Source organism: Scyliorhinus canicula, unplaced genomic scaffold (genome assembly GCF_902713615.1).
Source record: "Scyliorhinus canicula unplaced genomic scaffold, sScyCan1.1, whole genome shotgun sequence".
NCBI lineage: Eukaryota > Metazoa > Chordata > Chondrichthyes > Carcharhiniformes > Scyliorhinidae > Scyliorhinus > Scyliorhinus canicula.
Genome location: NW_024055500.1, coordinates 2,587,922 through 2,660,010, shown reverse-complemented (window position 1 = coordinate 2,660,010; position 72,089 = coordinate 2,587,922).

Here is a 72,089-nt window from a genome sequence, read left to right as displayed (position 1 = left end):
TGTTACCAAGCAACCTTTTCACCATTCTCTCCATGAGGCTACCCTCCCCCAAGGGTCTCTAGCCAGGCTAAGCTAAATTCCTTTGTTCTTTGTCTGTGAGCTCACTACCATCGGACCGGCCCTATTATCTAAACTATTTTAACCAATAATCCTATTTTTTTATCATATTCATTTGTTCATTTCCTCATCGGGGAGGGGGTGATATCGGGGAGGGGGTGATATCGGGGTGGGAGTGATATCGAGGAGGGGGTGATATCGGGAGGGGGTAATATCGGGGTGGGGGTGATATCAGGTTGGGTGTGATATCGGGGAGAGGGTGATATCGGGGTGATATCGGGGTGGGTGTGATATCGGTGAGGGGGTGATAGCGGGGAGGGGGTGATATCGGGCAGGAGGTGATATCGGGCCGAGCGTGATATCGGGGTGGGGGTGATTTCGGGGTGGGGGTGATATCGGGGAGGGGATGATATCGGGGTAGGGATGATATCGGGGTGGGGGTGACATCGGGGAAGGGGTGATATCGGGGTGGGGGTGATATCGGGGAGGGGGTGATATCAGTGTCGGGATGATATCGGAGTGGGGTGATATCGGGGAGGGGGTGATATCGGGGAAGGGGTGATATCGGGGTGGGGGTGATATCGGGGTGGGGGTGATATCGGGGTGGGGGTGATATCGGGGTGAGGGTGATATCGGGGAGTGGTGATATCGGGGATGGGGTGATATCGGGGAGGGGGTGATATCGGAGAAGGGGTGATATCGGAAAGGGGGTTGTATCGGGGACGGGGTGATATCGGGGAGGGGGATAACAGGGAGGAGGTGATATCGGTGAGGGGGTGATATGGGGGTGGGGGTGATATCGGGGTGGGTGTGATATCGGGGAGGGGGGTGATTTCCGGGGAGGGGGTCCCGGCTGCGCTGTAGTTTCTATTGAGACACAACCACCCCGATGTCCAACAATGGGGCCAATGGGCAGCAGGAGCCGTCACGGCGCCTGAGCCACATCCATCCCAGCATCCCCTGCGTGTCAGCGGCGGCCATCTTGTGTTGCCAGGGGAGACTCCGGGCGGCCATCTTATGTTGCCAGGGGAAGATCCCGGCGGCCATCTTGTGTTTCCAGGGGAGACTCCCGGCGGCCATCTTGTGTTGCCTGGGGAGACTCCCGACGGCCATCTTATGTTGCCAGGGGAAACTCCCGGCGGCCATCCTGTGTTGTCTGGGGAGACTCCCAGCGGCCATCTTATGTTGCCAGGGGGTACCCGGCGGCCATCTTGCGTCGCCATGGGAGACACGGCCGCAATCTTGTGTCGCCAGGGGAGACACGGCGGCCATCTTGTGTTGCCAGGGGACACCCGGTCGCCATCTTGTATTGCCAGGGGAGACCCGGCGGCCATATTGTGTTTCCAGGGGAGACCTGGACGCCATCTTGTGTCGTCAGGGGAGGACCCGGAGGCCATCTTGTGTTGCCAGCAGAGACCCGGCGGCCAACTTGTGTTGCCAGGGGAGACCCGGCGGCCATTGGACGAGTCACACACACAGCTGATCGGCCATGGTGGAGTCACACCCAGCTGAACGGCCATGGGGGGAGTCACACCCACCCACCGACGGTCCCTACTGGTAGTGCAGAATGGTAAATCAGGGTGTGGCTGGCTGGGGATGGTCAGAGTGACCGGCAGTGGGAGGAGAGAAATGCCGTGTGGGTGGGGGGCTTTCCTCTCAGCATGGAATTAATGGATCTAAATTTCAGCACCTTCTTCAACTGCTGCCTGAACTGAGTCTGTGTGACGCCGTAAATGGCAGTGTTTGAGCAGCAGCTCAGGAGCTGCAGCATAAAGCCCAATTCCTGAACATAATAATCTAACCATAAAGAGTCATACCCCAGATCGAACATCCGGAACCATAGAGAATAAACAATTAACGTTGACCATAAGAGGATGAAATTGGCGGATATAATAAACAGTAAAATGATGGATTTCCTCCGACTCGCCATCTCTGGGTCTGTGGGACTCTCCCCACTGCTGAGAGCCCGGAGCCTCCTGCGGGCCCTGCTGCTCACGGCAATGTGTCTGACGGTGAGAACATTGAGCAGCAGAATCAGGACAAATGGAACACACGGGGTTAGAATGTGGTGGAGTAACTCGATTGTGACCCAGGCCGGAGAGAACAGAACAACCAATGTGACAACACAAAACCAGGGCTCGTTCCTCAGCAAATACCAATCTGTCAGCATAAACCCCCAGAAAATGTTCTTCAGACAGCTCAGCACAGTCACTGTTCCCAGAACCACAGCCGCCCTTTTCTCGCTGCAATATTTACTTTTCAGCTTCGGGCAACAAATGGCCACAAATCGGTCAAAGGTGAAAGTGACGGTGAACCAGACAGAACAGTCAGTGGCTGCATAAAGCAGGGTGGCGTGGATATTACACACGGGGATGGACCGCAGGAAATAAAACTGTTCCTCAAAAACAATGGGAATGTGTCTCAAGATCAGGTCGAGAATAACGACCAATAGATCACCCACTGCCATGGCCACCAGGTAACAAGTCACACATTTGGACAGCCCACAGTTTCTTCTCATCAGGATCACAATTGTGATGAGGTTCACTGTGAGGAAGGAAAATAAACAATGACATTATACATCAGCCTGGGAAAGACTTCACAAGTATGGTCGACGTGGAGCTGACGAAGTCAAATAAATATAGACAAATACACACTCACACGCACAGACTCACACACACTCACACAGACACTAACACACTCGCACACATACAGAGACAGTAATACACTCACACCGACACTAACACACACACAGACACTGCCACACACACAGGCACTGACACGCACACTCACAGTCAGTAATGCACTCACACTCACACAGACACTAACACACAGAGACACTACCACACATACTCACACATACACTAACAAACACACAGACACTAACGCACACTCACACTCACAGAGAGAGTAATGCACTCACGCACACAGAGACTAACACACACATTCAAAGAGATAGTAATGCACTCACACAGACTATGACACACACACAGACACTAAAACACACACTCACACATACACTAACACACACACAGACTGTAACGCATACACTCACAGAGACAGTAATGCACTCACGCACACAGACACTAACACACACACAGACACTAACTCATACACTCACACTCACAGAGAGAGTAATGCACTCACGCACACAGAGACTAACACACACATTCACAGAGATAGTAATGCACTCACACAGACTATGACACACACACAGACACTAAAACACACACTCACACATACACTAACACACACACAGACTGTAACGCATACACTCACAGAGACAGTAATGCACTCACGCACACAGACACTAACACACACACAGACACTAACGCACACACTCACACTCACAGAGTCAGTAATGCACTCAGGCACACAGACGCTAACACAGACACTAACGCACACAGACACTAACACATACCGGCACGGACACACACACACACAGACACCTACACTCACACATACACTAACACACACACTCAGACACTAACGCACACAGACACTAACACACACACTCACACATACACTAACACACACACACAGACACTAACGCACACATACACGAAGACGCACACAGTCACACATACACTAACACACACACAGACACTAACGCACACATACACTAACACACACACGGGCACTAACGCACAAAGACACTAACACACACCGGCACGAACACACGCACACAGACACTAACAAACACACTCAGACATACAGAGACAGTAATGCACTCAGGCAAACAGACACTAAGACACACACAGACACTAACACTCACACATACACTAACACACACACAGACACTAACACACACACAGACACGAACACCCACAGGCACAAACACACAGACAGACACTAACACACACAGACATTAACGCACACAATCACACTCACATAGACAGTAATGCACTCACACACACAGACACTAACACACACAGAGACACTACCACAGATACTCACACATACACTAACACACACATACAATAACGCACACTCACACTTACAGAGAGAGTAAAGCACTCACGCACACATAGACTAACACACACAACCACAGAGATAGAAATGAACTCACACAGACTCTGGCACACACACAGACACTAAAACACACACTCACACATACACTAACACACACACAGACACTAACGCTGACACTCACACTCACAGAGACAGTAATGCACTCACGCACACAGACACTAACACACACAGACACTAATGCTTACACTCACAGAGATAGTAATGCACTCAGGCACACAGACACTAACACACACACAGACACTAACGCATACACTCACACTCACAGGGACAGTAGTGCAATCACGCAAACAGACACTAACACACACACAGACTCTAACGCACACAGACACTAACACACACCGGCACGAACACACGCACACAGACACTAACAAACACACTCACACATACAGAGACAGTAATGCACTCAGGCAAACAGACACTAAAACACACACAGACACTAACACTCACACATACACTAACACACACACAGACACTAACACACACACAGACACGAACACCCACAGGCACAAACACACAGACAGACACTAACACACACAGACATTAACGCACACAATCACACTCACATAGACAGTAATGCACTCACACACACAGACACTAACACACACAGAGACACTACCACAGATACTCACACATACACTAACACACACATACAATAACGCACACTCACACTTACAGAGAGAGTAAAGCACTCACGCACACAGAGACTAACACACACAATCACAGAGATAGAAATGAACTCACACAGACTCTGGCACACACACAGACACTAAAACACACACTCACACATACACTAACACACACACAGACACTAACGCTGACACTCACACTCACAGAGACAGTAATGTACTCACGCACACAGACACTAACACACACAGACACTAATGCATACACTCACACTCACAGAGACAGTAATGCACTCAGGCACACAGACACTAACACACACACAGACACTAACGCATACACTCACACTCACAGAGACAGTAGTGCAATCACGCAAACAGACACTAACACACACACAGACTCTAACGCACACAGACACTAACACACACCGGCACGGACACACACACAAACACCTACACTCACACATACACTAACACACACACAGACACTAACGCACACATACACTAACACACACACTCACACATACACTAACACACACAGACACTTACGCACACATACACTAACACACACAGTCACACATACACTAACACACACACACAGACCCTAACGCTCACAAACACTAACACACACACACAGACACTAACGCACACATACACTAACACACACAGTCACACATACACTAACACACACAAACAGACACTAACGCACACATACACTAACACACACACAGCCACTAACACCCACAGACACTAACACACAGACAGACACTAACACACACACAGACACTAACGCATACACTCACACTCACAGAGACAGTAATGCACTCACGCAAACAGACACTAACACACACACAGACACTAACGCACACACTCACACTCACAGAGACAGTAATGCATTCAGGCAGACAGACACGAACACACACACACACAGACACTAACACACACACAGACACTAATGCACACACTCACACTCACACTCACAGAGACAGTAATGCACTCACACACACAGACACTAACACAGACACTAACACACACACTCACACATACACTAACACACACACAGACACTAACACACACCGGCACGGACACACACACAAACACCTACACTCACACATACACTAACACACACACAGACACTAACGCACACATACACTAACACACACACTCACACATACACTAACACACACAGACACTAACGCACACATACACTAACACACACAGTCACACATACACTAACACACACACACAGACCCTAACGCACACAAACACTAACACACACACAGACACTAACGCACACATACACTAACACACACAGTCACACATACACTAACACACACAAACAGACACTAACGCACACATACACTAACACACACACAGCCACTAACACCCACAGACACTAACACACAGACAGACACTAACACACACACAGACACTAACGCATACACTCACACTCACAGAGACAGTAATGCACTCACGCAAACAGACACTAACACACACACAGACACTAACGCACACACTCACACTCACAGAGACAGTAATGCACTCACGCAAACAGACACTAACACACACACAGACACTAACGCACACACTCACACTCACAGAGACAGTAATGCACTCAGGCAGACAGACATGAACACACACACACACACAGAGACACTAACACACACACAGACACTAATGCACACACTCACACTCACAGAGACAGTAATGCACTCACACACACAGACACTAACACAGACACTAACACACACACTCACACATACACTAACACACACACAGACACTAACACACACCGGCACGGACACACACACACACACAGACACTAACACACACACACAGACACTAACACACACAAAGACACTAACACATAAACAGGCACAAACACACACCGGCACGGGCACACACACACACAGACAGACACTAACACATTCAGAGACACTAACACACACCGGCACGGACACACACAGACAGTAACACTCACACTCACACACACACTAACACACACAAACAGACACTAACACACACACTCACACATACACTAACACACACACACACACATACACTAACACACACACTCACACATACACTAACAAACATACATACGCTGACAATAACGCACACAAGCACTAACACACACCGGCACGGACACACTCAGAGACAGTAACACTCACACACAGACTAACACACACACAGACACTAACACACACAAAAAGACACTAACACGCACACTCACAAATACACTAACACACACACATACACTAACACACACCGGCACGGTCACACACACACTCACACAGACAGTAATTCACTCACACTCACACATACACTAACACACACATAGACACTAATACACAGACACTAACACTCACACATACACTAACACACAGACAGACACTAACACACATACACTAACACTCACACACAGACACTAACACACAGACACTAACACACGCAAACAGACACTAACGCACACACAGACACAAAAACACACAGACACTAACACACAGACACAGACACACACACAGACACTAACACACAGACACTAACACACACACAGACACTAACACACATTCAGACACTAACACTCACACTAACGCACACACTCACACATACACTAACAAACACACACGGACACTAACACACACACTCACACATACACTAACCCGCGCACACAGGCACTAACGCGCACACTCACACTAACACACACGCTCACACATACACTCACACTCAAACACAGACACTAACGCACACAGACACTAACATACACACGCGCAAGCACTGACACACATACTCACAGACACTGACAAACATACTCAAACAGAGACTAACTCACACACACATTCACTGACACACACACTCAAACAGACACTAACACACACACTCAGGCACTGACACACACAGCAACACTAACACATATTCGCACACACAGGCACTGACACACATACTCAGACAGACACTAACACACACACACAGAGACACAAACACACACGCACACATACTGAGACAGTAATACACTCACACAGACACTAACACACACACACAGGCACAAACACACTCATACATACAGAGACAGTAATGCACTCAGGCACACAGACACTAACACACACACACAGACACGAACACTCACACATACACTAACACACACCCACATACACTAACACACTGACACTAACACACATACATTAACACACACACACAGACACTAACACACACACATACAGAGACAGTACTACACTCACACATACTCTAACACACACACAGACACTAACACACACAGAAAGAGACACTAACACACACACATACACTAACACACACACAGGCACTGCAACACACTCGCACATACAGCGACATTAACACACTCACACAGACACTTACACACTCACACATACTCACACACAGGGACAGTAATAAGCTCATACACATACACTAACACACACACAGAAAAACACACATGCACTAACACACACTCACAGACACTAAGAGAAACGAATACAAGCACTCACACACATACACTAACACACAAACACACAGGCACTAACACACACACAAAGTAACTGGCACACACTCTCTCACACAGACACTTACACACACACACAGACACTAACGCACACAGACACTAACACGCACACGCGCAAGCACTGACACACATACTCACAGACACTGACACATATACTCACACAGATACGAACACGCTCGCACACATACAGAGACAGTAATACACTCACACAGATACTAACACACACACACACTGCCACACACACAGGCACTGACACACACACTCACATAGTCAGTAATGCACTCACACTCACACAGACACTAACACACACAGATACACTACCACACATACTCACACATACACTAACATACACACAGGCACTAACGCACACTCACACTCACAGAGAGAGTAATGCACTCACGCACACAGAGACTAACACACACATTCACAGAGATAGTAATGCACTCACACAGACTCTGACACACACAGACACTAAAACACACACTCACATATACACTAACACACACACACACACAGACACTAACGCATACACTCACACTCACAGAGACAGTAATGCACTCACGCACACAGACACTAACACACACACAGACACTAACGCACACATACACTAACACACACAGTCACACATACACTAACACACACACAGACACTAACAGACACACTCACACATACACTAACACACACGCACACAGACACTAACGCATACACTCACACATACAGAGACAGTAATGCACTCAGGCAAACAGACACTAACACACACACAGACACTAACACTCACACGGACACTAACACACACACAGACACTAACACCTATAGACACTAAGACACAGACAGATACTAACACACAAAGGCATTAACGCACACACTCACACTCACATAGACAGTAATGCACTCAGGCACACAGACATTAACACATACACAGACACTAAAGCATACACTGACACTCACAGAGTCAGCAATGCACTCAGGCACACAGACACTAACACACACATACAGACACTAACACACACACACAGACACTAACGAACACACTCACACTCACAGAGACAGTAATGCACTCACGCACACAGACACTAACACAGACACTAACACACACACTCACACATTCACAAACACACTCACACATACACTAACATACACACACAGACACTAACACACACGCTCACACATATGCGTACACGCGCACACAGGCACTAACGCACACACTCACACTAACACACACACTCACACATACACTCACAGATACACTCACTCACACAGACACTAACACACACACAGACACTAACGCACACAGCCACTAACACACACACAAGCACTGACACACATACTCACAGACACTGACAAACATACTCAAACAGACAGTAACTCACACACACATGCACTGACACACACACTCAAACAGACACTAACACACACACTCAGGCACTGACACACACAGCGACACTAACACATATTCACACACGCATGCACTGACACACATACTCACACAGACACTAACACACACACACATAGACACAAACACACACACATACAGAGACAGTAATACACTCACACAGACACTAACACACACACACACACAGACACTAACACACACACAGATACTAACACACTCACACATACAGAGACATATTTTCACTCAGGCACACAGACACTAACACACACACAGACATTAACACTCACACATACACTAACACACACACACTGACACTAACAGACAGACATTAACACACACACAGACACTAACACACACACACACACACAGACAGTAATACACTCACACAGACACTAACACACACACATACACTAACACACACACACAGGCAGTAACACACTTACAGGCACAAACACACTCACACATACAGAGACAGTAATATACTAACACATACACTAACATACTTACACACACACTCACACACAGGGTCAGTAATACGCTCATACTCACACATACACTAACACACACAGTCACGAATACACACAAACACTAACACACACAGAAACGCACACAGGCACTAACACACACACTCACATACACTAAGGAAAACTAATACCCGCACTCACATACATACACTAACACACAAACACACAGGCACTAACACACACACACAGTAACTGGCACACACTCTCACACACAGACACTAACACACACACACACAGGCACTAATACACACACTCACAGACATACAGAGTCACTAATGCCCTCACTCTCACACACACAGGCACTAATACAGACACTCACACATAGACACTAACACGCACACAAACACAGGCACTAATACACATAGACACTAACATAAACACACAAACAGGCACCAACACACACACTCACAGACGAAGAGACAGTAATACACACACTCACACACAGACATTCACTAATACACAAACACACAGGCACTAACACACACAGGCACTGACACACACACACACAGGCACTGACACACACACTCACAGACACTAAGAGACACTAATACACACGCCCACACACAGACACAAACACGCGCACACACACGCGGGCATTAATACACACTCACAGACACAGAGACACTAATACACACACTCACATACGTACAGATACACTAATACACACTCACAGGCACACACATGCATTAATACACACTCACAGACACACACATACACTAACACACACTCACAGACACACACAGGCACTAACACACACACTCAGAGACACACAGTGACAATAATACACACACTCACAGACACACTCAGATACTAATACACACTCACACACACAGAGACACTAAGACACACACAGATACTAATATACACACACACACACACACACATACACTAATACATACACTGACAGACACACACAGACACTAAAACACACACTCACACACAGACACTAACATACACACATATACACTTATGCACACACTCATATTCACGGAGACACTAGTACACAGCTCACAGACAGACACGAATACACACATTCACATACACACCAGTAGAGACACTGACAGACACAGACACTAGAACACACACACACAAACACAGATACTAATGCATACATTCTCACACACACAGACACTCACAGATACAGTAATACGCACTTACAGACTCTAATTCATACACTCACAGACACACATAGATACAAGAATACACACACTCTCACACACACATACATTAATTCGCACTCACAGACACACACATACACAAATATACACAACCTAAGACACATTGAGACTCTAATTCCACACACACACACAGACACGAATGCACACACTAACAGACACACTGAGACAAAGTCATGTGAGAGAACCTTTAAGAAAGACTAATACACACACTCACAGACACACAGAGACACTAAAACACAATCCCAGAAACACAGAGACACAAATACACACACTCACAGAGACACTAAAAACACTCACAGACACACAGAGATACTAATACACACTCACAGAAACACAGAGACACCAATATACACACACTGACAGACACACAGAGACACTAAAAGACACCCACAGACACACAGAGGGACTAATACACACACTCCCAGACACACAGAGACACTAACAAACACTCACCGGCACACAGATAGACTAATACACACACTCACAGACACACAGAGACATTAAAACACACACTGACAGACACACAGAGACACTAATACACACTCACAGACACACAGATTCACTGATACACACACTAACAGACACACAGAGACACTAATACACACAATCGAAGACTCAAAGAGACATTAATACACACACAGACACACAGAGACATTAATGCTCACACTGACAGACACCCAGAGACACTAATACACACACTCACCCACACGCAGAGACACTAATACACACACTGACAGACACATAGACACTAATACACACACTCACAGACACACAGAGACTAATACACACACTTACAGACACACAGAGACACTAATGCACACACTCACAGACACACAGAGACACTAATGCACACCCTGACAGACACATACAGACAATAACACAAACACACACACACACGGAAAATGAAATAAATATCGCTTATTGTCAGAGGTAGGCTTCAAATGAAGTTATTGTGAAAAGCCCCTAGTGGCCACATTCCGGCGCCTGTTCGGGGAGGCTGTTACGGGAAATAAACCGTGCTGCTGGCCTGCATTGGTCTGCTTTTAAAGCCAGAGTTTTAACCCTGTGCTAAACCAGCCCCTAATACACAGTTACACACAGAAGCTATAATATGCACACTCACAGACACACGTTGATTCTAAAGCTCTCACTCACTCACACACAGACTCCAATACACAGTCACAGAAATAGAGACACTAAGAATCGCACCTGCACACACAGGTAGACAGCAATACACACACACACAGACACTAATACGCACACTCACACACACATAGACAGTAACACACTCACTCACAGACACACAGAGACACTAATACACACTGACAGACACACTGAGACACTAACACACAACCTCACACACACAGAGGCACTAATACACACACTCACACACACAGTCACTATTACACACACTCACACACACATTGACAGTTACACACTCACACACGGACACACAGAAACACTAATACACACCCTCACACACACAGAGACACTAACACACCCACTCACACACACAGACAGATACACACATTCACAGAGGGACACTAATACACTCACTCACACACACAGAGACAGTAATACACACGATCACACACACAGTCACTAATACACACTCACAGAAACACACACAGACAGTAATACACACACTCACACACATATGTTCCCACACACACGCCAACAGACACACCGACACATCCACACACACAACGAGGTACACAAATACACATTCATTGACACCAACACACGCACACAAACTCTCGCCTACACACATACTCACACACCCACATATGCAAGCCCACACTCTCCCACATACACACTACACTCAAACACACACACAATAATGAATGCAGCCAGACACACCCAACCACATCCGTTCACAACTACACACAATCTCACTGGTCCACACACATTCACGGCCAGACACATCCTCAGGCACTCCCAACACAATCACACCCACACACACAAATGCTGCGCCCTGTTTGCCACGCAAACCAACAATTACCCATCCAATACACATTTTCACCCACAACCACACACGCACCCTGACACACAACCACACACACAAACACCCCCACCCCACTGACACATATATACTCATTTTTTAATTATTTTGAATATCCAATTCATTTTTTCCAATTAAGTGGCTATTTAACGTGGCCAATCCACCTAACCTGCTCATCTTTAGGTTGTGGGGGTGAAACCCACCCAGACACGGAGATAATGTGCAAACTCCTCACAGACAGTGACCGGGATTCGAACCCGGGTCTTCAGCGCCATAGGCAGCAATGCTGACCACTGTGCCACCGTGCCGCCCTAGATTCACACTCATTAAACACCCAGACACACACACAGACACACACCGCACATACCCAGACACACACCAACCCCACACACACAGCCAAAACATAACCACATTCAAATACAATCTCCTCCACACACACACAATCAAACACACACACACACACCCACGATCACGCAATGCCAGCAAACGAAAACATACATTCCCCCACACACAACAGACACACGATCCCTCACACACACCCTCACATACACCCACTCACACAAACCTTCACACACACTCCCTCACACAAACTCTCACACACACACCCTCACACAAACCCTCACACACACACCCTCGCACGCACACCCTCACACACGCTCACACACACCTTCACACACACCCTCACACAAACTCTCACGCAACACCTCACAACCCACTCACACACACCCTCAAACACACCCTCAAAGCCACACCCTCACACGCAAACCATCACACACACTCCCTCACACAAACTCTCACACACACACCCACACACACACACTCACACACACCCTCTGACACAAACCTTCGCACATACATCCTCACACAAACCCTCACACACACCCTCACCCACACACCCTCACACAGACCCTCACACACAACCTCACACGCAACCCTCATTCACCCCTCACACACCTCCTCACACACACACTCTCACACACACACACCCTCACACACACACCCTCACACGCACACACTCACACACACATACACCCCCCCCCCCACACACACACACAGCCACACCCTCACACACACACCCTCACACACACCCTCATAGACACACACCCTCACACACACGCACACACACACCCTATCACACCCACCCACACTCTCACAGGGACTTACACACTCACTCACACACACACCCTCACACACACAAATTCACACACATACATTCACACACACCGTCACACACCCTCATACACACCCTCATATAGACACACACCCTCACACACACCCTGACACACACTCATACACACACACCCTCACACACACCCTCACATACGCTCACACACCCGCACTCACATCCTCACAGACACCCTCGCACACACCCTCACACACACCCTCTCACACACCATGTCACACACACACACCCTCACACACACACACACACACACGCACACACACACTCTTTCACACACACACCCTCACACACACCCCCTCACACAAATCCTCACACACACACACCATCTGACCCACACACAAACACCCTCACGCACGCTCACACACCATCACACTCCCTTACACACCCATCCTCACACACACCCTCATACACACACACCCTCACACACCCCCTCACGCACACACATAACCTATCACACCCACCCACACTCTCACAGGGACTTACAGACTCACTCACAGACAAAACCTCACACACACAAATTCACACACATACATTCACACACACCGTCACACACCCTCATACACACCATACACACCCTCATATAGACACACACCCTCAAACACACACCCTCACACACACCCTGACACACACTCATACACACACACCCTCACACAAACCTTCACACACACACACTCACACAAATCCTCACACACACACACCATCTGACACACACACAAACACCCTCACGCACGCTCACGCACCATCACACTCCCTCACACACCCATCCTCACACACACCCTCATACACACACACCCTCACACACCCCCTCACGCACACACATAACCTATCACACCCACCCACACTCTCACAGGGACTTACAGACTCACTCACAGACAACACCTCACACACAAACTCACACACAGTCACACAAACCCTCGCACATACCCTGACACACACTCACACAGAGCCACACACACCCTCACACACACACCCTCTCACACACATACCGACCCACTCTCTCACAGGCCTACGCACATACTCTCACACAACCTGAAACACACACACATTCACAACAAAAAACATATTCACAAACGGACTCACTCACAACTTCATACACACATACAACCCCCGGATGAGGCTGTGTGTCTGATGGGGCTGTGGTACATTGTGTACTGTCAGTGGTCTGTGGTGAGCTGGGTGCCTGATGGTGATGTGTAACATTGTGTACTGTCAGTGGTGTGTGGTGTGCTGGTTGCCTGGTGGGGCTGTGGTGCATTGTGTACTGTATAAGTGGTTTGTGGTGTGCTGTGTGCCTGATGGGGGTGAGATACATTGTGTACTGTCAGTGGTGTGTCGTGTGCCGGTTGCCTGATGGGGCTGTGGTACATTGTGTACTGTCAGTGGTGTGTGGTGTGCTGGGTTCCTGATGGGGCTGTGGTACATTGCATACTTTCAGTGGTGTGTGGAGTGCTGAGTGCCTGATGGGGCTGTCGGACATTGTGTACTGTCAGTGGTGTGTGTGTGCTGGGTGCCTGATGGGGGTGTGGTACATTGTGTACTGTCAGTGGCGTGTGGTGTGATGGGTGCCTGATGGGGGTGTGGGACATTGTGTGCTGTCAGTGGTGTGTGGTGTGCTGGGTGCCTGATGGGTGTGTGGTACATTGTCTACTTTCAGTGATGTGTGGAGTGCTGGGTGCCTGATGGGGCTGTCGGACATTGTGTACTATCAGTGGTCTGTGGTGTGCTGGGTGCCTGATAGGGGTGTGGTACATTGTGTACTATCAGTTGTGTGTGGTGTGCTGGTTGCATGATGGGGCTTTGGTACATTGTGTGCTGTCAGTGGCGTGTTGTGTGCTGGCTACCTGATGGAGCTGTGGTACATTGTGTATTGTCAGTGGTGTGTGGTGTGCTGGGTGCCTGATGGTGATGTGTAAAATTGTGTTCTGTCAGTGGTGTGTGTTGTGCAGGGTGCCTGACGGGGGTGTGGTACATTGTGTACAGTCAGTGGTGTGTGATGTGCTGGGTGCTGATGGGCTGTGGTACATTGTGTACTGTCAGTGGTGTGTGTGTGCTGGGTGCCTGATGGGGGTGTGGTACATTGTGTACTGACAGTGGACAGTGGTGTGTGGTGTGCTGGGTGTCTGATGGGGTTGTGGTAATTGTGTACTGTCAGTGGTGTGTGGTGTGCTGGGTGCCTGATGGGGTTGTGGTAATTGTGTACTGTCAGTGGTGTGTGGTGTGCTGGGTGCCTCATGTGGGCCACGTACATTGTGTACTGTCAGCCGTTTGTGGTGTGCTGGGTGCCGGATGGGGCTGTGGTACATTGTGTAATGTCAGTGGGGTGTGATGTTCTGGGTGTCTGATGCGGGTGTGGGACAGTGTGTACTCTCAGTGTCTTGTGGTGTGCTGGGTGTCTGATGGTGTTGTAGTACATTTTGTACGTCAGTGGTGTGCTGGATGTCCGATGGTGCTGTGGTACATTTTGTACTGTCCGGTATGTGTGGTGTGCTGTGTGCCTAATGGGGCTGTGGGACAATTTGTACTGTCAGTGGTTTGTGGTATGGTGGGTGCCTGATTGGGGTGTTTTACATTGTGTACTGTCAGTGCTGTGCTGGGTGCCTGATTTAGATGTTTTACATTTTCTGCTGTCAGTAGTGTGTAGTGTGCTGGGTTACTGATGGGTCAGTGGTTATAGAACATAGACCATCGAACATAGAACATTACAGTGCAGTACAGGCCCTTCGGCACTCGATGTTGCGCCGTCCTCTGAAATCCCTCTAAAGTCCCTCTACACTATTCCCTTATCGTCCATATGCCTGTCCAATGACCATTTGAATGCGTTTAGTGTTGGTGAGTCAACTACTGTTGCAGGCAGCACATTCCACGCCCTTACTACTCTCTGAGTAAAGAACCTACGTCTGACATCTGTCCTATATCTATCTCCCCTCAATTTAAAGCTGCGTCTCCTCGTGCTGGACATCACCATCCGAGGAAAAAGGCTCTCAATGTCAACCTTATCTAATCCTCTTATCATCTTGTATGCCTCAATTAATTCACCTCAACCTTCTCTCAAACGGAAACAGCCTCAAGTCCCTCAGCCTTTCCTCGTAAGATCTTCCCTCCATACTACGCAACATCCTTTTAAATCTCCTATGTACCCTTTCCAATGCTTCCACATCCTTCCTATAATGTGGCGACCAGAACTGCACTCAATACTCCAAATGCGGCCGCACCAGAGTTTGGTACATCTGCAACATGACCGCATGGCCCCGAAACTCAATTCCTCTACCAATAAAAGCTAACACACCTTATGTCTGGCCCACATGCCTTCTAAACAACCCTCTCAACCTGGGTGGCAACTTTCATGGATCTATGGACATGGACACCGAGATCTCTCTGCTCGTCCACACTACCATGAATCTGACCATTAGCCCAGTACTCTGTCTTCCTGTTATTCCTTCCAAAATGAATCACCTCACACTTTTCTACATTAAACTCAATTTGCCACCTGTCAGCCGAGCTCTGCAGCTTATCTATGTCCCTCTGTAACTTGTAACATCCTTCTGCACTGTCCACAACTCCACCGACTTTAGTGTCATCTGCAAATTTACTCACCCATCCTTCTACGCCCTCCTCCAGGTCATTTATAAAAATGACAAACAGCAGCGTCACCAAAACAGATGCTTGTGGTACACCACTAGTTACTGGGCACCAGTCAGAGCATTTCGCATCAACCACCACTCTTTGTCTTCTTTCAGCCAGCCAATTTCTGATCCAAACTGCTAAATCACCCTGAATCCCATGCCACTGTATTTTGTGCAATAGCCTACCGTGGGGAATATTATCAAACGCTTTACTGAAATCCATATACACCACATCAACTGCTTTAAACTCATCCACCTGTTTGGTCACCTTCTCGAATAACTCAATGAGGTTTCTGAGGCACGACCTACCATTTCCAAAACCATGTTGACTATCTCTAATCAAATTATTCCTTTCCAGGTGATTATACATACTATCTCTTCTAAACCTTTCCAAGGCTATTCCCACAACAGAAGTAAGGCTCACTGGTCTATAGTTACCGGGGTTATCACTACTCCACTTCTTGAATAATGGGTCAACATTTGCGATCCTCCAGTCCTCTGGCACTATTCCTGTGGACAAAGATGACTTAAAGATCAAAGCCAAAGGCTCAGCAATCTCCTCCCTAGCTTCCCAGAGAATCCTTGGATAAATACCATCCGGCCCAGGGGACTTATCTATTTTCACACTTTCCAGACTGGCTAACACCTCCTCCTTATGGACTTCACGTCCTTCTAGTCTAGTAGCCTGTATCTCAGTATTCTCCTCGACAACTTTGCCTTTTTCCTGTGTGAATACAGACGAAAAATAATCATTTAGCACCTCTCCTATCTCCTCAGACTCCACGCACAACTTCCCACTACTGTCCTTGACCGTCCCTACTCTTACAGAGTCATTCTTTTATTCCTGACATATCTATAGAAAGCTTTAGGGTTATCCATAATCCTACCTGCCAATGACTTCTCATGTCCTCGCCTGGCTCTTCTTAGCTCTCACTTTAGAGCCTTCCTAGCTAACTTGTATCTCTCAAGCGCCCTAACTGAACCATCACGTCTCATCTTTACATAACCCTCCTTCTTCCTCTTGACAAGTGTTTCAACGGCTTTTCTAACCAACGGTTCCCTCCCTCGACCACTTCCTCCCTGCCAAACAGGCAGTAGCTGTTCCTTGAACATGCTCCACATTTCCATTGTGTCCATCCCCTGCAGTTTTCCTCTCCAGCCGATGCATCCTCAGTCTTGCCTCATCGCATCACAATTGCCTTTCCCCCGGCTATAACTCTCGCCCTGTGGTGTATACCTATCCATTTCCATCGCTAAAGTAAACGCAACTGAATTGTGATCACTATCACCAAAGTGCTCACCTACCTCAAAATCTAACACCTGTCCTGGTTCATTACCCAGTAAAAAATCCAATACGTCCTCGCCTCTCTTTGGCTTATCTACATACTGCATCAGGAAACCCTCCTGCACACATTGGAAAAAAACGGACCCATCTAAAGTACTCAAACTATAGTGTTTCCAGTCAATATTTGGAAAGTTAAAGTCCCCATAACAACTACCCTGGTACTTTCGCTCCTATCCAGAATCATCTTTGCAATCCTTTCCGCTACATATACTCAACTTTCCGGAGGCCTATAGAAAAGCCCTAACAGGGTGACCTCTCCTTTCCTGTTTCTTAACTCAGCCCATACTACCTCAGTATTCGAGTCCTCATCAAATATCCTCTCAGCCACCGTAATACTGTCCTTACTAACAATGCCACCCCTCTCCCTATCTTACCACCTTCCCTGAGCTTACTGAAATATCTAAGCCCCAGCACCTGCAACAATCATTCCTCGCCCAGCTCTATCCATGACTCCGAAATGGCCACAACTTCAAATTCCAGGGAATAACTAAGCCGCAAGCTCACCAACCTTATTCCGGATGCTCCTGACATTGAAGTACACGCACTTTAAACCACTTTCCTTCCTGCCGGTACACCCCTGCAACTTTGAAACCTTGCTCATGACATCACTACTCTCATCTTCTTGTGAACTGAAGCTACAACTCAGGTTCCCAATCCCCTGCTAAACTTGTTTAAACCCTCCCGAAGAGCATTAGCAAACCTCCCCCCAGGATATTAGTACCCCTCTGGTCTAGGTGTAGACCATTCCGTTTGTAGAGGTCCTATCTACCCCAGAATGAGCCCCAAATGGCCAGGAATCTGAAATCCTCCCTCTTGCACCATCCCTGCAGCCACGTGTCTAACTGCTCTCTCCCTATTCCTCGACTCGGAAGCACGAGGCAAGGGTAACAACGCAGTGATAATAACTCTGTCCTGGATCTATGATTCCACCCAAGCTCCCTGAATTCCTGCCTTACATCCCTATCCCTTTTCCTACCTATGTCGTCGGTACCTATGTGGACCATGACTTGGGGCTGCTCCTCCTCCCCCTTAAACATCCCGAAAACACGATCCGAGACATCACGGACCCTGGCACCTGGGAGGCAACACACCAAACGCGAGCCTCTCTCGTCCCCATAGAATCTCCTATCTATCCCCCTAACTATGGAGTCTCCAATGACTAATGTTATTCTCCTTTCCCCTCTTCCCTTTTCAGCAACAGGGACAGACTCTGTGCCAGAGACTACAATGACAAAAACCTCTCGCAACACATCCAAAGCACTTCCACAACTAACTTCCCAATAACACAACCTCCAGAAACCCATCCTCATCACCTCCAATAACTTCCCAATAACTCAACCTCCAGAAACCCATCCTCATCACCTCCACAAACTTCACAATCACACAACCTTCAGAAACACATCCTAATCACCCCAAATAAATCCCAAATAACACAACCTAAAAACGTATCCACAGCACCTCCACTAACTTACCAATAACACATCCTCCAGAAATTCATCCAAATCAACGCCAATAACTTTGCAAAACAACAATCTCCAGAGACCCATCCTCATCACTCACTCTATCTTCCCAATAACACAACCACCAGAAACACATCCCCATAACGTCTACTAACTTTCCAATAATCCAACCACCAGAAACACATCCCCATCACCTCTACTAACTTCCCAATAACACAACCTGCAAAAATCCATCCTCATCACCTCCACTATCTTCCCAATAACACAACCAGCAGAAACACATCCTCATCACACCCACTAACCTCCCAATAACACAACCTCCAAAAACCCATCCACATCACCACTACCTTCCCAATAACACAACCTCCAAAAAACAATCCTCATCACCTCCACTATCTTCCCAATAACACAACCTTCAGAAACCCATCCTCATCACATACTCTTACATCCCAATAACACAACCTCCAAAAACCCATCCACATCACCTCTACTATCTTCCTAATAACACAACCTACAGAAACCATCCTCATCACCTCCACTATCATCCCAATAACACAACCTCCAAAAACCCATCCACATCACCTCCACTATCTTCCCAATAACCTAACCTCCAGAAACCCATTTTCATCACCTCCACTACTTTCCCAATAACAAAACTCCAGAAACCCATCCACATCACCCCAACAACCTTCCCAAAAACAAAACCTCCAGAAACCCACCTTCATCACCTCCACTACCTTCCCAATAACAAAACCCCCAGACATCCATCCTCATCACCTCCACAACTTTCCCAATCACACAACCTCCAGACATCTATCCCTATCACCTCCACTAACTCCGCAATAACAACCTCCAGAAACTCATTCTCATCACCTGCACTACCTTCCCAATCAAACAACCTCCCGAAACCCATCCACATCACCTCCACTAACTTCCCAATAACACAACCACCAGAAACACATCCCCATCACGTCTACTAACTTCCCAATAATCCAACCACCAGAAACAAATCCCCATCACCTCTACTAACTTCCCAATAACACAACCTGCAAAAACCCATCCTCTTCACCTCCACTATCTTCCCAATAACACAAACAGCAGAAACACATCCTCATCACACCCACTAACGTCCCAATAACAAAACCTCCAAAAACCCACCCTCATCACCTCCACTACCTTCCCAATAACACAACCTCCAAAACCCAATCCTCATCACCTCCACTAACTTCCCAACAACACATCCTCCAGAAACCCATCCACATCACATCCACTCATTCCCCAATAATGCACCCTCCAGAAACTTATCCACATCACCTCCACTACTTCCCAATAACATAACCTGCAGAAACCCATCCACATCATCTCCACTAACTTCCCAATAACACAACCTCCAGAAACCCATCCACATCACCTCCACTAACTTCTCAATACCACAATCTCCATAAACAAATTCGCATCACCTCAACTAACTCCCCAATATCTCCATCCTCATCACCTTCACTAACTTCCCAATAACACAGCCTCCAGAAACACATACACAGCACCTCCACTAACTTCCTATGATCCTTTTCAGCAACTAAGGAAGCCGATATTCCGTTCGCCAAAGCACGGAGTGATGCAGTGGTGAAGGTAACACTGACAAAGGAGAGTACTTGCAGACAAGGAGATGGGTTGGTGTGTATACTTTAATGCAAAAGCATAAGGAATTAGGTGGGTGAACTTAAGGAATGGATCGGTACTTGGGACTACGATGTAGTGGCCATCACGGAAACTCGGACAGAAGAGGGGCAGAAATGGTTTTTGGAGGTCCCTGGTTATAGATGTTTCAACAAGATTAGGGAGAATGGTAAAAAGGTGGGGGGGGGGGGTATGGGGTTGGCATTGTTAATTAGAGATAGTATAACAGCTGCAGAAAGGCAGTTCGAGGGGGTTCTGCCTACTGAGGTAAAATGGGTTGAAGTCAGAAATTGGAACGGAGCAGTCACCTTGTTGGGAGTTTTCTATAGGCCCCCCAATAGCAGCAGACATGTGGAGGAACAGATTGGAAAACAGATTTTGGAAAGGTGCAGAAGTCACAGGGTAGTAGTCATGGGTGACTTCCACTTCCCAAACATTGAGTGGAAACTCTTTAGATCAAATAGTTTGGATGGGGTAGTGTTTGTGCAGTGTGTTCAGGAAGCTTTTCTAACATAGTATGCAGATTGACCGACCAGAGTGGAGGCCAGATTGGATTTAGCACTTGGTAATGAACCAGGGCAAGTGGTAGATTTGTTAGTGGGGGAGCATTTTGGAGGTAGTGATCACAATTCTGTGACTTTCACTTGAGTTATGGAGAGGGATAGGTGCGTGCAACAGGGCAAGTTTTATAATTGGGGGAAGGGTAAATACAATGCTGTCAGACAAGAATTGAAGTGCAGAAGTTGGGGACATAGGCTGTCAGGGAAGGACACAAGTGAAATGTGGAACTTGTTCAAGGAACAGGTACTGCGTGTCTTTGATATGTATGTCCCTGTTCGGCAGGGAAGAAATGGTCGAGTGAGGGAACCATGGTTGACAAGAGAGGTTGAATGTTTTGTTAAGAGGAAGAAGGAGACTTATGTAAGGCTGAAGAAACAAGGTTCAGACAGGGCGCTGGAGGTATACAAGATAGCCAGGAGGGAACTGAAGAAAGGGAATAGGAGAGCTAAGAGAGGGCATGAAAAATCTTTGGCAGGTAGGATCAAGGAAAACCCCAAGGCCTTTTACACATATGAGAGAAATATGAGAATGACTACAGTGAGGGTAGGTCCGATCAAGGACAGTAGCGGGAGATTGTGTATTGAGTCAGAATAGATAGGAGAGGTCTTGAACAAGTATTTTTCTTCTGTGTTTGCAAACGAGTGGGGCCATATTGTTGGAGAGGACAGTGTGAAACAGACTGATAAGCTCGAGGAGATACTTGTCAGGAAGGAAGATGTGTTTTGCGTTTTGAAAACCTTGAGGGTAGACAAGTCCCCCGGGACTGACGGGATATATCCAATGATTCTATGGGAAGCAAGAAATAAATTTGCAGAGCCGTTGGCAATGATCTTTTCGTCCTTGCTGTCAACAGGGGTGGTACCAGAGGATTGGAGAGTGGGGAATGTCGTGCCCCTGTTCAAAAAAGGGAATAGGGATAACCCTGGGAATTACAGGCCAGTTAGTCTTACTTCGGTGGAAGGCAAAGTAATGGAAAGGGTACTGAGGGATAGGATTTCTGAGCATCTGGAAAGGCACTGCTGATTAGGGATAGTCAGCACGGATTGTTGCGGAGTAGGTCGTGCCTTACAAGTCTTATTGACTTTTTTGAGGAGGTGACCAAGCACGTGGATGAAGGAAAAGCAGTGGATGTAATTTACATGGATTTTAGTAAGGCATTTGATAAGGTTCCCCATTGTAGGCTTGTGCAGAAAGTAAGGAGGCATGGGGTAGTGGAAATTTTGGTCAGTTAGATAACAAACTGGCTAACCGATAGAAGACAGAGAGAGGTGGTGGATGGCAAATATTCAGCCTGGAGCCCAGTTATCAGTGGCGTACCGCAGGGATCAGTTCTGGGTCCTCTGCTGTTTGTGATTTTCATTAACGACTTGGATGAGGGAGTTGAAGGGTGGGTCAGTAAATTTACAGATGATACGAAGATTGGTGGAGTTGTGGATAGTGAGGAGGGCTGTTGTAGGCTTCAAAGAGACATAGATAGGATGCAGAGCTGGGCTGAGAAGTGGGTGATGGACTTCAGCCCTGACAAGTTCGAGGTTGTCCATTTTGGAAGGACAAATAGGAATGCGGAATACAGGGTTAACGGTAGGGTTCTTGGCAATGTGGAGGAGCAGAGAGATCTTGGGATCTATGTTCATAGATCTTTGAAAGTTGCCACTCAAGTGGATAAAGCTGTGAAGAAGGCCTATGGTGTCCTAGCGTTCTTTAGCAGACGGATTGAATTTAAGAGCCGTGAGGTGATGATGCAGCTGTACAAAACCTTGGTCAGGCCACATTTGGAGTACTGTGTGCAGTTCTGGTCGCCTCATTTTAGGAAGGATGTGGAAGCTTTGGAAAACGTGCAAAGGAGATTTACCAGGATGTTGCCTGGAATGGAGAGTAGGGCACACGAGGAAAGGTTGAGGGTGCTAGGACTTTTCTCATTAGAACGGAGAAGGATGAGGGGCGACTTGATAGAGGTTTATAAGATGATCAGGGGAATAGATAGAGTAGACAGTCAGAGACATTTCCCCCTGGTGGAACACACCATTACAAGCGGACATAAATTTATGATAAATGGTGGAAGATATAGAGGGGATGTCAGAAGTAGGTTATTTACCCAGAATGTAGTCGGAGCATGGAATGCACTGCCTGTGGAAGTAGTTGAGTCGGAAACGTTTGGGACCTTAAAGCGGCTATTGGATAGGTACATGGATTAGGGTAGAATAATGGAGTGTAGGTGAACTTCTTCTTAAGGGCAGCACGGTAGCATTGTGGATAGCACAATTGCTTCACAGCTCCAGGGTCCCAAGTTTGATTTCGACAAGGGTCACTGTCTGTGTGGAGTCTGCACATCCTCCCCGTGACTGCGTGGGTTTCCTCCGGGTACTCCGGTTTCCTCCCACAGTCCAAAGAAGTGCAGGTTGGGTGGATTGGCCATGAAAAATTGTCCAAAATGCTATGATTAACCTAGGACAAAAGTTCCGAGCAACATCGTGGGCCGAAGGGCCTGTTCTGTGCTGTATTTCTCTATCTCTATCTTACTTTCCAATAACTGAACTGGACATGGAATGAAAATGTTCTGATTTCACATTCGTTGGAAATGATAAAAATGATTGTGTGAGACTGTGGAAAATTTCAAACCCAGAATGAGAATATTGCTATTGAGATGCTGCCAGACTGGGAACCAATGTGGATCAGTGAGCACAGGGATGGTATGTAACTGGAATTGGGTAAGGGTTAGGATATGGACAGCAGAGTTGGGGGTGATCTGTGCTTCATAAAGATTTGTAACACCAATTGGGTGACTAGAAATTAATCGCAATAGTCCAGCCTGGATTTAACACAGACACAGATGATGGATTATTCTGCGGCTGGGGTGAGGCCATGGCGTGTGGGCAGGATTGGGAATGGAGAACATCTGGATATAAATAATGTCAGTGTAAAAGGAAGTGCGGAGATTGTGAGCAGACTCCGATTTCAGCCAGGGAGCGGTGTGTGGATAGTGGATAGGGACTGAGATTAGTGACTGGAACTGAAGAACATGCATTCAATCTTTCCAAGATGGAAATGACCAGAGCAATAATACACTTAAAGTAGTTTATACAATAAATAACTGGACAGGGAGACTTACCAGGGACACCGACAACAGCCAGGAGGGGATAATAACCCGCTTCAATTATATTCAGTACGCTGCGGATCCAATTTGGTGAAGCGAAAGGAAATTGAGAAATGTAATAAAGACCCTGGGCTAAACTCCTCTCCATTGCTGTAACATTCCTGTGGATAGTTCCCAGATTCTGATCCATTGCTGTAACGTTCCTGTGGATAGTTCCCAGATTCTGATCCATTGCTGTAACGTTCCATTGGATAGTTGCCAGATTCTGATCCATTGCTGTAACGTTCCTGTGGATAGGTCCCAGATTCTGCTCCCTCCTCTCAGTCTCTCTGGAGCCGCTGATCTCGGTCAGTGTTGGAATTGACGCTCCCCCTGACAGTTTGGGATAACAAAGTGAAAAGAACCGCTTATGAATAGCAGAGAGAAACCCTCCAGTGACACGGTTAGGATCCATGGAGACTGACATTAATCAGACTCACTAAACAAACAGGCTTAGTTAACCCCTTTAAATCCAATACTTTCTATATCACAATGAAGGGGAAGATTAACCGGGTCTGAATTGGCTGTGTGACAGTGACTGAGGGATGCAGTGTGGAAATAGTGCAAACACTGACCCTGATATTCAATCCACATTGATATCTGAGTGGTTTCAGGGGACTGGGGATTGTCAATGTCCCATCCTGTTTATAAAAAGAGAGAGGGATAAATCCTGGAGTGACAGAGCAGTTAATCACCAGTACATAACTAGAATCAGAACGGAGGGCCGGGGAAAGATTGGCAGGGAGGAAATAGTGTCATCCGTGACCAGCAGAACAGGGGACTGAATTTCTGTTTCTCTGAGTGTGTGTCTATGTCCCTGCGTCTATCTCTGTATATCTCTCTGTATCTCTCTCTGAACCTCTCTCTGTATCTCTCTCCGTATCTGTCTCAGTATCACTCTCAGTTTCTGTCTATCTCTCTCTGTCTGTGTATCTGTCCCAGTGTCTGCTTCTGCACACCTGTCTCTGTCTATCTGTATCTGTATCTCTCTCTATCTCTCTCTGCATCTCTCTTTGTACCTCTCTCTGTATCTCTCTCTCCACCTCGCTCTGTTCCTCTCTCTGTATCTCTGTATCTCTGTCTGTGTATCTGTCTCTGTATATCTGTACCTCGCTCTGTATCTCTCTGTATCTCTCTGTCTGTGTGTATCTGTCTCTGTATCTGTCTCTGTATCTCTATCTGTATTTCTCGCTCTATCTCTCTCTCTGACCCTCTAAGTATCTTTCTGTCTGTATCTCTCTCTCTGTACCTCTCTCGATCTCTCTCTATCTCTTTCTGTATCTATCTGTCTCTCTCGCTGTCTCTCTCTCTCTCTCTGTATCTCTCTGCACCTCTCTCTGCATCTGTCTCTTTCTGTCTCTGTATCTCTCTTTCTATCTCTCTCTGGATGGCTCTCTCTCTCTCTCTCTCTCTCTCTCTCTCTCTCTCTCTCTCTCTCTGCATCTATCTGCTTCTCTCTCTCTGTTTCTCTCTCAGTATCTCTCTCTCTATCTCTCTCTATCTCTCTCTTTGTCTCTCTCTGTATCTGTCTCTGTTTCTCACTCTGTTCCTCTCTATCTCTTTCTCTCTGTATCTCTCTCGGGTTTTCTCTGTATCTCTCTCTCCGTATTTCTCTCTCTGCATCACTTTCTCCGTATCTCTCTCTGTATATCTAAGTATCTCTCTGTCCATGTTTCTGTCTCGGTATCTCTCTGTCTCTGTGTATCTCTCTCTGTATCTCTCTCTGTATCTCCCTCTGTATCTCTCTCTGTATCTCTCTCTATATCTCTAAGTATTTTTGTCTAAGCATCTCTCTCTGTAACTCTCTATCTCTCTCTGTATCTCTCTCTGTATCTCTCTCTCTCTCTCTCTCTCTGCATCTCTCTCTGTGTCTAAGTATCTCCCTGTCTAACTATACCTCTCTGTATCTCTCTCTATCTCTCGCTCTATCTCTCTCTCTATCTGTCTCTCTGTCTCTCTCTCTCTGTATCTATCTCTGTTTCTCACTGTTCCTCTCTATGTCTCTCTGTATCTCTCTCGGCTTTTCTCTGTATCTCTCCTCAGTATTTCTCTCTATCTCTCTCCGTATCTCTGTATCTCTCCGTACCATTCTCTCTCTCTGTATCTCTCTCTCTGAATCGTTTTCTATTCTTTCCATGCACACGATGACCCGTTGAGATGAGAAAAATACTTTTCAATCTCCCTCGGTACACGGGACAATAAACAAAAGGCAAACACAAACCTGACCAATCCAATCTCTCTGTATCTAGATTTCAATCTGTATCTCTTTCTGTATCTCCCTCTCCCTCCTTCTGAACCTCCCTCTGTCTGTTTCTCTATCGCAACTATCCCTCAGAATCTTTCTCCCTATATATCTCTCCCTCCTTCCGTACCTCTCACTCTCTGTATATCTCGCTATGTATCTCTCTCTGTATCTCTCTATCTGTACATCTCTCTGTATCATTCTGGGTATATCTCTCTGTATATCTCTCTCGGTATCTCTATCTCTGCATTTCTTTCTCTGTATCTCTCTTGGTCTCTCTGCGTATATCTCTCTGTGTATCTCTCTCACCGTACCTCCCTCTGTATGTCTCGCCGTATCTCTCAGAATCGCTCTCAGAATCTATCTCTATACCTATCCGATTATCCCCATCTCTGTATCTCCCACTGTCACTTTCTTGTCCATCTCAATCTCTCCCTGTACCTCTCTCAGTACCTCTTCCTCTCTCTGTATCTCACTCCGAAACTTTATCTCTGCATCTCTCTCTAACTCTTTGTGTGCATCTCTAAGACTGCATCTCTCTCTCTCAGTATATATCTACGTATCATTCTCTCTCGGTATCTCTCTCTGTGCACCTTTCTCTGTATCTCTCCTCTCTCCCTTGCCCCCCCCCCCACCTCTCCCTGGCCCCTGGTGTGAGAATATATGTGAGTTAATGCTGGAGTGTGAAAGTGAGTGTTTAAGTGTGAGAGAGTGAGTGTGTGTAAATCAGAGTGAGTGGTTTGAGCGTGTGAGAGTAATTGACAATGCGAGTGAGAGTGTGTAATAATGAGTGAGTGCGGCGGAATAAGTGAGCTTCACTGTGTAAGTGAGTGTGTATGAGTGAGTGTGTACTAATGAGCGATTTCACACTGCAATTGAATGTGTTCAATCCACCTAACCTGCACACCTTTGGGTTGTGGAGGCGAAACCTACACAAACACGGAGAGAATGTGAAAACTCCACACAGACAGTGACCCAGAGCCGGGATTCGAACCTGGGACCTCAGCACCGTGAGACTGCAGTGCTAACCACTGCGCCACCGTGCTGCCCTGGAGTGAGTTGTATCTAATCTCACAATGAGATTCCACTCTGTGACGCACTCCAGTGTATCTGTGATTCTATATATACACCACCCTGAACCCCTCGATTAGATTCCAGTCTGTAACTCACTCCCAGGTATCTGTTATTCGATATATATATTATCTTGAACCCCTCGATTATATTCCAGTCTGTAACTCATTCCCGGGTATCTGTCATTCTATATATAAACCGTCCCGAACCCCTCGATTAGATTCCACTCTGACGCACTCCAGTGTATCCATTATTATATATATATAAACCAGCCGAGTCCCTCGATTGGATTCCAGTCTGTAACTCACTCCCGGGTATCTGTTATTCTATATATATATATAATCCTGAACCGCTCGATTAGATTCCTGTCTGTTACTCACTCCCGGGTATCTGTTATTCTATATATAAACCACCCCGATCCCCTCGATTAGATTCGAGTCTGTAACTCACTCCCTGGTATCTGTTAGTCTATATATATATTATCCTGAACGCCTAGATTAGATTCCAGTCTGTAACTCACTCCCAGGTATCTGCTATTCTATATATAAACAACCCCGAATCCCTCGATTCGATTCAAGTCTGTAACTCACTCCCGGGGTTCTGTTTTTCTATATATAAACCATCCAGAAACCCTGGATTAGATTCCAGTCTGTAACCCTCTCCCGGGTATCTGTTATTCTATATATACATTATCCTGAATCCCTCGATTAGTTTCCAGTCTGTAACTCACTCCCGGGTATATGTTATTCTAAACGTAATCCTCCCTGAACTCCTCGATTAGATCCCAGTCTGTAACTCACTCCCGGGTATCTGTTATTCTATATATAAACCACCCCGATCCCCTCAATTAGATTCCAGTCTGTAACTCACACCCAGGTATCTGTTATTCCATATACAAACCACCCCGAACCACTCGATTAGATTCCAGTCTGTAGCCCTCTCCCGGGTATATGTTATTCTATATATATATATTATCCTGAACCCCTCGATTAGATTCCAGTCTGTAACTCATTCCCGGGCATCTGTTATTCTATATATAAATCATCCCAAACGCCTCGATTAGATTCCACTCTGACGCACTCCAGTGTATCCATTATTCTATATATAAACCAGCCGAGTCCCTCGATTGGATTCCAGTCTGTAACTCACTCCCGGGTATCTGTCATTCTATATATATATATTATCCTGACCCTCGATTTGATTCCAGTCTGCTACTCACTCCCGGGTATCTGTTATTCTATATATATATAATCCTGAACCCCTCGATTAGATTCCAGTCTGTAACTCACTCCTGGGTATCTGTAATTCTATATATAAACCACCCCGATCCCCTCGATTAGATTCCAGTCACTAACTCACACCAGGTATCTGTTATTCCATATACAAACCACCCAGAATCCCTAGATTAGATTCCAGTCTGTAACTCACTCCCGGGTATCTGTTATTCTATATTTAAACCACCCTGAACCACTCGATTAGATTCCAGTCTGTAACCCTCTCCCGGGTATCTGTTATTCTATATATATAGATATTATCCTGAACCCCTCGATTAGATTCCAGTCTGTAACTCATTCCCGGGCATCTGTTATTCTATATATAAACCATCCCAAACCCCTCGATTAGATTCCACTCTGACGCACTCCAGTGTATCCATTATTCTATATATAAACCAGCCGTGCCCCTCGATTGCATTCCAGTCTGTAACGCACTCCCTGGTATCTGAAATGAAATGAAATGAAAATCACTTATTGCCACGAGTAGACTTCAATGAAGTTACTGTGAAAAGCCCCTAGTCGCCACATTCCGGCGCCTGTCCGGGGAGGCAGGTACGGGAATCCAACCGTGCTGCTGGCCTGCTTGGTCTGCTTTAAAAGCCAGCGATTTAGCCAAGTGAGCTAAACCAGCTTCTGGTTATTCTATATATAAACAACCTGAATCCCTCGATTAGATTCCAGTCTGCAACTCACTCCCGGGTATCTGTTATTATATATATAAACCATCCTGAATCCCTCGTTTAGATTCCAGTCTGTAACTCACTCCCGGGTATATGTTATTCTATATATAAACAACTCGGAAACCCTCGATTAGATTCCAGTCTGTAACCCTCTCCCGGGTATCTGTTATTCTATACATAATCCTCCCTGAACCCCTCGATTAGATTCCAGTCTGTAACTCACACCCAGATATCTGTTATTCTACATATAATCCATTCCAAACCCATCGATTCGATTCCAGTCTGTAACTCACTCCCAGGTATATATTATTCCATATATAAACCGTCCAGTACCCCTGGATTAGATTCCACTCTGAAACACACTCCCAGGTATCTGTTATACTTTCTATAGACTAACAGATAACCGGGAGTGAGTTACACACTGCAATCTAATCGAGGGGTTTGGGGCGGATTATATTTGGAATAACAGATACCCAGGAGGGCGTGTGAGACTGGAATCTAATCGAGGGGTTCAGGATGGTTTATATATAGAATAACAGATACCTGAGAGTGAGGTAAAGACTGGAATCTAATCGAGGGGTTCAGGATATTTCATATACAGAATAACAGATATGCTGTACCCTTCGATTAGATTCAGGTCTGTAACTAATTCCCGGGTATCTGTTATTCTATGTATGAACTATCCTGAACCCCTCGATTAGTTTCCAGTCTGTAACTCACTCCCAGGTATCTGTTATTCTGTGTATGAAATATCCTGAACTCCTCGATTAGATTCCAGTCTGTAACTCACTCCCGGTATCTGATAGTCTATATATAAACCATCCCGAACCCCTCGATTAGATTCCAGTCTGTAACTCACTCCCGGGTATCTGTTGTTCTATATATGAACCACCCTGAACCCCTCGATTAGATTCCAGTCTGTAACTCACTCCCGGTATCTGTTATTCTATATATAAACCATCCTGAATCCCTCGATTAGGTTCCAGTCTGTAATCACTCCTGGGTATCTGTTATTCTCTGTATAAACCACCACAAACTCCTCGATTAGATTCCAGTCTGTAACTCACTCGGGGTATCTGTTATTCTATATATAAAGCACCCCGAACACCTTGTTTAGATTCCAGTCTGTAATCACTCCCGGGTATCTGTTATTCTATATATAAACCATCCCGAACCCCTCGATTAGATTCCAGTCTGTAATCACTCCCGGATATCTGTTATTCTATATATAAACCACCCCGAACCCCTCGTTTATTCTCCAGTCTGTAATCACTTCCGGGTATCTGTTATTCTATATTTAACCATCCCGATCCCCTCGATTAGATTCCAGTCTGTAACTCACTCAAGGTATTTGTTATTCAATATATAAACCACCCTGAACCCCTCGATTAGATTGCAGTCTGTAACTAACTCCCGGTTATCTATTATTCTATTTCTACACGACCCCGAAACCCTCAATTAGATTCCAGTTGTTACTCATATCCGGTATCTGTTATTCAATACATAAACTATCCTAAACCCCGCGATTAGATTGCATTACGTAATTAATTCCCAGATATTATTTATTCTATGTATTAACCAAGGATATGCCAGACTGAGATGAGGAGGAATTACATCACTCAGATGCTGGTGAATCCCTGGAATTCTATATCCCAGAGGGTTGAGGAGACTCCGTCATTGAGCCGGTTCTAGACTGAGATTGACGGATCTACAAGAGGCACGGGGATAGGGCAGGAAAACGGTGTTGAGATGGAAGAATCTCCATGATCATATTGACTGGTGGAGTGAGCTCGAAGGACTGAATGGTCCAGTCTTGCTCTTATTCCTTATGGTCTGTTATTGCTAATTATTTCTATGTTTATCTGTTTAAGATTATTCGGAAAAGTAGGATGGAGAATGGATGCATCGTTTTTGACTTGGATATTGGCGTAATCATCGTTTGGGGTAAGTTATGATATGTTGATAACTTCCTATCTTCTTTAAAGATAAAACCCTTCCTTTGGAAACATTGCCTCATTCCCACTATTTGCAGTAAATATCCTGGCAGCTTCTGTTGTGGAAATTGTAGAGGAATATTTATTACGTTTGTAACCCCGTGCTGTACCTGTCCTGGGGATGTTTGATGGGGACTGTGTCGAGGGAGGTTTACTCTGTATCCAACCCCGTTCTGTACCTGTCCTGGAAGTGTTTGATGGGGACAGTGTAGAGTGAGCTTTACTCTGTATCTAACCCCGTGCTGTACCTTTCCTGGGAGTGTTTGATGGGGACAGTGTAGAGGGAGTTTTACTCTGTATCTCACCCCGTGCTGTACCTGTCCTGGGAGTGTTTGATGGGGACAGTGCAGAGGGAGCATTACTCTGTATCTAACCCCGTGCTGTATCTATCCTGGGAGTGTTTGATGGGGACAGTGCATTGGGAGCTTTACCATGTATCTAACCCCGTGCTGTACCTGGCCTGCGAGTGTGTGCTGGGAATAATGTAGAGGGAGCTTTACTCTGTATCTAACCCCGTGCTGTACCTGTCCTGGGAATGTTTGATAGGGACAGTGGGAAGAAACCGGAGCACCTGTTCTGGGAGTGTTTGATGGGGAAAGTGTGGAGGGAGATTTACTCTGTATCTAACCCCCTGCTGTACCTGTCCTGGGAGTGTTTTATGGGGACAGTGCAGACGGAGCTTTACTCTGTATCTAACCCCGTGCTGTATCTGTCCTGAGATTGTTTGATGGGGACAGTGTAGAGGGAGCTTTACTCTGTATCTAATCCAGTGCTGTAACTTTCTTGGGAGTGTTTTATGGGGACAGTGCAGATGGAGCTTTACTCTGTATCTAACACCGTGCTGTACCTGTCCGGGGAGTGTTTGATGGGGACAGTGGAGAGGGAGCTTTGCTCTGTATATATCATTGTACTGTACCTGCCCTGGGAGTATTTGAAGGGGACAGTGTAGAGGGAGCTTTACTCTGTATATATCATTGTACTGTACCTGCCCTGGGAGTGTTTGATGTGGACCGTGTAGAGGGAGCTGTATATATCATCGTACTACAGCTGTCCTGGGAATGTTTGATGGGGACAGCGTCGAGGGAGGTGTAATCTGTATCTAATCCCATGATGTACTTTAGCTAAACACTGTTTGATGGAGATTCTGAATCTTGAATCAATGTATTCTGTTCGTCTCCCCAGCCTCTGTCTCTGAATCTCTCTCTCTTTCTGTCTCTGGGAATCTGGGAGTCCGTCCCTCACCCTCTGCGTCCCTCACTCACTGTGTCCCTCACCGTGTCCCTCTCTCTGCGTCCCTCTCTCTGTCCGTCCCTCTCTCTTTCTGTCCCTCACTCTCTGCGTCCCCCTCTCTCTGTCACCCACACATTGCGTCCCTCACCCTCTGCGTCCGTCACCCTCTGTGTCCCTCACCCTCTGTGTTCCTTACCCTCTGTCCCCTCTTTCCATGTCCTCTCTTTCCCTGTCCTCTCTTTCTTCGTCCTCTCTTTCTCCGTTTCCTCTTTCTCCGTAAGCTCTTTCTCCGTCCCGTCTTTCTCCGACCCCTCTTACCCCGTCCCCTTTCTCCGTCCCCTCCTTGCCCGTCCCCCCTTTCCCCTTCCCCTCTTTGTCCGTCCACTCTTTCTCCGTTACCTCTTTTTCCGTCCCGTCTCCCCGCACCCTCTTTCTCCGTCCCCTCTTTCCCCGTCCCCTCTCTCTCCGACCCCTCCCTCCGTCCCCTCTTTCTCCGTCCCCTCTTTTCTCTGTCCGCACTTTTCTCCGTACCCTCTTTTCTCCGTCCACTCTTTCTCCGTCTCTTCTTTCTCCGTCCCCTCTTTCTCTGTCCAGATATTTCCCAGTAGGATTCACACAATACAGAAAGCAATGTATCGTAGATTTGGGAAGTGGCACAAATGTTGTCATGTGCAGTGCGAGACGTACCTCACATTGTTTCAATCTTGCTGATAAACTGTCAGCCCATAGGGACAACGTACTGTAGCTGCCTTGGGAGTGTTTCATGGGGACAATGTAACCCACACAAACACTGGGAAAACGTGCAGACTCCACACAGACATAGATAGAGATAGAGAAATACAGCACAGAACAGGCCCATCGGCCTACGATGTTGCGCCAAACTTTTGTCCTAGGTTAATCATTGAATTTTGGACAATTTTTCATGGTCAATCCACCCAACCTGCACATCTTTGGACTGTGGGAGGAAACCGGAGTACCCGGAGGAAACCCACGCAGTCACGGGGAGGATGTGCAGACTCCACACAGACAGTCACCCAAGTCGAAATCGAACTTGGGACCCTGGAGCTGTGAAGCAATTGTGCTATCCACAATGCTACCGTGCTGCCCATAAGAAGTTAACCTACACTCCATTATTCTACCCTAATCCATGTAGCTATCGTATAGCCGCTTGAAGGTCCCTAACGTTTCCGACTCAACTACTTCCACAGGCAGTGCATTCCATGCCCCCACTACTATCTGGGAAAGAACCTACCTCTGACATCCCCTCTATATCTTCCACCATTTATCTTAAATGTATGTCCCCTTGTAATGGTGTGTTCCACCCTGTGAAATAGTCTCTGACTGTCTACTCTATCTATTCCCCTAATCATCTTATAAACCTCAATCAAGTCGCCCCTCATCCTTCTCCATTCTAATAAGAAAAGGCCTAGCACCCTCAACCTTTCCTCTTATGACCTACTTTCCATTCCAGGCAACATCCTGGTAAATCTCCTTTGCACCTTTTCCAAAGCTTCCACATCCTTCCTAAAACGAGGCGACCAGAACTGCACAGAGTGCTCCAAATGTGGCCTGACCAAGGTTTTGTACAGCTGCATCATCACCTCACGGCTCTTAAATTCAATCCCTCTGCTAAAGAACGCTGGCGCACCATTGGCCTTCTTCACAGCTCTATCCGTTTGAGTGGCAACTTTCAAAGGTCTATGAACATAGATGCCAAGATCTCTCGGCTCCTCCACATTGCCAAGAACCCTACCGTTCACCCTGTATTCCGCATTCATATTTGTCCTTCCAAAATGGACAACCTCACACTTGTCAGGGTTAAACTCCACCTGGCACTTCTCTGCCCAGTTCTGCATTCTATCTATGACTCTTTGAAGCCGACAATAGCCGTCCTCACTAACCGCAACTCCACCAATCTTCGTATCATCTGCAAACTTACTGACCCACCCTTCAACTCCCTCATCCAAGTCGTTAATGAAAATCACAAACAGTAGCGGACCCAGAACTGATCCCTGCGGTACGCCACTGATAACTGGGCTCCAGGCTGAATATTTGCCATCCACTACCACTCTCTGTCTTCTCTCGGTTAGCCAGTTTGTTATCCAGCTGGCCAAATTTCCCACTATCCCATGCCTCCTTACTTTCTGCACAAGCCTACAATGGGGAAGCCTTAATCCACATGCTTGGTCACCCCCTCAAAGAAGTCAATAAGACCTGTAAGGCAAGACCTACCCCTCACAAATCCGTGCTGACTATCCCTAATCAAGCAGTGCCTTTCCAGGTGCTCAGAAATCCTATCACTCAGTACCCTTTCCATAACGTTGCCTACCACCGAAGTAAGACTAACTGGCCTGTAATTCCCAGGGTTATCCCTATTCCCTTTTTTAAAACAGGCGCACGGCATTCGCCACTCGCCAATCCTCTGGTACCATCCCTGTTGACAGCGAGGAAGAAAAGATCATTGCCAACGGCTCTGCAATTTCATTTCTTGCTTCCCATAGAATAATTGGATATATCCCGTCAGGACGGGGGACTTGTCTATCCTCAAGTTGATCAAAACACGCAACACATCTTCCTTCCTGACAAGTATCTCCTCGAGCTTATCAGTCTGTTTCACACTGTCCTCTCCAACAATATGGCCTCTCTCGTTTGTAAATACTGAAGAAAAATACTTGTTCAAGACCACTCCTATCTCTTCAGACTCAATTTACAATCTCCCGCTATTGTCCTTGATCGGACCTACCCTTGCTCTAGTCATTCTCATATTTCTCACATATGTGTAAAAGGCCTTGGAGTTTTCCTTGATCCTACCTGCCAAAGATTTTTCATGCCCTCTCTTAGCTCTCCTAATCCCTTTCTTCAATTCCCTCCTGGCTATCTTGTTTCCCTCCAGCGCCCTGTCTGAACCTTGTTTCTTCAGCCTTACATAAGTCTCCTTCTTCCTCTTAACAAGACATTCAACCTCTCTTGTCAACCATGGTTCCCTCACTCGACCATCTCTTCCCTGCCTGACAGGGACATACATATCAAAGACACGCACTTCCTGTTCCTTGAACAAGTTCCACATTTCACTTGTGTCCTTCCCTGACAGCCCATGATCCCAACTTCTGCACTTCAATTCTTCTCTGACAGCATTGTACTTACCCTTCCCCCAATTATAAACCTTGCCCTGTTACACGCACCTATCCCTCTCCATAATTCAAGTGAAAGTCACAGAATTATGGTCACTACCTCCAAAATTCCCCCCCACTAACAAATCTATCACCTGCCCTGGTTCATTACCAAGTACTAAATCCAATCTGGCCTCCCCTCTGGTCGGACAATCTACATACTGTGTTAGAAAAGCTTCCTGGACATACTGCACAAACACTATCCCATACAAACTATTTGATCTAAAGAGTTTCCACTCAATGTTTGGGAAGTTGAAGTCACCAATGACTACTACCCTGTTACTTCTGCACCTTTCCAAAATATGTTTCCCAATCTGTTCCTCCACATCTCTGCTGCTATTGGGGGGCCTATAGAAAACTCCCAACAAGGTGACTGCTCCTTTCCTATTTCTGACTTCAACCCATACTACCTCAGTAGGCAGATCCTCCTCGAACTAACTTTCTGCAGCTGTTATACTATCTCTAATTAACAATGCCATCCCTCCACCTCTTTTACCATCCTACCTAATCTTGTTGAAACATCTATAACCAGGGATCTCCAACCGCCATTTCTGCCCCTCTTCTATCCAAGTTTCTGTGATGACCACCACATCTTAGTCCCAAGTACCGATCTATGCCTTAAGTTCACCCACCTTATTCCTGATGCTTCTTGCATTGAAGTATGCACACTTCAACCCATCTCCTTGCCTGCAAGTAATCTCCTTTGTCAGTGTTACCTTCCCCACTGCATCACTACGTGCTTTGGCGTCTTGAATATCGGCTGCTTCCTGAATATCGTTTAAGGGGCATCTTGACAAATACATGAATGGGATGGTGATAGCGAGATACAGACCCCGGAAGTGTAGAACGTTTCAGGTTAGACAGACCGCATGGTCAGCGCAGTTGGGTCATCAATCTGTGGAATTCTCTTTCAGACAAAGGCGTGGATGTTGCGTAATTGAGTAGATCGAAGGCTGAGATTGGCAACTTATTTTATGAGACGAGGGACTCAATGGTTTATCGGGTGGAGAGGGAAGGGGTAAGACAGGATCAGGCACGAATCGATCAGGGATGATGTTATTTAATGGCGTAATAGGATGATATTGGCCAGCAGCTGAGCTGTAGTTTCCAATGTTTCTCACTCTGTGAGTAGGAAACGGAGGTGGTTTGCAAAGTGCTTCTCGAACTATCATATTCCATCTCCATTCTTCCGGCTAGATTCGAATTGTGCCCCCGGTGACGTTTGTTTTACCCCGCATTGATTACAGGCGAATCTACCACAGGTATCTTTCTGCATAGCCCTGATCTCATCTGTGGAAATCAGTAAGGATCTCACTTTAGGATTAGCATTTTTTTTTAAATATATGCATTTACCAGTTACCTGGCGTACCGCAGGGATCAGTTCTGGGTCCTCTGCTGTTTGTGATTTTCATTAATGACTTGAATGAAGGAGTTGAAGGGTGGGTCAGTACATTTCAGTAAATAAGAAAATTGGTCGAGTAGTGGATAGAGAGGAGGGCTGTTGTTGTCTGCAAAGAGACATAGATCGGATGCACAGCTGGGTTGCGAAGTGGCAGATGGAGTTTAAACCTGACAAGTGTGAGGTTGTCCACTTTGGAAGGAGAAATATGAATGCGGAATACAGGATTAACGACAAATTTCTTGGCAATGTCGAGGAGCTGAGAGATCTTGAGGTCTATGTGCTTAGATCTTTGAAAGTTGCCACTCAAGTGGATAGAGCTGTGAAGAAGGACTATGGTGTGCGAGTGTTCATTAGCAGAGGGATTGAATTTAAGAGCCATGAGGTGATGATGCAGCTGTACAAAACCTTGGTCAGTCCACATTTGGAGTGCTGTGTGCTGTTCTGGTCGACTCGTTTTAGGAAGGATGTGGAAGCTTTGGAAAAGGTGCAAAGGAGATTTACCAGGATGTTGCCTGGAATGGAGAGTAGGTCATAAGAGGATAGGTTGAGGGTGCTAGGCCTTTTCTCATTAGAACGGGGAAGAATGAGGGGCGACTTGATAGAGGTTTATTAGATGATCAGGGGAATAGATAGAGTAGACAGTCAGAGACTTTTTCCCCGGGTGGAACAAACCATTACAAGGACACATAAAATTAAGGTGAATGGTGGAAGATATAGGGGGGATGTCAGAGATAGGTTCTCTATCCAGAGAGTAGTGAGCGCATGGAATGCACTGCCTGTGGAAGTAGTTGAGTCGGAAACATTAGGGACCTTCAAGCCGCTATTGGACAGGTACATGGATTACGGTAGAATGATGGAGTGTATATTAATTTCTTCTTAAGAAAAGCATGGTAGCATTGTGGATAGCACAATTGCTTAACAGCTCCAGGGTCCCAGGTTCGATTCCCGGCTTTGGTCACTGTCTGTGTGGAGTCTGCACATCCTCCCCGTGTGTGCGTGGGTTTACTCAAGGTGCTCTGGTTTCCTCCCACAGTCCAACGATGTGCAGATTGGGTGGATTGGCTGTGACAAATTACCCTTAGTGTCCAAAATTCTATGATCTATGATTAACCTAGGACAAACGTTTGGCACAACATCGTCCGGGGAGGCTGGTACGGGAATCGAACCGTTGTGCTGGCCTGCCTTGGTCTGCTTTCAAAGCCAGCGATTTAGCCCAGTGCTAAACCAGCCACTGGGCTCGTTTTCTCCGGGTGATGCAGTTTCCTCTCACAAACCAAATAGGTGCAGCTTTGGAGGATTGACCATGATAAATTGCCCCTCACTGTCCTATTGTTCAGGGGGTTTAATTGGCTTCTGTGGATGGTGTGGTGTTGTGGGCCGAGGTAGTCTGTACTTTCTACCCTATGATGCAGATTCAAATGGCCTCCTTCTGCAATATCTGGATTCTATTAACCTGTCCATCTTTGGACAATAAGGGGCAATTTAGCTTGGCTAATCCACCTAACCTGTGCATATTTGGACACTAAGGGGCAATTTAACACGGCCAATCCACCAAAGCTGTGCATTTTTGGACACTAAGGGGCAATTTAGAACGGCCAATCCTCCTAACCTGTCCATCTTTGGACACTAAGGGGCAATTTAGTACGGCCAATCCTCCTAACCTATCCATCTTTGAAACACTAAGGGACAATTTAACACGGCCAATCCACCTAACATGTACATCTTTGAACACTAAGTGACAATTTAACACGACCAATCCACCTAAACTGCACATCTTTGAACACTAAGGGACAATTTAACATGGCCAATCCACCTAACCTGCACATCCTTGTAAACTAAGGGACAATTTAACATGGCCAATCCACCTAACCTGTACATCTTTGAACACTAAGGGACAATTTAACATGGCCAATCCCCCTAACCTGCATATCTTTGGACACTAAGGGACAATTTAACATGGCCAATCCACCTAACCTGTACATATTTGGACACTAAAGAACAATTAACATGGCCAATCCACCTAACCTGCACGTCTTTGGACACTAAGGGGCAATTTAGCTTGGCGAATCCACATAACCTGTGCACCTTTGGACACTAAGGGGTAATTTAACACGGCCAATCCACCTAACCTGTACATCTTTGGACACTAACGGGCAATATGACACGGAAAATCCACCTAACCAGCACATCTTTGGAAACTAATGGACAATTTAACATGGCCAATCCACCTAACCTGCACATCTTTGGATACTAAGGGACAATTTAATACAGCCAACCCACTTAACCTGTACATCTTTGGACACTAAGTGACAATTCAACACAGCCAATCCATCTAACCTGCACATATTTGGATACTAAGGGACAATTTAATACAGCCAACCCACTTAACCTGTACATCTTTGGACACTAAGTGACAATTTAACACGGCCAATCCATCTAACCTGTACATCTTTGGACAGTAAGGGACAATTTAATACGGCCAATCCACATAATCTGCACATCTTTGGACACTTAGGGGCAACTTAACACGGCCAATCCACCTAACTTGTACATGTTTGGACACAAAAGGACAATTTAACTTGGTCAGTCCGCCTAACCTGTACATGTATGGACACTAAGGGCAATTTAACACGGCCAAGCCACCTAACCTGTACATCTATGGACACTAAGGGCAATTTAACACTGCCAATCCACCTAGCCTATATATCTTTGGATACTAAGGGACAATTCAACACGGCCAATCTACCTAACCTGCACATCTTTGGATAGTAAGGTCAATTTAACACGGCCAATCCACATAACCTGCACATCTTTGGACTGTGGGAGGAAACCCGAGCACTTGAGGAATTGAGTTTCGGAGCCATGAACTCATGGTGCAGTTGTAAAAACTCTGGTTCGGCCGCATTTGGAGTATTGCGCGCAGTTCTGGTCGCCGTATTATAGGAAGGATGTGGACGCATTGGAAAGCGTACAGAGGAGATTTACAAGGATGTTCCCTGGTATGGAGGGAAGATCTTACGAGGAAAGGCTGAAGGACTTGAGGCTGTTTTCGTTAGAGAGAAGAAGGTTAAGAGGTGACTTAATTGAGGCATACAAGATGATCAGAGGATTCGATAGGGTGAACAGAGAGAGATTTTTTCCTCTGGTAGTGGTGTCGGGCACGAGAGGACATAACTTTAAATTGAGGGAGATAGATATAGGACAAATGTCAGAGGCAGGTTCTTTACTCAGAGAGTAGTAAGGGCGTGTAATTCCTTGCCTGCAACAGTAATGGACTCGCCAACACCAAACGCATTCAAATGTTTATTGGATAGACATATGGACGATAAGGCAATAGTGTAGATGGGCTTTAGAGGGGTTTCACAGGTCGGCGCAACATCGAGGGCCGAAGGGCCTGTACTGCACTGTAATGTTCTAGGTTTTATTTTAACATTGATCTCCGTTATTAGACGACAGTTGGCAATCTATTGGTTAAAACAGATTTGCTTTTCATTGGGGTGAAACACAAAACAGATGATGCAGCACATGAATTGGATGGGATTTGCGGTATGCTAGTGTGTGTAACAGTTACCACTGCAAGACCCCAATGTCCCATCATTCCTGATGAATATAAATACTCAGTTCATGTCACTTTGTGCGAATGTTCCAGATTGACTAATTCCTCTATTTGGGGCAATAATAAAGTCACATACGTCGTGTTAGGTGATTGTTGCTTGTCTGAATAAAAGCCACTATTTGGGGTATGTGTGGTGAACATTAGTGAATGAGCAGCACACTACTATCGATTGACATACTTAAATGTCCTACTTGTTTTCCATTGACCTCCACAGGTGAGACCACAGCACCGGTCCTGTCAATGGAATCACCAGGGGTGAGATTCCTGGCTGGTAACAGCATCGTCCTCACATGCGATGCTGGAAGAAGCTCTTGCTCCAAGAATTATATATGGCATATCAGTGATCGGGGTGACATAATTGGCGGGGAAAGATATACCATCAAGAATACTTCAAAGAACGATACTGGAGTGTATAAATGGAAAACCACAACAGGTTCATCTCGCCATTGCACACCCTACAGTAACACCATTCAGGTGAACATCACTGGTAAGTTAAGTTGCACTGACTTTTACATCCAAACTTTTTATCAATTAACAATTGAATGGAGGAACTGTTCTGAAAAACTTTAGAAGTTGGTATCTTCCGAAATATACCCACGAGGTATATTTGGAGTTGGGGAACAAGGGCAATGTGTCCACATTTGCAGATGACACTAAGATGAGTGGTAAAGCAAAACGTGCAGAGGATACCGAAAGTCTGCAGAGGGATTTGGATAGGTTAAGTGAATGGGCTAGGGTCTGGCAGATGGAATACAATGTTGACAAATGTGAGGTTATCCATTTTGATAGGAATAACAGCAAACAGGATTATTACATAATGATAAAATATTAAAGCATGCTGCTTTGCAGAGAGACCTAGGTGTGCTAGTGCATGAGTGGCAAAATTTGGTTTACAGGTGCAACAGGTGATTAAGAAGGCAAATGGAAAAATGGAATGTTGTCCTTCATTGCTAGAGGGATGGAGTTTAAGACTAGGGAGGTTATGCTGCAATTGAAAAATTGTATAGTGAGGCCACACCTGGAGTATTGTGTACAGTTTTGATCTCCTTACCTGAGAAAGGACGTACTGGCGCTGGAGGGTGTGCAGAGGAGATTCACTAGGTTAATCCCAGAGCTGAAGGAGTTGGATTACAAGGAGAGGTTGAGTAGACTGGGACTGTACTCGTTGGAATTTAGAAGGATGTGGGGTGGGGGGTCTTATAGAAACATATAAAATTATGAAGGGAATAGATAGGATAGATGCGAGCAGGTTGTTTCCACTGGCGGGTGAAAGCAGAACGAGGGGGCATAGCCTCAAAATAAGGGGAAGTAGATTTATAACTGAGTTTAGGAGGAACTTCTTCACCCAAAGGGTTGTGAATGTATGGAATTCCTTGCCCAGTGAAGTAGTTGAGGCTCCTTCATTAAATGTTTTTAAGTAAAGATAGATTGTTTTTGAAGAATAAAGGGATTAAGGGTTATGGTGTTCGGGCTGGAAAGTGGAGCTGAGTCCACAAAATATCAGACATGATCTCATTGAATGGTGGGGCATTCAAGGCTCGAGGGACCTGTTAGTAAAAAATCATCTTGAACACTGCAACTGGAACAGCACTCACTATTCTAATCATGGTAATATCACCCTCGCATTACCCTTTCCCGTCATCTGTCGGGTACCATGTTCCTTCAATCTGCTGTGCTCTTTCACTTGTGTTAATAAATCAATCTTCCTGTCTGCTGTTCAAAATGAGATTATCACATCCAGAATCCATATTGCCTATTGTGTACTTATCATCGAATTTACAGTGCAGAATGAGACCATTCTGCCCATCGAGTCTGCACCGGCTCCTCGAAAGAGCACCCTACTTGCTTCTCGAAAGAGCACCCTACCCACGGTCAACACCTCCACCCTATCCCCATAACCCAGTAACCCCACCCAACACTAAGGGCAATTTTTGGACACCAAGGGCAATTTATCATGGCCAATCTACCTAACCTGCACATCTTTGGACTGTGGGAGGAAACCGGAGCACACGGAGGAAACCCATGCACACACGGGTAGTGTGTGCAGACTCCGCAACAGACAGTGACCCAAGCCGGAATCGAACCTGGGACCCTGGAGCTGCGAAGCAATTGTGCTATCCACAATGCTACCGTGCTGCCCTTCGATATATCTGCTACATACCCTCCATCCCTGAGGATTGTGGGATTTTGGGATGAGGTCCTGGTTACGGAAGGTTTATTTTGGGCCCACTGCAACTTCATTTACCAAAGTCCCCAATGCCTCTGAATGATTGTTTTTGAGATCCCGGACTTGGACGTCGCTGGTTTGACCAACATTTACTGCCCATCCCTAGGTGCCTTCAGAAGGTGGTGGTGAGTTGTCTTCTTGAGCCACTGCAGTCCTTGAGATGTAGGTCTAACCTACGGAGAGACTTACAGCATTTTTCCCCAGTGAGAGTGAGGGAAAGGCGATATATTTCCCAGCAGGTCTGGTCAGTAACTTGGAGGGGAACCTCCAGATGCTGGAGTTTCGTCGGTGTCTTCTGCTCTTGACTTCGAGATGGTAGTGGATGGCTGTAAAAGAAGTAATGTGTGATTATGATTTAAGGAACGATTGCCTGCCCATCAGCTAATTTCCATTGTTTCTCTCCAATAGAACCAGATCGCTTAACGACCATTGAGAGTCTTCCAGAAATTCTGTGGGCCAACCAAAATCTGCTGTTAAGATGTAATTTCACCTTTAAGAAGGAGGCGATTTACACGTTTTTCCGAGAAGGTTCCCGTTTGGGCGGGACAACAGTTGTTGATGGAAGTGGTACATTTGAAATTGAAAGGGTTTCTGTGGAGGATAAAGGACGTTATCGCTGCGAATTGCACTTTTTTAACTTTACCTTTGGACCCATCTGCTCATCAGCATACACTTTTGTGGACATTAAAGGTATGTGCCATTGTACATTATCCACAAGCAAGTGAAAAAAGCAAAGTTATTGGGGGGAAAAGGGCACTAAGAAGTTTCAAACACGAGCTTTCGGAGCACTGCTCCTTCTTCAGGTGAATGGAGAGGTATGTTCCAGAAACATTTATATAGACAAAGTCATAGATTCCAGACAATGCTTTAAATGCGAGCATTTGCAGGTAATCAAATCATTACAGGTCCAGAGAAGGGGGTAATCCCAGGTTAAAGAGGTGTGAATTGTCTCAAGCCAGAACAGTTGGTAGGATTTTGCAAGTCCAGGTCAGATGGTGGGGTGTGGATGTAATGCGACATGAATCCAAGATCTCAGTTGAGGCCGCACTCATGCGTGCGGCACTTGGCTATAAGTTTTTGCTCGACAATTCTGCGTTGTCGCGTGTCCTGAAGACCGTCTTGGAGAACGCTTACCTGAAGATCAGAGGCTGAATGCCCTTGACTGCTGAAGTGTTCCCCGACTGGAAGGGAACATTCCTGCCTGGTGATTGTCGCACGATGCCCGTTCATTCGTTGTTGCAGCGTCTGCATGGTCTCGCCAATGTACCACACTTCGGGACATCCTTTTCTCCAGCGTATGAAATAGACTACGTTTGTCGAGTCGCACAAGTATGTGCCACGTACCTGGTGGGTGGTGGGAAAAAAGGTGGAAGGATTGGAAGAAAGAAACTGGGAAAGTGAAAATGTGGGTCAACACTACAGTCCATTGGCTTTACCAAGGAAGCTAAATGGCAAGTTGCTTCATTGTTTAAGACACAGTTCGCCCAAAGATCCGGATGAGGACGAATGCCTTGGCCGCTCGCTGCGGTTTCCCCTTCGTCTTTTGAAATATGCTACCTTCTAAACACCTGTTTGAAGACATTACCTCTGATGATTGAATGTAGCTATCCGGCTTTGTCGTTTGGGTACAGAATCGGCGTTGGCCGTCAGACATCATTCTGGAAATTTCCCCAATTGTCTCTCCTCATTACAAAGGGCTGAATTGCATGACCCACAACAGTTTATCGACAATATCCCCACTCCTTTGAACAGAGCGATGATCCGTCACACTTTCGTCAGCACCATGACTGATCTGGAGCTGTACGTTAGTGAAGTGCGCATTGGAAAGCGCCAGTTGATACTGCGCCCCAATATACCATCAACACCATGGCGCTCACCATTGACAGGACACTGATCTGCGCTAACCATGTCAAGACTGTGGCTGAAAGAGCAGATCAGAGCCCAGGAATCGGAAGGGGGCGCGTGGGGGTGAGTAACTCACCTCCTGACTCCGCAAAACGATCCACAAGGCAAAAGTCAGTCATGCAATGCAATAATACCGTCCATTTGCCTGGATGAATGCAGCTTCAATGATATTGAAGCTCGCCAGCATCCACGACAAAGCAGCCCCGCTCGATTCCTCCCCCCCCCCCCCAACTTCCACAACCCATCAAACCCTCCACTATCGACGCAGCCGTGTGTACCATCTGCAAGATGCAGGAACTCACTAAGGCTCCTTAGTCAGTAGTTTCCAAACCCCCACGACCACCATCATCTAGAAGGGCAAGTCCTCCTATCTGGTCAAACCACCTGGATGTTCCCCTTCAAGTCATTCACCACCCTGACTTGGAAATATATCAACATCCTGGCACGACCACCCTAACAGCACAGTGGGAGGACCTACAACCCCTACACAGGTTAAAGAAGGCAGCTGACCACAAACTTCTCAAGGGGAGATCGGGATGGACGATAAATGTTGCCCCCAGATAGTGACGTCCATTTCACATTTGCAGATTAAAAAGTACATTTCAAACACAGCCATCAAATGAAGTGACCAAACAGCCCATTTTTCACAGTCTCCAAATGCATTCCTGCAGAAGAACCCCCTCCCACTCTTCGGAACACAGCAACATCTCTTATGCACCTATTTTGGGGTACCGAGCGATCCTGAACAGTGACATCCTTTCCTCTTCCATTTCAGATCTTCCAGTGAGGCTGTCTGTAAAACCTGACAGGCCAAAGGATGGCAACAATATAACGCTGAGCTGTGAGTGCAGCGACTCAGATGCCTGTGGAAGCGGAGAATATTCATTCTACAGAAACAACAGCCTTGTGAATTCTTATTCGGTCAGTCACAATGAGTATCTCATCCGACAGGCAACCGTGATGGATTCTGGATGGTATCATTGTAGCGTTCTGAGCAACAGCTTAACACACACGGACAAAAGTGTGAAAATGACTGTGAGGAGTGAGTACAAAAAACATCTGTCAGTGTTTGGCCAATGGTTAAACAAATATATCTTTACCTGCGGTCATGAGAAAGAGGTATGAGTGCTTCGCGCCCAGGGCCCGATAGTGCACGCGATACGAAATTGGTCGGCTCGCTGGCTCACTGCTTAGTACAGCTGTATCACAGTGACAGAGACCAGGGTTCAATTCCGAGTTTGGGTGACTGTCTGTGTACAGTTGGCACAAAGAACAAAGAAAATTACAGCACAGGAACAGGCCCTTCGGCCCTCCCAGCCTGCGCCAATCCAGATCCTTTATCTAAATCTGTTGCCTATTTTCCAAGGTCTACTTCCCTCTGTACCCGCCCGTTCATATACCTGCCTAGATGCTTCTTAAATTATGCTATCGTGCCCGCCTCTACCACCTCCGCTGGCAAAGCGTTCCAGGCACCCACCACCCTCTGCGTAAAAAACTTTCCACACACATCTCCCTTGAACTCTTTCAACTGTCACCTTGAAAACGTGACCCCTTGTATTTGATACCCCCACTCTTGGAAAAAGCTTGTTGCTATCCACCCTGTCCACCCTGTCCATATCTCTCAAAATTTTGTAGACCTCAATCAGGTGCCCCCTCAACCTCCGTCTTTCCAACGAAAACAATCCTAATCTACTCAAACTTTCTTCATAGCTAGCACCCTCCATACCTGGCAACATCGTGGTGAACCTCCTCTGCACCCTCTCCAAAGCATCCACATCCTTCTGGTAATGTGGCGACCAGAACTGCACGCAGTATTCCAAATGTGGCCGAACCAAAGTCCTATACAACTGTAACATGACCTGCCTACTCTTGTTCTCAATACCCCGTCCGATGAAGGCAAGCATGCTGGATCCCTTCTTGACCACTCTATCAACCTGCGTTGCCACCTTCAGGGTACAATGGACCAGAACTCCCAGATCTATCTGTACATAAATTTTCCCCAAGACCCTTCCATTGACCATATAGTCCGCTTTTGAATTTGATCTTCCAAAATGCATCATCTATGCATTTTGCCTGGATGAACTCCATCTGCCATTTATCTGCCCAACTCTCCAATCTATCTATATTTTGTTGTATTCTCTGACAGTCCTCCTCGCTATCTCCCTTTGACTGTATAGGTTTCGTCCCACAGTCCAAAGATGTCATGGTTAGGTCGTCGCCTCATAAATTGACCCTTGGTGCCCATTGATGTGCAGATTAAAGGGGGTTACAAGGATAAGGTATGAGGTGGAGATGCTGGCGTTGGACTGGGGTGAGCACAGTAAGAGGTCTGACAACACCAAGTTAAAGTCCAACAGGTTTGTTTCGAGCACGTGCTTTCGGAGCACTGCTCCTTTCTCAGGTGAATGAATGAGGTGAAGGTGAAGGAATCACCTGAGGAAGGAGGAGTGCTCCGAAAGCTCGTAATTGAAACATAAGAACAGAAGAACTAGGAGCAGGAGTCGGCCATCTGGCCCCTCGAGCCTGCTCCGCCATTCAATGAGATCATGGCTGATCTTTTGTGGACTCAGCTCCACTTTCCGGCCCGAACACCATAACTGTTAATCCCTTTATTCTTCAAAAAACTATCTATCTTTACCTTAAAAACATGTAATGAAGGAGCCTCAACTGCTTCACTGGGCAAGGAATTCCAAACATTCACAACCCTTTGGGTGAAGGAGTTCCTCCTAAACTAAGTTATAAATCTACTTCCCCTCATTTTGAGGCTATGTCCAGTCGAGGTGGGGGAATTTGGGGGAAGGTTTTCAGGGAACTTCCTGAGGCTATCCATACGGCGTGTGTGGTACTCCTAGAGTATGCCGATTTCGGGGGGGGGGGGGAGGTGGAGCATCGCGAAAGCGATGCCCTTGATTCCGTCTGAAACATTGATTCCCCCGGCCGATTGCTTAACGTGATTTAGGCGTCGGCGGCTGGAAAATCCCTCCCTAAGTGTTGATGCCGGTCAGGATTCATGGATTCCCAAGACTGGGAAACTGGCACCGGAACCTGGACTGAAGCCAGAAATTGATTCAGTGACATTTGAGGGGTTGCACAGCTCCTGGGTCCCAGGTTCCATTCCCCGCTGGGGTCACTGTCTGTTGGGAGTCTGCACGTTCTCCTCGTGTCAGCTTGGGCTTCCTCCGGGTGCTCCGGTTTCCTCCCACAATTCCCGAAAGACGTGCTGTTAGGTGAATTGGACATTCGGAATTCTCCCTCTGCGTACCCGAACAGGGGCCGGAATATGGCGACTAGGGGCTTTTCACGGTAACTTCATTGCAGTACAATGTCAGCCAACTTGTGACAGTAAATCTTATTTATTTCATTCTGTATCACCGACACCACGTGGAACAGAATCGATTCCAATGAGGAAACGTGTGGGACTCGCAGGGTCCATGATTGACACTCGGAAGGCTGGCATTTCCACATTACAATCCCCACACGCTCATCCCAGCCACAAGGTGGCGCTGGTTAGCCTGGATCGCGCACATGCCGCATGGCGGGGACCAGAGGTCACCTACAAGGCTGGTCTGGAGGTTCACCCACATGACCGGGGGCCCTACGTTCACAGTGGGCAGTCAGCAGCGTGACTGCCTGGCAGGACATGGGCATGGTGTGTTCTGTGCCCATCCTGCCCGAAAAAGGGCAGCATTGTGGTATAGTGTTTTGCACAATTTCTTCACAGCTCCAGGGTCCCGGGTTCGATTCCCTGCTTGGGTTCTCCCGTGTGTGCGTGAGTTTCCTCCGGGTGCTCCGGTTTCCTCCCACAGTCCAAAGATGTGCAGGTTAGGTGGATTGGACATGATAAATTGTCCCTCAGTGTCCAAAATTGCCCTTAGTGTTGGGTGGGGTTACTGGGTTATGGGGATAGGGAGAAGGTGTTGACCTCGGGTAGGGTGCTCTTTCCAAGAGCCGGTGCAGACTCGATGGGCCGAGTGGCCTCCTTCTGCACTGTAAATTCTATGATAATATCTATGATAAAACACAGCCAACCTCCTGGTTACCAGCCGCCACTCCACCCCAGCCCTTGCAGGAGACCCCCCCCCCCCCCCCCCGGCTAGTGGGACAACTGTCAGCAAACTATGGTGATGTTGGACACGTTCCACACCCTCCCGCCATCAGCAGCCACAATGCCTGTTTCACAATTTCTAAAAGCACATGTGAAATGCGCCGTCGGGAATTCGCCGCAGATGATCAGGAGCATCACGGAGGCCCCTTGTGTCTTGTCCATTGATGACATGCGAATGTCGTTTAGTCTACGTGTGGATTGGAACACATTGACATGGCTGTCGAGGCACAAGAGAATGGCGATTCGGCGAGGAAATAGGCCGCAATTTCAGCCTCGACACCGATTCTCCACCCAATTTAGGTATCAGCCGACAGAGAATCCCGCCCCACGATTCTGTAAATTAAAGTCATGCGAGCTCTGATCGATGCTTGTATCTCCCACAGGAGCTCATGTCACCAACCCACAGTTGAACATCAATCCAGTGAACGGGCGCGTCAGGGGAGGAGGCAACCTGACCTTGAGATGCACCGTCACTAAAGGCTCCACGCCAATCGAGTTCACCTGGTACAGGGGACAGATGGAGATCTACAAAGAAATCTCACCCAGCAAGGAGATCACTCACCGACCCTACAATCCCCATGAAGATATTGATGGCAGTTACAGCTGCAGTGTTTACAACAACATCAGCAACGTTGTCCACAGCCCAGCTGTCGAAGTGAAGGCAGAAGGTGAGAAATATCTTCAGTCAGCAACCTGGTGTGGGCAGAACAATGCCTCATTGCCACACCGCTGAATGTCATAATAATGTCGTCACAACAGAAAGGTAGACATGTCGTGTTGAAAAACGTCAACCACAATGGACACACATGTAGGCCAGAGCTTGGGGGCGGCATGGTAGCACAGTGGTTAGCACTGTTGCTTCTCACCACCAGGTTCGCCACTTCGAATCCCGGCATGTGTCACTTTCTCTGCCATGGTTTTAAGCTAATGTGGCGGGGGCTGGGAACCAGATTAGGAAGTTAGACGTCAGTAAAGAGGCAGCAACTGAAGCCAGTAAGGTACGAGATAATAAACTCAATGTGACTAAGGGGAAGAGTAGACAGGGAAGAGATGATAATCGCAAAGGGACAGGTGGTATATGAGGTGCATTTGTTTTAATGCGAGAAGTGTAGCAGGTAAAGCAGATGAACTTAGGGCTTGGATCAGTACCTGTCAATATGATGTTATTGGTATTACTGAGACTTGGTTGAGGGATGGGCAAGACTGGCAACTGGATATCCCAGGGTATAGATGCTTCAGGAGGGATAGAGTGGGAGGTAAAAGGGGTGGAGGAGTTGCATTACTGGTCAGACATTATATCACAGCTGTGATTAAGGAGGGCACGATGGAGGAGTCGAGCACTGAGGCAATGTGGATAGAGCTAAGAAATAGGAAGGGTGCAGTAACATTGTTGGCACTTTACTATAGGCATCCCAAAGGCGAGCGTGAAGTAGAGGTACAAATACGTAGACAGATTATACAACAATGTCGGAGCAATAGGGTGGTTGTGACGGGAGATTTGAACTTCCCCAACATTGATGGGACTCGTGTAGTGTTGGAGGGTTAGATGGAGCAGAGTTTTTGAAGGGGCATCCAGGGGAGTTTTTTAGAGCAGTATGTAAATAGACCAACTCGGGAAGAGGCCATAATGGACCAGGCATTGGGGAATGATCCCGGCCAGGCGGTTGAAGCTTCAGTCGGTGATTACTTTGGAAATAGCGATCACAATTCCATAAGTTTTAGAATACTCATGGACAAAGATGAGAGTGGTCCTAAAGGAAGAGTGCTAAATTGGGGAAAGGCAGAGTACAACAAAATTCGGCAGGAGCGAGGGAATGTGGATTGTGAGCAGCTGTTTAAGGGTAAATCCACATTTGAAATGTTGGAGTCTTTTAAGGAAAGGTTGATTAGAGTGCAGCACACACCTGTTCCTGTGAAAATGAGAGATATAAATGGCAAGATTAGGGAACCATGGATGACAGGTGGAATTGGGAGACTAGCTAAGATGAAAAAGGAAGTATACATCAGATCGAGGCGACTCAAAACTGATGAAGCTTTGGAGGAATATCGGGAAAGTAGGACAAATCTCAAACGCGCAATAAAGATGGCTAAAAGGGGTCATGAAATATCTTTGGCTAACAGGGTTCAGCAAAATCCCAAAGCCTTTTATTCGTATATAAGGAGCAAGAGGGTGACTGGAGAAAGAATTTGCCCACTCAATGACAAAAGGGGGAATTTATGCGTAGAGTCAGAGGTAATGAGTGAGATTCTTAATGAGTACTTTGCATCGGTATTCACCAAGGAGAGGGACATGATGGATTTTGAGGCAAGGGATGGATGTTTAAATACTCTATGTCAGCATAAGGAAGGGGGAGGTTTTGGGTATTCTAAAAGGCATTAAGGTGGACAAGTCCCCAGGACCGGATGGGATCTATCCCAGGTTACTGAGGGAAGCGAGGGACAAAATAGTTGGGGCCTTAACAGATATCTTTGCAGCATCCTTGAGCACGGGTGAAGTCCCGGAGGACTGAAGAATTGCTCATGTTGTCCTTTTGTTTAAGAAGGGTAGCAGGGATAGTCCAGGGAATTATAGACCTGTGAGCTTGACGTCAGGGTAGGCAAACTGTTGGAGAAGATAGTGAGAGATAGGATCAATTCACATCTGGAAGAAAATAGACTTATCAGTGATAGGCAGCATGGTTTTGTGCAGGGAAGGCCATGCCTTACAAACCTAATAGAATTCTTTGAGGAAGTGACAAAGTTAATTGATGAGGGAAGGGCTGTAGATGTCATATACATGGACTTCAGTAAAGCATTTGATAAAGTTTCCCATGGCAGGTTGATGGAAAAAGTGAAGTCGTATGGGGTTCAGGGTGTACTAGCTAGATGGATAAAGTACTGGCTGGGCAACAGGAGACAGAGAGTAGTGGTGGAAGGGACTGTCCAAAAATGGAGAACTGTGACTAGTGGTGTTTCACAGGGATCCGTGCTCAGGCCACTGTTGTTTGTGATATACATAAATGATCTGGACGAAGGTATAAGTGGTCTGATGAGCTACTTTGCAGATGATACAAAGATTGGAGAAGTTGCAGAAAGCGAGGCGGACTGTCAGAGAATAGAGTAAAATATAGATAGATTGGAGTGTTGGGCAGAGAACTGCAGATGGAGTTCAATCCAGGCAAATGCGAGGTGATGCATTTTGGAAGATCTAACTCAAGAGCAGACTATATGGTCAATGGAAGAGTCCTGGGGAAAATTGATGTCCAGAGAGATCTGGGAGATCAGGTCCATTGTACCCTAAAGGTGGTAACGCAGGTCGATAGAGTGGTCAAGAAGGCATACTGCATGCTTGCCTTAATCGGACGGCGTATTAACTACAAGAGTCGGCAGGCCATGTTACACTTGTATCGGACTTTGGTGAAGCCACAATTGGAATACTGCGTGCAGTTCTGGTCGCCACATTACCAGAAGGATATGGATGCTTTAGAGAGGGTGCGGAGGAGTTCACCAGGATGTTGCCAGGTATGGAGGGTGCTAGCTGTGAAGAAAGGTTGAGTAGATAACGATTGTTTTCGTTGGAAAGCCGGAGGTTGAGGGGAGACCTGATTGAAGTCTACAAAATTATGAGAGGTATGGACAGGGTGGACAGCAACGAGCTTTTCCCAAGAGTGGGGGTGTCAATTACAAGGGGTCCCGATTTCAAGGTGAGAGGGGGAAAGTTTAAGGGAGATAGAACATAGAATGAAAATGAAAAATGAACATTGAACATAGAAAATAGAACATAGAACAGTACAGAACAGAACAGGCCCTTCGGCCCTCAATGTTGTGCCGAGCCATGATCACCCTACTCAAACCCACGTATCCACCCTATACCCGTATCCCAACAAACCCCCCCCCCCCCAACCTTACTTTTTTATTAGGACACTACGGGCAATTTAGCATGGCCAATTCACGTAACCCGCACATCTTTGGACTGCGGGAGGAAACCGGAGCACCCAGAGGAAACCCACGCACACAGGGGGAGGACGTGCAGACTCCACACAGACAGTGACCCAGCCGGGAATCGAACCTGGGACCCTGGAGCTGTGAAGCATTTATGCTAACCACCATGCTACCCTGCTGCACCTATGATGTGCGTGGAAAGTTTTTTACGCAGAGGGTGGTGGGTGCCTGGAATGCTTTGCCAGCGGAGGTGGTAGAGGAGGGCACGATAGCATCATTTAAGATCCATCTGGACAGATATATGAACGGGTGGGGAACAGAGAGAAGTAGACCTTGGAAAATAGACAACAGGTTTAGATAAAGGACCTGGATCGGCGTAGGCTGGGAGGGCTGAAAGGCCTGTTCCTGTTCTGTAATTTTCTTTTTTCTTTGTTTTTTTGTATGGTGGGATTGGAAACTGGGATCCCAGATCATTACTCTCGATCTCTGAAATACAAGTAAGTGACAACACCCCTACACCACCACCTCCTATAGATGTCAGCAAACCGCTTCTTCCATAAGGGAACCAAAACTGTTCACAATATTGATAATTGGAAGACACATTTTCAACCTCAGCCACTAAATTCTGCACAGTTCTTTGTCTCTATGTTCTTAGATAAGGGGACCGAATTTCCAGGACATTGCCATGTGCCAGGAATTAAATATGGGCCACACCAGGTGAGGATGGCTTATTCCCATCCCGAAAGTCAAATTAAAGATTGAGGGGCTTTCAAAAAGACGGACAAAGGATTTGTGATCACCATTCACCATCGAACATAGAACAGTACAGCACAGAACAGGTCCTTCGGCCCTCGATGTTGTTCCGAGCCTCGTCCGAAGCCAAGATCAAGCTATCCCACTCCCTGTCATTCTGGTTTGATCCATGAACCTATCCAATAACCGCTGGACAGTTCCTAAAGTGTCCGACTCAACTATCATAGCCGGCAGTCCATTCCACACCCCCATCACTCTCTGAGTAAAGAACCTACCTCGGACATCCCTCCTATATCTCCCATCTTGTAACTTGTACGGAAATCTGGTGCGGCCGCATTTGGAGTATTGCGTGCAGTTCTGGTCGCCGCATTATAGGAAGGATGTGGAGGCATTGGAAATGGTGCAGAGGAGATTTATCAGGAGGGAAGATCTTACGAGTAAAGGCTGAGGGACGTGAGACTGTTTTCTTTAGATAGAAGGTTAAGAGGGGAATTAATTGAGGCATACAAGATGATCAGAGGATTAGATAGGGTGGACAGTGAGAGCCTTTTTCCTCGGATGGTGATGTCTAGCACGAGGGGACATAGCTTTAAATTCAGGGGAGATCGATATAGGACAGATTTCTGAGGTAGGTTCTTTACTTAGAGAGTAGTAAGAGCGTGTAATGCCCTATCTGCAACAGTAGTGGATTCGCCAACACTAAACGCATTCAAATGGCCATTTGATAAGTATATGGGCGATAAGGGAATAGTGTAGAGGGACTTTAGAGGGGTTTCACAGGTCGGCGCAACATTGAGGGCCAAAGGGCCTGTATTGCGCTGTAATGTTCTATGTTCTATGAACAAATAACGAAAAACAATACAGCACAGGAACAGGCTCTTCGGCCCTCCAAGCCTGTGCTGATAATGGCACCTGCATGAACTAAAACCGTCTGCACTTATGGAGTCTGTATCCTTTCCTTCCCACCCTATTCATATACATATCCTTTAAATGGCGCTGTCGTGCCTGCTCCCACCCCCTCCCCAGGCAGCACTTTCCATATATTTACCACCCTCTGTGTAAAAAACTTGCCTCTTCCATCTGTTCTGAACTTTTTCCGGAGCACTTTAATCCTATGTCCTCCAGAGCTTGACTCTCCTACCCTGGGAAAGAGCATCGGTCTATCCACACTCTCCCATGCCACTCATAATCGTGTAGGCTTCTATCAGGCCGTTTCTCAACCTCCGTCATTCCAGTGAGAACAGACCCAGTGTATTTAAACTCTCCTCATAGTTAATGCCCTTTATGCCAGGCAACATCGTAGTAAACCGCTTCTGTACCCTCTCCAAAGCATCGACTTCCTTCTGGGACTTGTGGGAGGAAACCTCGCTTGAGCACAGTGGTCATCACGGATGCTGCACAACACCTGGGAACATGGGTCAATTCCACCCTCGTCTGACTGTCTGTGTGGAGGTTCTACTATATCCCCATATCTGTGTGGGTTTCCTCCGGGTGCTCCGGATTCCTCCAACAGTTCGAGCATGAGTAGACTGGGTAGACAGGCCAACACTAAATTGTCCTTTGTGTCCAAATGTTAGGTGGGGTTGGGGAGGTGCGGGCCTAGGTATGGCGATCTTTCAGAGGGTCGGTGAAGCCTTGATGGGCTGAAGAGCCCGATTCGGGACTGTAGGGACTGTATGCTATCATTTATGTGAATTTATGTGAATTTATGATCCTGAATTTACTGCGTTCTTCATATTGAAGAACACAATAAATTCAGGATCATAACCATTGAAGCTTGGGGATCAAACATGGTTATTTGCTTGCGATGTAGCGTTGGGCGCAAAGGGACACTTCTGTGTGTGAGACATGATTTAAATCCGTAAAATATTTTCTTTCACTTTAATTCATAAGAACATAAGAACTAGGAGCAGGAGTAGGCCATATGGCCCCTCGAGCCTGCTCCTCCATTCAATGAGATCATGGCTGATCTTTTGTGGACTCAGCTCCACTTTCCGGCCCGAACACCATAACACTTAATCCCTTTATTCTTCAAAAAACGATCTATATTTACCTTGATAACATTTAATGAAGGAGCCTCAACTGCTTCACTGGAAAAGGAAATAAAGAGATTCACAACCCTTTGGGTGAAGAGGTTCCTCCTAAATTCAGTCCTAAATCTACTTCCCCTTATTTTGAGGCTATGCCCTCTAGTTCTGCTTCCACCCGCCAGTGGAAACTACCTGCCCGCATCTACCCTATCTATTCCCTTCATAACTTTATATGTTTCTATAAGATACCCCCTCATCCTTCTAAATTCCAACGAGTACAGTCCCAGTCTACTCAACCTCTCCTCGTAATCCAAATCCTTCAGCTCTGGGATTAACCTAGTGAATCTCCTCTGCACACCCTCCAGTACCAGTACGTCCTTTCTCAAGTAAGGAGACCAACTGAACACAATACTCCAGGTGTGGCCTCACCATCACCTTATACAATTGCAGCATAACCTCCCTAGTCTTAAACTCCATCCCTCTAGCAATGAAGGACAAAATTCCATTCACCTTCTTAATCACCTGTTGCACCTGTAAACCAAATTTATGTGACTCATGCACTAGCACACCCAAGCCTCTCTGCACAGCAGCATGTTTTAATATTTTATTGGATTGGATTGGATTTGTTTATTGTCACGTGTACCGAGGTACAGTGAAAAGTATTTTTCTGCAAGCAGCTCAACAGATCATTCAGTACATGGGAAGAAAAGGGAATTGAACAGAATTCAAGAAAATACATGAGAATACATAATAGGGCAACACAAGATATACAATGTAACAACATAAGCATTGGCATCGGATGAAGCAGACAGGGTTTAGTGTTAATGAGGACAATCCATAAAAGGGTCATTTAGGAGTCTGGTGACAGTGGGGAAGAAGCTGTTTTTGAGTCTGTTCGTCCGTGTTCTCAGACTTCTGAATCTCCTGCCCGATGGAAGAAGTTGGAAAAGTGAGTAAGCCGGGTGGGAGGGATCCTTGATTATGCTGCCTGCTTTCCCCCGGCAGCGGGAGGTGTAGATGGAATCAATGGATGGGAGGCAAGTTCGTGTGATCTGGGCTGTATTCACGACTCTCTGAAGTTCCTTGCGGTCCTGGGCCGAGCAGTTGCCATACCAGGCTGTGATGCAGCCCGAGAGGATGCTCTCTATAGTGCATCTGTAAAAGTTGGTAAGGGTTAATGTGGACATGCCAAATTTCATTTAAATAATAATCCCTTTTGCTGTTATTCCTACCAAAATGGATAACCTCACATTTGTCAACATTGTATTCCATCTGCCAGAACCTAGACCACTCACTTAACCTATCCAAATCCCTCTGCAGACTTCCAGTATCCTCTGCACTTTTCGCCTTACCACTCATCTTAGTAAGAAGTCTTACACCAGGTTAAAGTCCAACAGGTTTGTTTCAAACACGAGCTTTCGGAGCACGGCTCCTTCTTCAGGTGAATGGAAAGGCTTGTTCCAGAAATGTTTATATAGACACAGTCAGAGATGCCCCGGAATGCGAGCACCTGCAGGCAATCAAATCATCAAAGATGCAGAGAGAGAGGTAACTCCAGGTTAAAGAGGTGTGAATTGTCTCAAGCCAGTTCAGTCGGTAGGCCTCTGCAAGTCCAGGCTTGTTGGTGGGGGCCGAATGTAATGCGACATGAATCCCAGATCCCGGTTGAGTCCGCATTCATGCGTGCGGAACTTAGCTATAAGTTTTTGCTCAGCAATTTTGCGTTGTCGCGTCTCCTGAAGGCCTCCTTGTAGAATGCTGACCCGGAGATCAGAGGCTGAATGTCCTTGACTGCTGAAGTGTTCCCCAACTGGAAGGGAACAGTCCTGCCTGTTGATAGTCGCACGATGCCCGTTTATTCGTTGTCGCAGTGTCTGCATGGTCTCGCCAATGTACCACGCTTCGGGACATCCTTTCCTGCAGCGTATGAGGTAGACTACATTGGTCGAGTCGCACGAGTATGCGCCGCGTACCTGGTGGGTGGTGTTTCCACGTGTAATGGTGGTGTCCATGTCGATGATCTGGCATGTCTTGCAGAGATTACCCTGGCAGGGTTTTGTGGTGTTGTGGTTGCTGTTCTGAAGGCTGGGTAATTTGCTGCAAACAATGGTTTGTTTGAGGTTGCGCGGTTGTTTGAAGGCCAGTAGTGGGGGTGTGGGGATGACCTTGGCAAGATGTCCATCCTCGCTGATGATGTGTTGGAGGCTGCGAAGAAGATGTCGTAGTTTCTTCGCCCCAGGAAAGTACTGGACGACGAAGGGTACTCTGTCAGTGGTGTCCCGTGTTTCTCTTCTGAGGAGGTCGGTGCGGTTTGTTGCTGTGGCGCGGTGGAACTGTCGATCAATGAGTCGAGCGCCATATCCCGTTCGTACGAGGGCATCTTTCAGCATCTGTATCGGTGAGGTCAGCAACCGCACCGACCTCCTCAGAAGACAAACACGGGACACCACTGACAGAGTACCCTTCGTCGTCCAGTACTTTCCTGGGGCGGAGAAACTACGACATCTTCTTCGCAGCCTCCAACACATCATCAGCGAGGATGGACATCTTGCCAAGGTCATCCCCACACCCCCACTACTGGCCTTCAAACAACCGCGCAACCTCAAACAAACCATTGTTTGCAGCAAATTACCCAGCCTTCAGAACAGCAACCACAACACCACAAAACCCTGCCAGGGTAATCTCTGCAAGACATGCCAGATCATCGACATGGACACCACCATTACACGTGGAAACACCACCCACCAGGTACGCGGCGCATACTCGTGCGACTCGACCAATGTAGTCTACCTCATACGCTGCAGGAAAGGATGTCCCGAAGCGTGGTACATTGGCGAGACCATGCAGACACTGCGACAACGAATAAACGGGCATCGTGCGACTATCAACAGGCAGGACTGTTCCCTTCCAGTTGGGGAACACTTCAGCAGTCAAGGACATTCAGCCTCTGATCTCCGGGTCAGCATTCTACAAGGAGGCCTTCAGGAGACGCGACAACGCAAAATTGCTGAGCAAAAACTTATAGCTAAGTTCCGCACGCATGAATGCGGACTCAACCGGGATCTGGGATTCATGTCGCATTACATTCGGCCCCCACCAACAAGCCTGGACTTGCAGAGGCCTACCGACTGAACTGGCTTGAGACAATTCACACCTCTTTAACCTGGAGTTTCCTCTCTCTCTGCATCTTTGATGATTTGATTGCCTGCAGGTGCTCGCATTCCGGGGCATCTCTGACTGTGTCTATATAAACATTTCTGGAACAAGCCTTTCCATTCACCTGAAGAAGGAGCCGTGCTCCGAAAGCTCGTGTTTGAAACAAACCTGTTGGACTTTAACCTGGTGTTGTAAGACTTCTTACTGTGCTCACCCCAGTCCAACGCCGGCATCTCCACATCATGACTCATCTTAGTGTCATCTGCAAACTTGGACACATTGCCCTTGGGCCCCAACTCCAAATCATCTATGTAAATAGTGATCAATTGTGGGCCCAACACGGATCCCTGAGGGACATCACGAGCTACTGATTGCCAATAATTTGTTCTGTGTTTAAGAGCATTGATCCGGTATTTAAAGATGCATGTGTGAGCCGTGCTGTGTAAGTGTAATGCTGATTGTTTTATTCCTCGAAATCCATTCACGCAGCAACTGAGCTGCCCATCTCTCACCTCAAACCTGAACAGCTCGCTCGTTGTCCTTGGCCACCAGGTGACCTTCATGTGTAAGTCCCACAGAGGCACGCCCCCAGTACGCTACCAACTCTATCGTGGCCAGCGTCTCCTCGCCAACGTGACAGTCCTCGATTCTCGACCTGGAATCTTCAACTTCACATTACAGGATGGAGACGTTTATTCCTGTGAAGCGGCCAATCCGTTGGCTGTTGTTACCAACTGCAACGAGACAATGGAGCTGACTGTAGCAGGTACATCTGGAAGAAAAAGAGTCTTTCATTGGGAATTGTAGGAACTTACATTGTGAACAACTGACCATGCCGCTAACTCAAGTAGGTTTTCATATTGGCCAAAACATAGTCTGCTTTCAAGTCAGCCTGGAGGGAGCCCCTGGACCAAACGGGATCAGATGATAAGAGGGGATGATAGGACCGGGCTGTTGAGTTGGATTATAAGCCGCAATTGAAGTGAAGGTTTTTGGGGCAAAGTTTCAAAGAGATGTGCCAGGTGGGTTTTTACGCAGAGCGTGGTGAGTGTCTGGAACGCGTTACCAGGGGGGTTGTGGAAGCAAAAACATTAATGGCGTTCAAAAGGCATCTCGACAAACACATGGATAGGATGGGTATACATAAGAACTAGGAGCAGGTTTCGGCCATCTGGCCCCCCGCCATTCAATGAGATCATGGCTGATCTTTTGTGGACTCAGCTCCACTTTCCGGCCCGAACACCATAACCCTTAATCCCTTTAATCTTCAAATAACTTTCTATCTTTGTTTAAAAAACATTTAATGAAGGAGCCTCAACTGCTTCACTGGGCAAGGAATTCCATAGATTCACAACCCTTTGGGTGAAGAAGTTCCTGCTAAACTCAGTCCTGAGCGACTGAGGGATATTGCAGTAGAAAGTGCTGAGGATTTTGGCTGAGTGAGGTATCGCGACCGATAGCGTTCTGGATGGAGAAAGAGCCTGTTCCTGCGCTATATTGTTATTTGTTCATTGTAAGCACTGTAAGGAATCTGCAGATGATACTAAGATTGGAGGAGTTGCAGATAGTGAGTAGGACTGTCAGAGAATACAGCAAAATATAGATAGATTGGAGAGTTGGGAAGAGAAATGGCAGATGGAGATCAATCCAGGCAATTGTGAGGTGATGAATTTTGGAAGATCAAATTCAAGAGCGGACAATATAGTCAATGGAAGGGTCCTGGGGAAAATTCATGTACAGAGAGATCTGGGAGTCCAGGTCCATTGTACACTGAAGGTGGCAACGCAGGTGGATAGAGTGGTCAAGAAGGCATACAGCATGCTTGCCTTCATCGGACGGGGAATTGAATACAAGTGTCGGCAGGTCATGTTGCAGTTGTCTAGGACTTTGGTTAGGCCACATTTGGAATACTGCGTGCAGTTCTGGTCGCCACATTACCCGAAGGATGTGGATACTTTAGAGAGGGTGCAGAGGAGGTTCACCAGGATGTTGCCTGGTATGCAGGGTACAAGCTATGAAGAAAGGTTGAGTAGATTAGGGTTGTTTTCGTTTGGAAAGACGGAGGTTGAGGGGGGACCTGATTGAGGTCTACAAAATTATGAGAGGTATGGACAGGGTGGATAGCAACAAGCTTTTTGCACGAGTGGGGGTGTCAATTACAAGGGATCACGATTTCAAGGTGAGAGGGGCAAGTTTAAGGGAGATGTGCGTGGGAAGTTTTTTACGCTGAGGGTGGTGGTGAGGAAATGAATAAATGAATGTGATAAAATTAGAATTATTAGTTAAGATAGGATAGATAGTAGGGCCTGTCCGATGTTAGTAGGGCCGGTCTGATGGTAGGGGGCTCACAGACAAAGGACAAAGAGATTCAGCCAAAGCCTGTTTGAAACCATCGGGGGAGGGTGGCCGCATGGTGAGTAAGGTGAAAAGGATGCTGGGGTTACAATGCAAAGTGACCAATTAGGATATAGGGCCAGGTCAGAAGGTGTATAGAATGACCAATGGGAAGCTTATATGTGACTCTTACTGTGATTTTGAATACATCAGCAGAAACCCTTTTGTCTTCTGTCTCACTTACTGTGGAACACACAGGAGGCAGCTGTGTGTCCTGGAGTTCTCCCAGTAGGCCAGCCTTGCAAGTTAGTTATTATTAAATGAAACTATACCTACAAATCCATCTCTCATTTTATTGAGCCAGACTACCGGGTGAAGAATTTAACGATCAACATTTGGTGCCTGAAACCCGGGTTTCTCGAGACAATCACTGGCCAGCTGCGAACTCAGAATTAGGCTGATTTTGGACACGGAAAGTGGACATGTGCCCACAATGTGAGTAGCTTAAAATTGCCACGTTGATCTCCCCTTTCCCATGGACTAATTGGCCTGGTCAATCGCGGCTGGTACGGTGCGATCGTCTCGACGAAATCAAAGGTCAGTCTAGGGATTAGAAAAGTCGGAAAATCAGTCGATGTAGGTACGACTGAGGGTTGGTTTAACTGATGGGATGTAATCGGTATGTTACAGTTCAGTTAGGGGTTGGTTTAACTGATGGGACGTCTTAGTTGGGACAGTTCAGTTAGAGGTTGTTTGTGAGATTCAGTTTCGTGTGTGTTTTGGAAACTATAGTTGGTTAAGTTAAAATCGTATCCATGGACTGTAGTGGCGAACAACGCAGTCTTGAGGACTAGTTCGAGATAATGGGGAATTGCTTGGATAATACGGGTGATCCAAACAGTTCTTTGCAAATATTATGTGATACTTATCCGGATAAAGCGAAAGATTTTAGAAAACTATCAGCAACTTTGAGAAAGAAATTGGGAGACGAATGGCCAATAGGGGGCACTAAGGATCTTGACTTAATTAAACAAATTCAGGGGGAAATTTGGAAGAAACATCAAAGCCTCCGAGCGAAAGAGTTGATTGGACTATGGAGACAATATTGTCAAGAGGAGAGGGATAAGATCATGTTATCAAGTTGGCAAGACAATGCCCTTAAAATGGGGATTCCAATTAGTGAAGGCGGGACTCAGAAAACTCTAGAGGTCTTGAAAAAGGAGTGTGCATTCAAAAAACGCGCGAGGAAAGAGAGGGAGCTGCCTACTGGGGCAGACTCGAGTAAAAAAAATGGGCTACGTAGTTCAATGGCTGGCCTTGCATTGACAGAGGTAGACGATGACTTAGATAATTGGACCATGTCGGCTAGAGTCCCCACTGCACCAGTAGCATTGTCTGCACTAATTCCAGAGCCCCCAGGATATCATAAATTATATCCAGTTGCTCCTTCCCAGATACACATCATACCAGCTTCTCCAGTCCCTTCGGTTGCGGTTAGAGAAGAGGAGCTCGGTTCCACAAGCCCCGTTAGTTCTCGGACCAGATCCCGGACAATAAGAGAGGGGTCTGATCCTATACGGCAACAATTGCCCATACCACAGGGATCCCTTAAGGCCGAAGTCTTGAGACAGACACGTGTAGGAACAAAGAAAACGGGGGGGAATGGTTCTGAGGGGCCGGAACTCCCCCTAGTGGAAGGGAAAAACGTTGAAGTCTCTGCGGAGCCAGAGGAATCTGCTAAAGCGCCCCCTAGTGAGTCTCTGAGACAGTTGCCAGTTAGGAAGATACCGAATCCGGACGCTGCGACAGCCGCAGCTCAACCCACTATAGATATTTATTTCCCATGGAAACCCAGTGAGATGATGGCTATTCTGGCTGCGATCCCAGACAGGAAGAAATTCCCTGCTGCTTTCGTGGACTTTCTGAGAACTACCATCTCAGTTTACCAAGCTGACGCTCGGGACCTCTGGGCCCTAGTCCAGCATGTTTTAACCCCAGCAGAATACCGCAGTCACCTTAACCATTTAAATTATGCTAGCCACGCCGCACTCCAGCAAGCCCATGCCTTGGACGATGATAGACAGACACAGATCCTGAATGCGTTGAATGCCACGTTTCGAAAGCCCATAAACATCTCTAGTATCTTAGATATCAAACCTAAAAAGCCTGAGGAGCCAGAGGACTTTCTGGAACGCTTTAATGAACTCTCCCGTGCGCAGTCAGGCGACTTGCTGTATCAGAATGGCCAGAATTCCCCTCAGTACTGTGCTATGTTAATGCATTGCTTACCACCTTCCGTGGCTACTGCCGTAAAATGTAATAACATGAATTGGACAGAGAACGACCCTACCCAGATGGCCCGAGCAGTCAGATATTATTGGAAGGAGGGTGTAGGCTAGGAAGGAGGCTCAGTTACAAAGATTAAGACTGATTACGTGACGAGAAAGGATGATCTGAAACCCCAACCAGCGGCATATACAGTGGCTTACCAGCTGGAACCCCAATATTGCGATGGGGGGTGGGTGGATCAACAAGGGGGAGGATATCGAACACCCCCGAATGTATCCGCAGCCCCTATTTATGGCCCACCGTATGCACCAACAGCTTTACAACTGCCGCCCCCTCTGAGGGGCCAATGGTCTACTGGGAAAAAAGGACGGGGCAGATATAGAGGGAACAATGCATGTTTTAATTATGGCCGTACAGATCACTGGCATCAGGAATGTCCCTTTAGAAGACAGCCAGCAGGAGGAGACTACTCGAACCAAAGGAGGGGGTACCCACAGATGGGAGGACAGACGAGGTACACCGATTTTCTCCCAGACAAACCCTTTCCCAACACAAGATTGACTAGCTAATTTAGTCATACGGACTCTCAAATCGGACAGGGAACCTATTATCTCTCTGCAGATAGGAGATCAACATCACCCATTTGTAATCGACACTGGAGCAGCCATGTCTTCAGTGCAATCAGAACTTCAACTACCACTATCCCACCACACCCAGCATTTGTCGGGGTTCCAAGGACAGGTGTGTGAGTATCCTATTTCAGACCCTGTGGTAGTCACTTATGAGAATAAGTCTACAGATCATCGGTTTGTGGTGACTACTGGATTGGACTGTAACTTGTTGGCCAGAGATTTACTGTGTATCTTCCTGCTACAGCTCGAGTGCGGGGATGAAGGGGTAACGGTTCAATCATGGAGGACGAGACAACAGTGCTATATTTCTGTCACGCCACAGTGGTGGGCGTTAGATATTGAACATTCACTGTGCCACGTTACACTGGCCAATGATAGAACCGGACAGAACAGGGAGTTGGAGGACAAATATCAGCCGTTAATTGGGACCGAATGGTCGGTCAAGATTACAGCCACAGTCACGGGAAAAGAAGGTACAGCCGATTTTGTTACCATACCACCACATTTATGGCCACAGTCAGCTTCTGTAGGCCCTCACATTACACGTCAAGTCCAAGACCAATACCATGCCAAGGATTTGGGGCCTATGGTAAGGAGGGCAGTGGATCATTCAGATCCAACGGAGTACACACTTCAAGTCTTGCCAGTCGGCACTTCCATAAAATATGTTGAGCTCCCTGAAACTATTAACACTCGTCTTCAGCATCATCTGGGACGTGACGTTTTGGAATATGTCAACCCACAGGTCTGGGCACAATGCCCACCACAAGTAGGACAGACAAATGTTACACCTATTAAGTTACCGATCAAGGATAATGTAATACTGCCTTCCATTCGGCAATACCCTCTGAAACCCCAAGCTGCCACGTCTATAGACAAATTAATCCGAGAACTGTTGCATCAGGGTATTCTGGTCTCTTGCCAATCAGAATGTAACACCCCTATACTTGCGGTGCCCAAACCAGGCAAACCAGACAGTACCGGTTAGTACAGGATTTACGTTCTATCAATGCCATCGCGCAGCCGTTACATGCTCTTGTCCCTAATCCTGCCCACATACTGGCTCAAATTCCAGCTCGAGCCCGGCTCTTCGCTAGAGTTGACATCCAGCACGCTTTCTTTGCCTTTCCGCTCGCATCTGAAAGTCAATATTTGTTTGCCTTCACTTATAATGGACAGCAGTATACCTGGACCCGACTGCCTCAGGGGTTCTTCAACTCACCTACGCTCTTCTCCAGATGTCTGCAGACCCACCTCCAGGCCTTGACGTTGGAGCATGATTCCACTCTAGTTCAGTATGTTGATGACCTATTGGTAGCGAGTCCCGATAAGCTCAGTAACAGGGATGATGTGATCCAGTTATTAAACCACCTAGCCTCGTTGGGTTACGTTGTTTCACAATCAAAGGTCCTGGTGGCTCAGACAAAGGTCAAGTTCTTAGGGGTGTTACTTACAGCCACAGACAGAAGTCTTGAACCCAGTAGGCTTGAACCCATATGCCAATTCCCCGCCCCTACCACAGCCAAGGAGGTCCGTCATTGGCTGGGTATGGTGAATTATTGTAGGCAGTGGATACCGAACATCGCTGTCTATACAAAGCTGCTGACGCCTTACACTAGCGAAGGGGGGAATTTTACTCTCACCACCGAGGCACTCAAGGCCTTCTGTTGCCTGAAGCAGGCTTATTACAAGCACCGGCACTCGGCAGGCCCCTGTACGACCGACCGTTCCAGATATACTGTACTGTTCTGGAAGGGTGTTCAACAGCGGTACTCACCCAGCAACATGGGGATAAGCACCGGCCTGTGGCATATTACTCTTCCAAACTTGATCCAGTGGCGTTGGGCGACCCTGTTTGCACCCAGATCCTGGCAGCAATATACAATATTCTGCAGGCTGCTGCCAATGTAACTCTCCAACAGGAAATTACGGTGTATAGCTCCCACTCGGTCATCGCACTGTTGGGACAACTGCAGACGCAGCATCTTACCGCAGCTCGTCAGAATTGGTATGAAATATACCTTTTAAACAATCCACGTCTGACATTTAAATATTGTACCACTCTCAATCCAGCCTGTTTTCTTAGCGGTCCCCCTGACCATGAAGACGCGCCTGGCCACAACTGTCTAGCCCTGATTCAGGAAGCTACTTCGATAAGGGAAGATCTGAGCGATATACCGTTAGATCAACCTGACATGATTATGTATGTTGATGGCAGTGCATTAATAAGCCCCATTGGCCAGAGACTGTCCGGTTACGCAATCGTGGATCAGGATGGCCTGACCCTAGAAGCAGCCGCTTTTCAGACCCCTTATTCAGCCCAACAAGCCGAACATTTTGCCCTTACCCGTGCATGTATACTCGCGGCAGATCGCCGGGTAAATATTTACACTGACTCACGATACGCCTTCGGGGTGGTTCATGATTTTGGACAGCTCTGGAAGCATAGGGGATTCCTTAACTCGGCAGGCACGGAGATATCCCACCGGGGTTTAGTTAATGACCTACTGCAAGCCCTCCTTATGCCCGCACAGATTTCCGTCATTAAATGCGCTGCCCGTACAAACGGTCAGACCCCGGTTGACATTGGTAATGAACGTGCAGATTGTGCAGCGCGGACAGCCGCGCAAACTCAGCAAGTGATGGTGCCTAAAATATTGAGTCAGACTAAACGTTCTGCAGTACATAGATCTACCTCTGACAAGCCAATGCCAACCATCCAAGACGTCATAAGGTTACAGGAGGACGCTCCTGTGAGTGATAAACAAATGTGGAAACGGTTAGGTTGTACAGATGATTCTGCTTCTTCTTTATGGACCACTCCAGCACATCAGACTTGTATGTCTGATGTGCTAGCATTATGGGTCATCGAATGTGTACACTTTGCAACTCATTGTGGGGCTCGGGGTCTAGTGATTTGTTACTGGACACTTGGTGGCACCCTAAGATGCAGGGGATGGCCCAGAGTATCAGTAATCGGTGCTTGATTTGTCAGCAATATAACACCGATAAAGGTATCCCTTGTGGGGTGGGGCAAAATCCGTTGCCCAGTGGTCCCTTTGAGACGCTCCAACAGGATTACATTGAGTTGGAACGATGTCAATGTTATAAATATGTTTTGGTCATTGTGGATGTGTTCAGCAAATGGGTTGAGGCGTATCCGACTACCGATAATAAAGCTGTTACTGTGGTCAAAGTTCTGATGCGGGAAATCATTCCCCGGAACGGCATACCAGCCCAGTTAAGTACTGATAACGGGCCTCATTTTATTGGACAGATTAACAAGGAGTTCTGCTCCCAGTTGGGCATACGCCAGCAGTTACACTGTGCGTACCGACCGCAGGCGGCCGGGTTGGTTGAGAGACACAATCAGACCCTCAAAACTAAGTTGGCTAAATTAAGAGCAGACACGGGACTGACATGGCTTAAGTTGCTCCCCGTTGCCCTCTTCCAGCTGCGGGTTACACCTGCGGGATCGGCCCGGCTCTCCCCTGCCGAGATCTTTTATGGCAGGCCCCTTCGAACTCCCTGCAACCTGCATATTCCTAGGCTGGTTCAGTTTCACCATATGACTGAAGAAATGACTACTTATGTTCTAGCCCTCACTAAGGTACTCAAGGAGCTCCATGGCCAGGTTCGAGCAGCTCACCTGTCACCGTCCCCATTACGTAGCTCGCTTTCAGTGCAGCCTGGTAGTTATGTCATGGTCAAAAATTGGACTCGGAAAGGGTCAGAGCCGCGATGGGAGGGACCATTCCAAGTTCTCCTTGCCACCCCCACTGCAGTCAAAGTGGAGGGGCGGAGTGCTTGGGTCCACCTCCACCACTGTAAAAAGGTCGGTCACTAACCTGCCTCCCTTACCCAGTGTTGTTTTACAGGTGTGAAGCATGATGGAGTGGCTACACACCGCCTGTGTGATCTTCGGCCTCGCCTCGCTTGGAGTGACATTGGCGGCGGACATGGAACAGGGGAATATCATCTACATCTGCAACACCAACCAAACTACAAGAACATTTCACTTATGCAGAGGTGACGTTCTCCGCTGTCCCCATAGACGAGGATGGGGTATCGACTCATGGAAGATCATCCAGCTGACGGACCGTGCAGGACTCATGAAGCAATTGCACCGGTCCCAACGATGGGAAGGAACTATTACATGGACATTGCCTTGTTTTTGGAGTACATGTAAATTTGATTTTGGATGTGTTCACCTTGGTGCCTTACAGGTAAAATCAGAGTGTGAGGAGGGGGGAGGAAGAGGTTGTGAGAGAAAGACAGGGACTAGACAAAGGAAGGGCCGTGTGAGGAGGGCGGTACAACTAGAACGCAGGTTCTCGGAGGATGTACTCGATTCATATAGGACCCGGGAGGGGGGTAACTGGGGCAGTATGAATCTCTTCTATCAGGTCTACCACCGTTTGTATGGCCAGGGACGGGTTGTCTGCTACTCGAACCCCGCATCGGTATCTAGGTTATTTTTTGTTTCACCGGTTTGGGGCACTCCCCAAACTGTAGTTCATTGTCAGCGTTCCGAGCCACCGCCCGAGCAAGTTACTCTTCCTTACGATCCGGGTTCAGCCCCACCAGCTATTTGCCTTCCCCGTCCTAGAGATAATTCCCACTCTCAGTATGAAAAGCTTCGACGGTGGAGGGTGTATATACCTAGCCACTTCACTCCCAATAGAGATTCCCGGTCGTACGAGAATTGTTTCAGCAGTCCGGGGTACGGGTGTTTGCTAGTAGAGGTGGAAACGAACATAACATGTCTGTTCCCCGCTTGTACGGATAGGAGGTGTCATGTCACTCAGGCGTCTGGCCAATGCATCTGTCATAACACCACCTGCGTTCCATTGAACGCTGGCCTCCAGCTCCTTTGTGGCTGGGCGAATGTCTCTCATATCACTGTTGGGTCTAGGGCATTCCGCATTGCTAAGAGGCTCGAATGGGCTTTCCAAAGCTGGATGAAATGGGCGACTGGGGGTTCCCTGCTCAATCAATATACTGATTGTGATGCAAGCCTGTACACGGAGCCAGGATACTACTTTTTCTTTAATGGTACAGCGACCAATGTTTTGTCACCCCCATTTCCCCGCCGAATTGCTATCGGAACTCTAGTCCCAACCACGGTCCCCTGCCCCACTGAGTGGATACTGCACCGTCAATTGGCGCGCCGGTCAGTCTCAGCCGAATTTTGCGAAGGTTGGAAGAAACCTCAGGTCCTAGCACCCAACCGGGGCCACTCAGCCGGATGGGGAATTCTGAGCGCCTTGACAATGGGGGGTGTGGGGGGGTTCCTTGGCGGTCAACGATAGGAATTATTTTATTTGCGGCCTTACCATCCTGGGAAACGAGACCTTAGGGGCCCTCGGGGCAATAACAAAGGAACTATCTCAACTGCGGTTGTTTACCATGCAGAACCGGTATGCTCTTGACTATCTTCTGGCCCGTGAAGGTGGGGTATGCGCCATAGTGCAGGGTAAGTGTATCATGGGAGTTCAAGATTTAACCGCTAACATCACTACATTTATGGATCGCATAAGGGACCACCTGGACGGTATGCGGGACCCTGGCTCTTGGGGTAGCTGGGGATTCGGAGGTTGGAAGGATTGGTTGATAAATATGGCCATGTATCTAGAAGTGGCACTCGGCTGCATCTTTGTGGGCCTGCCCGTCCTTAAATGCGTGATAGGTAAAATGCAGAATGCGGTGGAACAGATAGCCGCCCCTAGAGTCTTGGCTGTTCGGATGCACAAGGG